Raw genomic sequence first — 53408 nt, 5'->3', positions numbered from 1 at the left:
ATTCAAAAAAATATTCTATTAAACTTTATGGGGGTCTTCTGTTGTATAGCACCATACACATGTATTTGTTCAAATAAAAATGTAGCATCACTTGTCTGATTCTATGATATCATAGTAATTGTACAAGAGACCCAATGAACACTGTAAACAAGTTCTGCTACATCAAACCGAACAACATTGTCAATTTGTCATAATATAACTACTTATAATGAACACCATCACTTGCCCGTCTAATAATTATTACCTAAAAAAGTATACAACTGATTATATGTATTCTAAGATGATTTACAATTACAATTATAATATAACTAATGGTTATGATATACTAATAATCTTTTATATAACTGGAGAGAAATGCTTCATCCATGATTAGCTAGTCGTGGCACCTGTAGTAAATTGGAATAAGAAACTTTTTCTTTCATACCAGCAGTGTCATCCAGAAATTATATCATGTGTCCTTTGCTTTACTACAAGAGAACAAATTGCTTCAAACCTAGTCAAATTAATATGAATAAAAACAAGTGAAAAACCATATTTGGGACTAAAGTAAACTCATAGGCTGAGATGACAGACATGTCTGTGTGCTAGACACCATGCTAGTATAGTTGGCAGTTAGTGGCTCTCGGGAGCAGTTGGATAGGATGCCACACAGTTCAATCATGTCAAAATCCTATCAAAACTGAATGCTAAAATGGAAGTGTACCTGACATATGCATAATGCATGAAAATAGAAGATCATCAACAAAATCAGTCACAAGATCAAAAGAGTTGGAATTCCCATACCTTGAATCCCATCATAGATGCTCCTGGATGGCAGGATCAAGGCCACCTCCTCGATAATATGGGCTCTTGCATCACTTGCACATGGTGTTTTCCATCATGTATGCAGAATCTTGAGCACCTCACAAAGCCATTTGAGAACATGTAGTTTTCTAAGGATCACCTTGGATCCTGAACTTTGGGCAGCAACATTTGAGTTTGTAAGTCTTAATCTTAATTCTAGCAATTATGGACTCTAGCAAGTTGCTGACCAGACCATCTTAATGTTAAAAAATCTATAGCTAACAATGAGGACAACTATATATACATAAATAAGATATGGTATAAAAAAGCCTTAGTATTAAAACCATCACATTATACTTTAATGTGATTGATAAGACACTATAAAATTGGCTGATCTTGTACTGCATAGTAAACATAAGAAACCTATTTCTATTCATGTAGAGCTATGGCTTGGAGATCAGCTTTTTATCATAGTTAGGACTGACCATGTGTGCTAAAAGGAACTCTTTGTACAGAATTTATGCGTAGTATCAGCAGGAGAAGTATCTTTAGATGATTATAGTAAGTTTCCAATATTAACGAAAGAATATGTCCATTGTTAAATTTTCAAACACCAATCTTATTTTTGAAATAACAGTGTGAATATGCGACTTCAATTTTACCACAATCAAAACATGGATTTTATTCAGTATGCTTCCATAGGTTTGATACGTCCATGATACTTTGTGGAGATATCAGTTATCAGCTACCATAAGCAAATAGTATATTACACATTACATATACACCTGGGCAAACAGTATATTGTAAAGCTGATGCAAAAAATCAAAGAATGTACATTATTAATCTTGTATACATGTAGAGGAGGGGAAAAAAGGGGGAAGGAAGATAACTTGTACTCCTAAGATTGATACCCATCTCATGGTAGCACGCCATCAGCTAAACACTCTCGTCATTTATACAGAATACAGGTAAAACACCATCAGTACTCTAGTTTAAGAAAAAATTTGGTTGTTTGAAAGGTCTAGGTTAACCCTTTTTTTCACTAAAATAGCTCTGACATCACAAAAAAATTGACAAGACATGTCAACAAAAGCTTCATTGAGCATATATACAAGAGAATGCAAGTTGGTATGGGAAAACGCTTAAAGGCAAAGACCTTTGAAATAAAACAGCATATATATATATATATATATATATATATATATATATATATATATATATATATATATATATATATATAAATCTAATATGAAAACGAGCTCTGTGAGTAGCACGAAAGAAAATGATACTTATCATCTATGACAAAGAAATTAACACAAAGAAGAATGCAGTGGAGCATTGGAACAGCAAGCATACCTTTCTTCTAACATTGCACAGCTTTCTTCAAATAACTCCTCCACAGAACAGAACCAATGGAGGCAGACTTTCCTCCAAGCTTTCCAACTGAAGTATGCGACCTTCTACGAAAAAGTGACTTCAACTTGTTCTGATTTTTCTTTGGAGACAATTGCGGTGATGTCAAATGATCGGATGGGATGATGTTAACTACGACACAGGTGGTGTCATCCTTTAGCCCGCTTGTTTTCAGAGCTTGCTGCATGGACATAACAATGGACAATGAAATTAGAAACTGAGCCAACCTTAGCTGCACCATTCGGGGCCTCAAAGTAGTACAACTAAATTCTGAATTACCTTAACAACAAGCTTGGCTGCCAGTTCTGCAGGCAATCCTCTGCATGCTTGTGCAGCTGCTTCATTGGATAACGCATCCCATATGCCATCTGATGCTATTATCAGCCTTCCTCCGGTGTTTGATAGCTGAAATTACAAAAATCACAAAGAAGCAACTTTGACAACTCAACATAACATGTGTCACAGAAAAATTAAAGTGTAGATCCCTGCATTTCGTAATTTATATCAACCTTTACTTGCTTGACATGTGGAATGGGCACAATGAACTCCCCAACATCCATGTCCCCAATGGATCTTGAAAGGCACAAGCCACCAGGCCAACACCAGAGAGGACCGACCTTGAGTCGGCCTACTTCCCCACCGCTGGCCGTGACGCGCTCCCGCTCCTCTACATTCTCCTCCAGGCTGTGGTCCATGGTCAGCAGCTGCAACTCGCCACCCTGCGTGTCCAGGATGCAGTGCGAGTCGCCCACCCCACTGTGACCGTGAACCCATCGACGACCACCAGTGTCGCCGTGGTTCCAGACACTTCCCCTGAAAGAGGTAGTGGCGTTGAGCTCCAATCTCGACTGCAAACGATACTGTACGTGATCAGGGTGGCAGTAGCACTGACCTTTGCGCTGGAAATCGATGTCGGCCTTGACAAAGCCAGCGATGAGCGCGCGCGGAAGCGCCTGCAGCCAGTCTTCGCGGCCAATGTTCGGCGGCAGCGCGCTCATGACGTGCTCGAGCAGATGCTCCTTGCTGTAGACCGCCACCAACACGCCGTTGTGACCATCGAACACCTGGTGCGCCAGATCCAAGCAGCGGAGAGACGTCAGATCAGGGCGCGGCAGCAAGAGAGAGCAGCAGCGGGGAGGGAGGGGCGGGCGATACGTACGGCGAAGACGGAGAAGGCGGATGCGGGGTCCCCGGGGACGCGGAGGCAGTCAGGCTTGACGAGTAAGTAGTCCTCGTCGTGCTTGGCGAAGCAGGTTACCACGAGCTCCGGCGAGGGCAGGATCCAGTGAGGGCGAAGGCTCCGGCGAGGGCAAGGACGAGTGGGAGTGGATGCGCGATGGGGCTGTGGCCAGAATCCAGATGCACCGGATCGAGGGGATCGCGCTGGACTGCTTACCGGTGGAGTGAAGGAATGTCGCAACAGGGTGTTGGAGCCGGATGTTTGGCGGCGGAGCACAGAGACGTCGGAGCCGCGTCCTCAACTCTGTGTCCGTCTAGACCGCTTGGGGCTAGCGGCGGCGTCGGAGCAGGTACGGCGTTAGAGTGAGGGAAGCGTGCAGGGGTTGCCGGCGGCGTGCAGATGAGACTGTGGCGACGACACAGGAGGTAACGACCCTCACGATATGGGCGCCGGTGTGTAGGGGCTGGCGGCGGCGGGCGTGGTCGTGGGGAGGTTGGGCACGGGAGTTTTGTTTTGACGAGGAGGCTTCCCACGTTGCGGCGTAATTAGTGGGAGGCAGGCCGATGGAGAGGTATGACGATATTATTTGGGGTTTTTTAGTTGTAGAGATGTTTTGTGGAAAAAATTGAGTGAGGAACATCGCTATGGAAACACAGTGAGGATATGTGGCTTACGTGTGGCCCATGAGATATTTGATTTATCATCCGCATGCTAAGGGCATCCTCAATAACAAATTACAAATAGCTAGCCAGATGAACCTCAGAAATAATAAACAAAGACGAATACTGTAGTGAAGAGTTATGTAAGTTGTGGGATAGTTGTTTATGAAATATCGTGCTAGACTAACTATTTGGAAGTCGCTAGCTATTTGATTTTTCTTATTGATAGCCAATAGAATTCTTCCTAAACTAGTTATTTGGGAACCATTGGAGACGTCCTAAAAATAGTATGTAGCCCACCTAGAAGCTGCATAGTCCGCACGGCATTCTGATAGGGATGGTCCTTACCCATTTTTCTCTTGTTTTGTTAATACATATAAATTGTTATTAGAAAAAAACTCTTTAAAACATATGCAAGTGGAGTCTACTTTTGTTCTTCTTGTCACATAGAACACACCGGTGCAGATGAAAATTTAATTGGATACACTGTTCAGAAGTTATAATAACAATTTAAATAAATATTTTTTTTCAAAGTGACAGCAGCAGCCGTCAGCATGGTCGCTCAAATGGATTTGGGCACACTAACACTATAATTCAGTGATACCCTAGAAGAGCTAGTTTACAATCAAGATATCAGTTCTCGTACTTGGAATTGCTTCAATTGGTCCGTGTAATTTGTCCTAAGACCTCTTGCTGAAAGCAATTTATATTTAATCACTACACCTCTTCAACTCAAATAGATGGTCTTTTATTTTTAGAATTGAATGTTACACTTGGAACTTCTGGGTATGCAAGATGATATTTATTTTGAAATAAGTGCCGACTCATGCCTCTTCTTTGAAGAGGGCTGAAACCGGAACTTCAATTTCATTATCTAAAAATTTAATCATTGGATCAGATATACTACCTTTTTGGTCGAGGGTGTGGGTGTGGCACCCCCATGCCCACACAATCGCCGATATTGCACGTGTAGGAAATGAGGTGAACATTTTTCTCCACGTAATAATAATACTTACAGTAATGGCAGTGCGTTGCAGTTGCAGGTCCAGGTACGCACATGGCCTTGATGGGCCTGTGGAACTGGCGCACAGGTCAGCCCAAGTTCAAGCCCAATTAAAATCACGGTTCGCTTAGGCCTATATTGGCCTATTGCCCCGGGGAAAAAAAGCCTATTTTATTTATTTCCTGAATCCTGAACCGTCATTATAGTCTGATTTCTGGAAGTTTCTAGAGATATTTTTGGCAACTAGTTGTATGTTGCATCCACGATAGTTGCATTTCATAGTTTTTTTGTCTAATATATAATTTTTTTGGAAGCTTCTAGTAGAGATACTTTCATAAGCTCTAAATAATATCATATCCCAATCTATTTTCATGATTATTCTCAGAGTTTTAAAAGTTATATAACAGAAATATTTTATGGTTTAAACCTTATAAACTATTTATTAGATTTTTAAGTAATAAAAAAACAAAAATCACCCTCAAAACTATTTCAACCAGGTTCAAAGAGGAAAATCAGCCAACCACTCCTCCAAATCCGATAATCATCGTTGTTTTGAAACCTAGCATTACTATTGGAATTAGATCTGGTAGAATGGAGGTTCAAAACCTGATAGTGACAGTACAATATCAATACGAGTGTGTTTGGTTTATTTTCTATACAAGCCTAACTAGCAAAACTAAGTCAAGCTAGCTTTAGCCTGTTTTAATTAGGCCAATTCGTAGTTGTTTGGTTGTGTGTATTGTACTAGCCTGGTTAGCATTGGCTATCTTGTTTTGCACAAAATTACCTCTTCTCTCTTCTGGTATGGTTACCGGCTCTTACATATTTTATCGAACACCACCACAACTGACTAGTCACCACCGGTGGAGAGGACTAGCAGTGAAAGAGAACGGGAGTGAAGACCAGGAGGTGATGGGAATGAATCGTGGAGCCAGCCGAAGCCTAACTCCAGAAGAAACACCAACCTGGTGTTTCTATTTGGGCCTGGGCCTAGCTATACAGCAGGCCAGATGGAGCCTGGCTCCAGGGGCTGGCCAAGAACCAAACACCACAAACCTGGCCCATTCAAGCAAAAGGCCAGGTTTAGAGGTCAACCAAACACACTCTACTAGATTAAGGCTAGACCCAACAATAACAACATAACTATCACGACTAGATCTACCTTGCTTGTACCAGACAGTGATATTGTGGAGATCATCAGCGGTTCAATATCTTCAACCAGCACTAACCTTCATTTTCTCATTTTGATGCATTTTATTGTTACATTTAAATAGAAGTTGTTGCCTAGTATTTTACATTCGATATCACTAATATTTTCTATTTTATTATTGTGAAGATGTGGTAAATATGACATTTTGTGCCTCCAATAATTTTCTAGTATGCTTAGAATGCACATACACATTTTTGCGGGTGTGTGGTGGTATTAGTGTGATGCACACCTAAAAATATTTTTACCAAACCCGTGTATAACTAGAACTTTGAATTGCCTTTCTAAATATGATCCTAGTAAAACTCGTTGGCACTTCAAATGCCCTTTGTATGAGGGTTGTTGTTCATGGAAACATAACAAGGAAATGGATAGTGAAGGCATGGAATATAACAAGAGAAACAATGGAGAAGAAAATACTTGGTACAATGCAGGTGTTGTCCCACAGCATATCACATGGCAGTAACATACATGGGAGATTGCAGCACGATTATTTTTCTATTGCAGCAAAGTTTTGCCCCTCCATCCTTATATGAAAACTTGGATATAATCCCCATAACCAGAGTGTTTTAAAACTAGTGATTCTGGACCTTGCCATTTGCAGTGACATTGCATGGGTGGCTTGGATTTAGGAAGACTATCCTGGGCACAAGATGATCTAGGAATGACAAGGCTTTTTGAAAGAACATACATCATGTATGTTAAGTAGACAAATTTCTATTTTAGCATTTTTTTCCTTCATCCGGTCGCAATGATCCTTATATCTAATTTAGAACATGTTCTCCGTTTGCAATGTGTGTTTCAGAATTATTGATTTTAGAACTTTCCATTTGCCACTACATTGCAGAGGTGGCTTGATTAAGACCGATGCCTTGGGCACAACCCTATAGTCCAAATGATCTAGGAATAATAAGAGGCTCTTGAAAGAATCATGTATGTTTAGTATTGGAGCGTTGGTATATAGGTCTCTACGTGGATCCAATAACTTTTGTGTAGAATACACAAATGTACATGTGTGTGTTAGGGGGTGGGATATGTGTCTAACACACATTAGGTGTGGTTCTTCAACATGCTCTTAAAATTGAATAATGACAGGAACTGGTTAGGTTTCTTGTGGTGGAACCTGTCCACCTGGTTCAAATCCTCGACTTGGCACGAGTGTTTGTATTTTCCTAGATTTATTCCAGGATTTATTTCTTGTGGTGGAACCTGTCCACCCGGGTTCAAATCCTCGACTTGGCACGAGTGTTTGTATTTTCCTAGATTTATTCCAGGATTTATCGGCGCTATGCTTTCAGTGGTAGACGATGTTCCCGTCAACAGCGAGGCGCCATGTGGTGACTTCGTGAATCTCGTGATCTGCCAGCTCAGTCCTTCGGAGGTGCTCATAGGGGTAGGGTTTACGTATATATGTTCATATGAGGTGAGTGTGCGTACATTATGAGTGTGCGCGCTGTGTAATTCTAAAAAAAAGAAGGCCCATTGGCATCGAAGCATCCAGAGACAAAGTCGCATCTTGCACAGAGTCAACCTAAGGCAAAGCCGCCAAATTCAAAACTAGTGTAGCCCTACAACAGAATAGGCAATCATCATCACAACATTAAATCTCTCTTGCAGTAAGTACTAGGCCTCGTTTAGTTCACCTAAAAACCAAATTTTTTTTTCAAGATTCTCTATCATATCGAATCTTACGGCACATGCATGAAGCATTAAATATAGATGAAAACAAAAAATAATTGCACAGTTTGTTTATAAATCGTGAGACGAATCTTTTAAGCTTAGTTACTCTATAATTGGACAATGCTTGTCAAATAAAAACGAAACTGCTATAGTGTCAAAATCTAAAAACCTTTCGGATCTAAAATAAGGCCCTAGTTTGTAAATTGAGGTAACTCATAGAATCTATTGTTGCTTGTTGTGACCCACCATTTTACTCTCCTATACCAACTAATAGTTTTTTAGTAAAACTAAAATAATTTACAATTTAAAACGTTTAGAGAACATGCATATGCGTTTAGAAAAGTGTATAACAGTGCTACGTAGAGCTTTATATGCCTCCAAAACTTTATAGTATGTGTAGAGTTTAGGCCTCGGCAAATCAAGCATGTGCATGCATGGCTCTTTTGGGTGGTGAGCCTAGGTCACCACCACCCATGCAATGCCCAATTGGGCATGATATCCGGTGGACAACTAATTATTCTATCATGCAAGCGTGGGTTAAACCATCGCACACCTAACAAGAAAAGAAGAGAGTAATATTCATCAACACATCGTCTCTCTTTTTGGACTCAAGGTCTTCCATTTGTACAACTTCTCTTGCATTTGCTTGAGCTGTTCAGCGCTAAATAAGTATTTTTTAAATAGCTCGGCAAGTGCAGTCCATCAAAATATACTCCCACATGAGGGTGGGTGTTGAATGGAGTTGAAAATAGTAGTTTCTCCAAACCACTATTTGCTTATAAACAGTTAAAAATAGTAGTTTCTCCCATTAAAATGCATGTTTAAGTAGCCATTTAATCTGAATAATAGCTAAATGACAAATTACCGATTGTTTACCATTTAGGATAACACTGCTCTCGGTTCCCATCGTAATAGTGGGCCCCACCCTACGTGGAGGTTAGTTTTGCCCTTAGAAGGGCGAGGGAGGGCTGACGTGGCCACGACCGCTGGCACGAGAAGAAAGAAGATGGGGAGAGCGTCGAAAGAAGAAAGAGAGAAGAAAAGAACTGAAAGAAATAGGATATGGGGAAAAAAGATGATGAGCTGTTTTAGCAAAACAGATTCAGCAAGCTAAGGAGAGCTGCTCTCTTAAAATTAAAAGCTAAAAAAGTCACTTCATCTGTACCAAACAGTATTTGTCCATTGTAGTAGTGCCAAAACATGCATGTTTGTGTGCAGGTGAACCACGGTGGCCTCATCAGCTCGATCGCTGTTGAAGAGAAAAGAGACGCATGTTCCACCATATCTCTCTACTCTGTCTCCTAATATAAACCAGGTGCGCGCGCGTAGAATTAATTCAAGCGTGTTTCATTTTCTTTGCTTCCAAAAACGGCTCTAATTTCCCTCTGTCACCACTCGGATCGAGTCACCACGCTTTTCGCTGTCCTTTTGTCCCACTCTTCTCCCTTGGCTTTTGCTTTCTTTCTTTCTTTCTTTCTCTATATAAATTCAGTTCAATTCAACCCATATTAATTCCTCGAGCCTACCTTCGCCGCAAGAGATCGCCAGCCTGCCACAGTAGCGCTGAGATATACATCGTCGTCGTCGTCGTCGTCGAAGCTTTTGTGGCGGTGGACCGCCGCCGGTGGAAGCGGAAGGACCGCGGCTTGGCTTTGCTGATCGCGCCGCGCGTGTACGATGGAGCGGCGGAGCGGCGGCGGCGGCGGCAGCGGCGCGGGGAGCTGCCTGGGGATGGTGGTAGTCGCGGTGGTGTCGACGAGCGTCATCCTCCTCTCCTACCACCTCCACCGCCGGCTGGAGGCCGACCTCAGGGTGAGGATCCTCGGCGGCGAAGGTGGAGCGGGAGCGGAGGACCAGGACCATGACCGGCGCCGGCTCCGGCGCCGCCCGCGGCGGCCGCGGGACGCCAAGAAGAAGAAGGTGCGCTTCGCGGACGACGTGGCGGAGCCGTCGTCCAACAGCGAGGAGTACCGGCGGCGGGCGCGGTCGTCGTCGACGTACGGCGGCCAACCGCGCGCGAGCTAGCTAGCTAGCACACCACAAACGCCTCCGCGACGACCGGCCGGAGCGGGCGCCATCGGCGACGGCGACGTACGGTGTGTGAGGGCCCTCGCGCGCCCGTCGCGCCGCCAGGCTTGTGGTCGCTGTAGCTTGCGTGTCGCGGCACGTGACGTGGCGTCGTGGCATGCACGTCCACAGGTTTTGAGCTGCCGTCGTAACGTAGGGCTTGCGGTTTGCTGTGAGCTGTAATAAATTAAACTCATCAACTGAGCTGTCATCATCTTTACAAAGGGCTTTGTGGGGATCATGTTGATTTCCGATTGGTGGTTCATACTGGATGCGGGCTTGATTGTCTAAGCTTAACTTCTAGATTCTATTTCTGATGGTAATGGCTACACGAAATTAAACCTAACTACAAGGTATAATTTACCCGATAAAAAGACGGGTATAGGAAGAGTTTTTCACCGACAGATGCTAATGGTAAAATTCTCTATCCATTAGGTATAAACACTAGTACAGAGAGATACTATACTGGCGGTTCGCAACCCCTTTGTACAGGCGGATTGACGAACCGCCAGTGGCTATAGGCCTGTGGAAATAAAAGTTTCCACAGGCGGTTAACTGAGAACCGCCTGTAGAAATAGATTTCTACAAGCAGTTTAGTTAAAGGTACTCCATATGGGATCATAGTACCCGTAGGTAATCTCTACTGTCTTCATTAATTAAATATACATATATGATAGATCCAATATATCTCTGGCTATTAGACTATTAATTAGTATAGCTTTGTTGCTATGTTATAATTGTTGATCTCCATTCACAAATAATTGACAGCATATGATTTTAATGATATGATATGTTCATGTTTCCATGTTGTAGCGGGTATGCATTCAGGCACGGGTTACCCTTGGATATTTTTACCCTTACAGGTACAGGTATGGAGGGCCTGTTTGGAACAGGTACGATTATTGCTATTTTTTAAAAAAAATTCAGGCACCTAAAATATAGCAAACCCATATTCTTTGAGAAAATAGAAACCCAAACAACTCATAATTTGACGGCAAATATGTGGGTACCCATATTCTTTGATACCATGAAAGATTGATTATGGCTAATGGCTTGTCACTTTCCATTGATTTTTTTTCGAACACGTGCGCTGCACGTGCCTCGTTAAGAAGAAGAGAGTTTAAAGTTACATCCACCGTTCCAAGTGGCGAGGTACCATTGGCACGGCGGGCGACACAAGTTACAAAAGGCGCCGGCTACCACGGCGGAGCGTTGTTGGTTGTACTTTCTAGTCGAAAAGTTGTGCTCCTAAGAGAGATGGGTTGGAGAGAGTGACGACGGTCTAGACGGAGTTGAATATCGTCAAGTCTCGAAACCCCGCTGCCACCCACTCGGTAGCCTCCTCCTTGGTTTTGCGAAGTAGCTGGTCCGGAGTGGAGGAGATTGCATCAAACGTGCGCCTGTTACGTTCTTTCCAAATCATCCAAGCCGTTAGAAGGGTCGCAGAGTCAAACCCTCGGCGAAGCGCGTCCGGTACTTCGTTTCGCGCCTTTAGCCACCAGTCAAGCAAAGTTTCTTGCCCCTGAGGCACCAGCGTTGGGAGACCGGCCCAAAGAAGCACGCCATGCCAGATCTGCCTAGAGAAGGGGCAAGAGAGCAGTAGGTGATCAGCGTGCTCGGCGTGCTGGTCGCAGAGGGTGCAGTCGTCGGTCTGCTGGAGGCCGTGTAGCTTGCGGCGTTCAGCTGTCCACAATCGGCCATGACTCTTCACTCTAAGACTTATCACATTCTAGACTTATCACATTCTAGACTCTCTGTATTCTAATAGAAAATATAAATAGTCTAAACCAAAACGGCCTTCTCTCTCAAAAAAAAAAAACAACTCAAAGTAGGGTTTGAACTTCTCGAAGAAACTTTTGGAGGCGAATACGATGATTTCGATTGTTGATGGTCTAAACTGTAAATGGTTTGACCAGCTCAACGTAGAGTTTGAGTAGTCAAATGATTGATAGAGCACAAATTCTAAAAGCAGGGGAGACTGGATTCTTGGGGACTCTCCTCTTGTGATGGATTCAGTTGTAGTGCTGGCTGGCCTCTGCAAGACCACGCCTGGTGCTGCAACCTCCTACAACCCCTCGATTTCTCGTGGTGAATGAATCATCACCCACCCATCATTCATGAAGATAATCTTGCTGGGATAATATTCTGTATTTTTTCCTTATGTAAATTGTTAGATGGACAGTTTTTCTTTAGCCGTGATAAATTTGTGAACAGTTTTTCTTTAGCCGTGAACAATTTATGACAGGATATGCATTGCATAGTAGGAGTACTGCTGTTGTTTCTGTTGATGCAAACACTGTAAAAGGCACCGATAGTTGCAATTCAGCACACTTACAGGTTTCAGAAATATTCTTTTACAAAAAAATAGGAGAGAGATTTACAGTGCTATCTATTGCGCCATCTTTCTATATATTCACTATGTATCTGCAGCCAGTTGTCAGAAATTACAACGGTGGATACCATCCTATCTTCTGATATTGCATGGTCTCAGTGCAAGCTATGAATTGCATATTACTAGCAAATTTGCTTTGCCCTATCCTTCATGTTCAGATGCTTCCCTACAGAGTATCCTCATCTCACCACTAACTGTGATTCGGATTCGGGGTGCGTTTGACTTTGACTGCACAAAGAAAAACTGGCTTTTTAATCTGCTCACTGACTGGGCAACATGTTTGTTCCAGATGAAACTGCAGGTTCATTGCCACACACAATCATCTTCGGTCAAAGCCTGCTGGTGTGGTGACTGGTGAGGTTCAGTTCCTGACTAACAAAAGCTGAAGAACAATGTAGCTAGGTTCTACTATTTCCCAGTCCAGTAGCTTATGACATTCAGAAATGCAATATTACCTATCTTTGCTGCTCTGCTTTCAAGATTTCGAGGACTGCAAAGGATCCAAGTTGTGCTTCGTCATCAGGTCGTAGTTCATGGATGCTAGCTGAGAGATGTTCTGCACATCACAGAAAAAGAAGGAAAACAAAATTCAGTTATCAAAGACAAGTTTTTTTTAAAAAAATAAAAAAATAAAACATTGGTGTCAACGTTCAGGAAAGAAAACATTGTTCATTATGTTGTTCTGAAACGTTGACAAGCGGCAATGCAACAGGGAATTCTTCAGATAATATAATAGCTTGCCTTGAATGAGAAGTTGCTGAAAGAGTATTTCACCGACAAAGGCGCGCCGAATTCTTCCATGCTGCCACACTCATCACCCTGCTACCAATTAAATTCAAAGTCATGAGATGAGATGAGGATTGGGCGCTGCAAAATTGGCTTGGACGTCTGAACTCTCACAACTCATACAAAAAAAAGGAGCGATCAGTTTATGTATGATACAGTTCAGGACACTTACATCTTCCTCGTAGTCACTATGTGGACTGCTGCCGCAGCTCATGCTGCTAGTCTCGCTCCGGTCGTCGTAATAGTTGCCAGGCGCATTGACTTGCTCGTCGGCGCTGCCCCAGGCATGGCGGCAGGCGAAGTAGCTCGTGTCGTACTCATCATCTGTAGAAGGGATAAATGCAACCTACAAGACAAGAACATGGTTACTTGAGCTGCCTGAATTTCTGCACCGCTAGAATTCATTTTCCCACTCCTCTTATACATAGGTGCCTTTTTTGGTTTTGTTTTGTTCAGGTAATATGTAATTTTATCATTGTTTAGCTATAGAAAAAACTGTTAGTTGTCTCTTGTGAGTATACTAGCTGGTTATATAAAATTGTTCTGAAAATTCAGTCACCTGAAGTATGTCAACTCACTTATATAAAACGTGCTAGTATGCAGTAGTAGAAATAGTTTAGTATAGTAACCTTTTGTCTGGCAATCATGTCCCAGTTGATGCCCTTGAAGAACGGATGAGCCTTTACCTGCTCTAATATCACATTTCAGTTAGTGTCGCGTGCACAAGATTAGGGAGTTCTTACGGAAAGGAGAAATGAGAAGACCAAGAAAAAGGAGTACCTCTCCAGCACCGGTCGCACCTAATCTTTGCACCGGGTTTTCCATCAGCAGCCTAATATGATTCGAAGATGAGTTAAAATGGCAATTTGTAGGTAGCACGTATGAAGACCTAGTGGGCACATGTATGATTGTAAAATTTTTCAGAACCTCATATGTTTTCTGACTTACTTGTCAATCAAATCATATGCTTCAAAACTCATCTCCTCTGGTACTTGTGGCCAAGGTATTTCTCGATTCATTATGTTGTCGAATATTATCTGCAACATACACCCATATTACAACTAAATTTGACCATCAGATCAAAACAGGATTAAGGAACTGAAAATGATTTGTCCACTCAGTTCTGAAAGTTAGTCCACTTGATTGCATACAGAGTTACAGACTCCAAATTCAAATTCATTCCACATTGTGCATAATAACAAACACGAAACTTCCCGACAGGCGATGCGCATACATACTACGTACCTGTGGGTGCTCAGCATTGAAGGGAGGAATCCCCACGAGCAGCTCGAACAGGATGACGCCAACCGACCACCAATCTGCAGTTGGGCCTGCAATGCACGTATTGTCGGAAATCAAACAGGCCATGTCACTGAATCACAAGTCTCACTTATCTGAAGAACCACCACAGAAGCTGACGGACAAGCAGAACAGAAGGCAATGCCGATCGAAGACGAACCGTGGGTCATGCCGAGCAGTATCTCCGGCGCCAGGTAGTCCGGCGTGCCCACCGCCGTCTGCTTCTGCCGCTGCTGCCGCTTCTGCTCCCGGTGCTCCGCGTCCGTCGGCTGGTGGTCGCCGACGAGGACGCTGCTGACGTCCGGGCCTGACAGGTCGTCCGTGCTGTTGATGAGCCCCACTTTGGAGAGCCCGAAATCCGTCAGCTGCATTGCATTTGCATGCATACCATTCGTTCATCCATTCAGTCAGGCCAACAATTCCCCGACGAACATTCACTGACTGGACTGACACCAGCCAATTACCTTGATGTGGCCGTCGCGAGAGAGCAACAGGTTGTCAGGCTTGAGGTCACGGTGGATCACGTTCATGGAATGCAGGTACTCCAACGCAAGAACCTGCTTTGCAGTTGTTGCAGCAAAATGACGAGAGGATGAAGAGGACAATGAAACAAACGGAATTGGCAATGGCGACTGGCGAGAACTCACGAGCTCAGCGATGTATGTCCTGGCCATGTCCTCGTCGAGGCAGCCGAGATTCCTGAGCAGGGAGTAGAGGTCTCCGCCATTGAGGTACTCCATGACAAGGTACAGGTTCTCCCTGCACGTGAAGGAGTAGAAGAAGCGGACCACGAAGGGGTTGCGCGCGGAGATGAGGATGTCGCGCTCCGCCAGGATGCTCTCCACGGCGTTCTTCCGGATCATGTCCGCCTTCCGGAGCACCTTGATGGCGAAGAGGTCGCCGGTGACCCTCTTCTTGGCCAGGAACACGCGGCCGAAGGCGCCGCGGCTGATGGGCTTGATGATCTCGAAGTCCTCGATGGAGGTCCGGTCCTTGAACCTGTTGGCGTTGTTGCCGTTCAGCGTCGTCGTCGTCGTCCGGGAGCTCATCATCGTCACGCCGCCACCGCTCTCCATCATCGGGCCCTCCTCGTCTATCGGGTGCAGGTGCAGGTGCAGCTGCTGGTGGTGGTCCGCCGCCGCGCCACCCATGTCGTCGATCTGCCCGCACAGCTGCATGAACTTCTCCTGCAGCAGCTTGGCGATCCTCCGCCCGAACGTCTCGACGACGAGGGCGTCCACCTTGCGCGTGTCGATCACGGCGTTGAGGTCCTCCAGGTAGGAGCTGAGGTCCTCCAGCGAGTTGTACTCGGAGCTCTTGATGCCCTCGATGCCGCGCGCAATGGCGAGCAGGCTATCGATCTGCTGGAAGTTCTCCAGCTCCGCGAACGCCTTGTGCTTGGTCAGCTGCGACTCGGCGTGGCTCGTCCGCGGCGTCAGCAGCGGCGACTGCGGCAGGCTCCCCGACGCCGGCGTCAGCGCGCCCTCCGAGAAGAGCTCCGACGACGGCACGGTCAGCAGCTGGGACAGCGCGTCGTGGTCGGCGGCGTTGTTGGAGTCTGACTCGGACGACGTGCTCGCCCTGCCGCCGCCAACACCGAGGGAGCCGCCGCCGCCGCCGCCGCGGGTGTCGAAGCAGGCGAGCACGCGGTCGAGCACCTCGGCGACGCGTAGCAGGCGCTGGTCCGCGCTGTGGCCCTTGGCGTCGCAACGGTCGGCGAGCGTGCACACCACGAAGTGGCCCTCGGCGCACGCCATGGGGATCTCGAAGTCGCAGATGCGGCAGATCATCCGGGGCTTGCCGTCCACGATGATCTGCTGCGCCTCCGGGTACCGGGACGGGATCTCTGCCAGGTTCACGGCCGCGTCGCCGCCCAGGCACGCCAGCCCGTCCGGGTGGATGTGGATGCTCGCCGCGTCCACGCGCTCCACGATCTCGTCCACCGTAGTCTTGCCGTGCCGGGTGATGGGCTTCTTCTTCGCCAGGCTATCGTCGCCCACGCCGGCGGCAGCAGTCTTAGCGGCCGTGGCGGCACCCCCGGCGTCACCCGCTCCGGTGCTGCTGATCTTGTTCTTCTCGGCGGGGGAAGGGAGCTTCTTCCACGACGCCATCTTGCCGCTGGGGGAGTGGCCGTCAGCCGCGGCCGATCCGTCCCCGGAGGACGGCGAGAAGATCCTCGCCGGGGAGAAGTCGACGGTGAGCTGCTTGTGCTCCAGCATCCGCCGCCTGATGAGCCGCTCCTTGAGCTCGGTGAGGCTGGATGTGCTCTTGCGGCCGAGGTCCCCGCCGTCGACGTGGATCGGGTAGAGACCGAGGTCGCTGAGCTGGTGCAGGCCGAGCACGTTCCGCCTGTCGTCGTCGTCGACGACGTCGGCGTAGCGGCACCCGCCCACGGCGGCGCCCTTGCGGAACTGCAGCAGGCGGGTGCAGCGCGTGAGGATGAAGAGGATCCGCGTGTGCGCCTGCTTGGGGAGACCCGCGGGGAGCTCCTGCCGGCGGTCGTCGAGGCCCTGCACCACGCCCTCGCAGCGGGTCCACAGCTCCTCGGGGCTCATCTCCGCGCACCGCTGCGCCACCACCAGCAGGTCCTCCAGCGCGACGCGCCAGTCGTCCGGGTGGTGGTCCTCGCCGTCGGCCTCGGCCTCGGCCTCGCCCTCGCGCGCCCGCGCCAGCACGTCGACGAGGTCCCCCGCGAAGATGCCCAGCTCGCTGTCCACCTCCTCCTTGAGGCGGATGAACTTGGTCCGGATGGCGCCGATGAACTCCTCCGGGGCGGTGCTGCCGAGCCCGCCGCCGCGCACCATCTTGCGCATCGCCGGCACGCCGCAACCACCGCAGCCGCCCCACGCGCTCAGCTCGTGCGAGAAGCTCTTCACGTCGGGCGCGCGCTTCCGGCGCCCGCTGGTGGCGCGCAGGATCGCGCGGAACCGCGGCGAGTCCATCTCCCGCCCGCCGCCGTCCACCATCGCCGTCGCCCGCCCACGCGCGCCGCCGCCGCCGCCGCCGTCGTTCTTCTGCGGATCGGATCAGACATATTATAGCATCAACCATCAAGCACGTACGTGGGCGCCGCATTCCATTCCGTTCCTCGACTAAATTACCTCCATGATCGCAATCGCAACGTGCGCGCAGGTCGACAAATTCTTCCTCGCACGCCAGCATTCTTACTCACATGCTTCAAACAAATCGATAAAAATATGATCAATTTTTTATTTTTTTTTAAAAAAAACAAGACTAAGTAAGCATTTGAACGTGACAGCGACGATTTCTTGAACCATATAGTTTCATAAACTAACAAAACAAGAAAACCAAAGGCACTACAAGAACACTAAGAAGCACTACTATTCGGACGAGTTTTCTTGAACCAATTTGTCCAATTTCTTGAACAAAATGGCAAGGATATGATAGTCATATAACATACCTACCCGATGAAGAAGAAGACGACGCCGATGGATCAAAACTGACCTATGTACGTAGCTACAAAACTAATGGGGATCGGTCGAAGCTTTTTCCATGTAATTTTACCATCATCAGGTGCTAATTTTAACATCAGGTGCATAGTGTTGCCAAGGAGGAACTAAAAAGAGAAGAAGAGGAAGGGATAAAAGAATAGATAGATAGGTGGACCCCACGTGTCAGCCTCCCCCCACCACCAGAAAACGGGCGCCCCTGCCGTGGAGCGGCCTAACGGGTTCCCCGGACGCGCACGCCCCGCGCCCCGCCCTCGTGTCATATTGATGCGAGAGGGGTCCCACTCGTCAGCCGGACAAGTGGCCCGCTAATATATACGGCGGCGCCCCGCGCATGGCGCAACCGCCTCGCCTCCTGATCTCTCTCCCCGGTTCCGCGAATGCGTCTCCTCCCCCGGCCGGCCGCCCGTTCGCTCTCCCCCGCACGAATCTCCAGGTGATGTCGATGCGCCGCGGTCTCTGACTGCGGCGGCGGCGGCGGTCGGGGTCGGGGACGATGGGCGAGGCCTGCGGGGAGCACGCGCGCGACGGCCGGCGCCACGAGCACCACAACCACCAGAAGCAGCGGCGCGGCCACCGGCGGTCGGCATCCGCGTCCGCGCCCGCGTCCACGGGGCGAGGGCTAGGGTCGGCGTCGCCGTCCCCCGCCACGGCTGCGGCGGCGATGGAGGAGGAGCGGCGGCTGCGTCGGTCCCCGCCCGTGGAGGCGCGGCGGGAGCGGGAGCGGCGGCGGGCGCGGGAGCAGCCGCGGTGCGGGGAGGTGGCGGGCGGGACGGCGGCGGAGTGCGCCGCGGTTTGCTGCTGCTTCCCCTGCGCGGTGGTGGAGCTCGTCGTGCTCGCGGCCGTGCGCGTGCCCGCCGCGCTGTGCCGGCGCGCGCTCCGCGCCCGGGCGAGGCGCAGGCGCGCCTCCCGCGCCGCCGCCCAGGCCAAGAAGAAGGAGATGGCGGGGCTCCTCGCGTCGGGCGCCACGTCACCGACCGCGGCGGCCGCCAAGGACATCAACGGCGACGCGCTCGACTTCTGCTACTGGCCCGCGGGCGCGGCGGCGGCCAGGCGCGACGAGCTCGCCGAGGCCGAGGCCGCGGTCTGGGCTAGCTTCCAGGGCGCCGGCTTCTGGCGGAGCCCGTCGCAGCGCGAGGAGAGGAGGTGCTCGTCGCAGCGCGAGGAGAGGAGGTGCTCGTGACCGCCGCCGCCGCCGCCGTCTCTCCATGCCGGTTTCTTGCATTGGACTCGCTCCATCCCGATCCGTCGTCGCATGGCAATGGCATCACCAGCCCAACCAACCAATATAAATCCTCATAGGAAAAAGATGAACTCCTGCGATTGATTAATCGATCGACTGCAGATTGTTGCAGCGGCGACGACCAGTTTTATTACCAGTTGAGATTGCTCGCGTTTTCTTTTTCCGAAGAATTTTTTTGTTTTGATTGTTCGGTGGGAGGAGAATGAAACCATGCATGCATGATTAACCTAGGGAAGGGAAGATCACACGGCCGAACTCTGCTTCTTCTTCTTGTTCTTGATCGTGATTGCTGTGCTCCTGATTTGTTCGTCTTTCTGATTCCTGGGTTGAACGATCGATTGGATTGATACTTTTCTGACGTGGACACGGTCGATCAACATTATAAAGTCGTATGTATATATAAAAGTAAACCAAAACAAAAGCGTGAAGGAATGAATGAAGAAGATAAAGAATTAAAGAGTATGAGAATGTAAACATGAATTTATTTTATGATCCATTACTCGAATTCTGTGGAATGGTTCTTATCTTAACCTCGGTTTGACTTTCTAAAAAGCAACTCCAACTTCAAGAGACTCTTTTATATTCTTCCTTATTTATAAAAATACCCTCCAACAACCTCTTTAATTGATCTCAAAATATAAACATCATTTATTTCATATTTCTCAATAGTCAAAGACGATGGTTCTCTACAATGCGAACAAGATATAAAAAACGGTTGGAGAGAACAAAGATATAAAAGGCAATTTTGACTCTCCAAATGATGATTTAGAGAGTATTTTTTTTTAAAAAAAAACTATTAAAGATGCTCTAACATGCATGCTCAAGATTAAAGAATTGTGAGGTCACTTGAGGTCATCTCGTATTCACCATGGCGATGATGTGTGCACTAGTGCTGGCACGGCTATATATGTCCGCTTCTACTGTCCATGACGGATTAAAAGAAAGTGGCTTGGGCCTGCTTATGAAGGTACGACCTCCTGGGAATTCGAATGACACAAGTAGTACGTAGGAACTAAACATGTTTTTTTTGTGCTTTTACTTATATATATACTTACTTGCAGATCAGTTTCTTTGTCAAATGAAAGAGGAATTTTGTTATTGCACAAACCTACCCAGGACCAGATATGAAAAATGAAAAAAAAGAAGTGTGAGTCAAATCGGTCGCTATACTGTTCCGGTTTGTGTAAAACATGGCCAAATGCATGTTCTTCGACAATGAACCCATGCATAGATAAATAAATCTCGATCTTCATTTTGGTTGGGTACTTGAGCCGAGCCAATATGCATGGGAGCCAAGCCAAAGTTAAGCACAGCCAATAAGATGGTAAGATAGATTCTTTACAATCAAGAAGTTACGATTTTAAACTCTCTTTAATACCCATTCAATCTAAACATCATCGCATCCGAGCAGTAGGATGTAATATTGCAAGACTTTGACATTCATTTTACCCTGTATCCTGTAAAACCCAACTTCATGTGCAACCTATGCAACCACCAATTAAAACCACAAGATCTAGATCCAACGTCTGAGGTTTTTTTCACTTAAATCCTCTCATATATATATATATATATATATATATATATATATATATGTGTGTGTGTGTGTGTGTGTGTGTGTGTGTGTGTGTGTGTGTGTGTGTGTCTAATAAAGTAACAGATAGCAGAGCCTAAGCACCTACGAAGGCTCTTCTCGAGCAAAAGGACGATTTAGCATTGAGTACATGATATTTTCCAAAGTAGAAATATATATAGACTCAAATTAGTTGATTATAAACATGTGCATGTCGCATTGTCATATTTGCTAGTATTTTCTATTATTATTATAGATCCATTTTCAAAATTAAAACACAGAGAAATTAAAATGTATGTGTTGAGTGTAAAAAGTTGTAACATGACACCTTGTTTTGTAAATCTTTTGTGGGCCCGCAAGGCAGCCCACGGGGTTAATTAGCAATCTGAGGGATCTGGAACTGGAAAGTAAATAATTTAGCACCGAGTTCACTTCGTTTTGTGGAGGTGATTTTGGGCCATACTGGGCTGAAATTAGTGATGGGCCGTTATTGCCAAGACCGGTGTCTTTCCAGTTGTCATTGGGTTCATTAGGCCTGTAACCTTTTTTTTTTAGTGTAAGGATAGGAGGCCTGCAACTGAAGAGCCCACTCTGTGTTTTTCTGGGCAGGCTGCAGTTACGTTTTTTTTTTATTTTGAAACTCGCAGGCGCGTTGTTGGAGAAACGGAGAGCAAGGCTAAAGCTATAGCCCATAGTACAGTCGGATAATAATTACAATATAGTCCTTTCATTTTAAACTATAAAACATTTCGGCTTTTCTCAATACATAATTTGCTATAGGTTATATCTAAATACGTAGTGGAATCATTATATCTAGAAAATTCAAAATAAATATTTTGAAAACTATACAGTACATAACAATAACAATATAACTAACCTTCTATGTGCATCATGACTTGAGTGCACGCACATATGACTAACCTTCTACCTTATTTTACTTCACAACAGATATACACAATAGCCACCTATTTAAACCGAGTCTAGTCTCCAATGAATTTTCCTTATGAGATTAATCTATTGTTGCAACTAGCATTTATTATGAGCCTTATTATAATTTAATTGAAACAAGGTTGGGCCAAAACCAATTAAATCCAAAAAAGTTAGCTTTATGAAAATTTCTTCCTCCACCCCTCAGCATGGGATTAATCCTCCTTTGCATAACATTTATTATCAACCTTAGAATTTTATTAAAATAAGGTTGGGATGAACATAATTAAACCGAACAAAAAACTTAGCTCTTTGAAAATTTCTTCCTTCGTTCCTCAATCTATCACCTCCCACTCCTACCTCTGTTCTTCTGCCACTGGGCTTTCATGATCTCTTACTCTTACCTCTTTTTTTCACCCCTTGGTTCATCGTGTCTCACTCAATTTGGAGTTGTAAAACCTTCACTGGCATTGTATCCCTCATATCAACCCGAGCCTGTGCACATCATGATGACTTAGTGCACGCATGTGTGACTATATCCTCCTACCCGTTTTAACCTCACAACAAATATAGACAAGAGGCACCTATTTAAACTGAGCCAGCCTCCAATGAATTCCCCTTATGAGATTAATCCATTGTTGCAGTTGGATTTATTACTGGTCCTAGATTTTTTTGAAACAAACCGGCAGAAGAACATCCCGCTATATTAAAAAGAAGAGATCGCCTAGGAAGGCACTGTCAGTCAAGAGGTTCTATACATCACTCAAGCTACAAAACTAAAAAGCCTCCCAAGGGAGACGGATCAAAACTAGAAAAATGGCAGCCGGATGAATGTAGAAAGGCGTTTTGCTTCTGCCATGATCCACAACGACGCCTCGTATTTGATTTTGACGTACCACAAAGTTTGTGGACTCGGTGTGCTAAAAAAACTCTCGCATTTGTTTCCTTTCATATTTCCTAGCAAACTAGTATGATTAGTGAGCAAAGGCCTTTCCTACTCACACCCGGTGCATTTGACATTGTCGTCCACCACTTCTCAAGTGTCTCATTAGGTGGCCATGCAGTCGGGTGCAAGCTGTAGATTTGGCCATGCAGCGCTTTGTCAACATGCAATCCATGAAAAGGTGCAGGCATGTCTCCGCATGTAGCCTACATATTGTGCAGGTTCCTTGGTTTGGCCATCTTCCAGCTTCTAATCTGTCGGCGGTCCAAACTTGATTCTGAATCGCAAGCTAGCTGAAGAATTTACACTTTGGTGGTGTCCATGGTTTCCAGATGAGTGCTTCAAAGTTGTTGTAGATTGCGCCAATAAACTTAGGCATGATATATAAGTTAGGCTAAAGCTAACAAAATAGTTAGCTCTATGGAACTACATGTTACACTTTCCGTTACAACTCTCGAGCAAAACTGTGTAATATATAATTGCTTGCAAGGACACGGAGGTGCTGTCGCTGCTTCATGTGTCAAGAGTGAAGCAAGGAACATATACCGGTGCCATGCACAGCACTGTACGCACCACAGACGCGACCCCCATCTACATACCATCTGAGCGCTCGTCATCAGTCATCACTCATCGCTGATCAGGCACGACGCACGCGCGACAGATCCGGCTCCTCTGCAGCACTATACGTGCGTGCCCGTCACCTCCGGGCAGCAGCATAGGAAGTGTCGGGATGAAAATTTTTGATTTAGTTACTGTAGTATTTTGTTTATTTAGTAATTAGTGTTCAGTTATAATTAATTAGACTTAAAAAATTAGTCTCCTAAACTATATATAAATTGTATAATTAGTTATTTTTTTACTTAGATACTCGATACATACGATTTGGGCCTTGTTTAGTTCGCAAAAATTTTCAAGATTTCCCGTCACATCGAATCTTTGGTCGCATGCATGGAGAATTAAATATAGACGAAAATAAAAACTAACTGCACAGTTTACCTGTAATTTGTGAGATGAATCTTTTGAGTCTAGTTACTCCGTGATTAGACAATATTTATCAAATAAAAATAAAATGCTACAGTAGCTAAAAATAAAAAAATTTCGAACTAAAGGCCTTGATGTGATGTGATGAAAAGATTTTTTTTTGGAAACTGGGCCTGCCAGTCGTGTCGTTCGCGTCGCATGAAGCGTCATGTCGCCCATCATTGCGTTGTTGCATGCCGGTTCGGCGATTTGAAATTAAAAAAAAATTGCACGATCCTCCGTTCCATTGTGCTTTGCTTGGAAAATCTGCTGCCTGAGCTACATTCTTTTGCTCTGCTGCTGTCGTCGTTTAAGCATGCGTCGTAAGTACTACGGTGCATGCATGCATGAATGCATATCAAGCTGTCGGAGACAAGAGACAACTGCGACGACCATCCTTCAAATGACCATCAAGCTGTCCGAGAAAACGGCGATGACCATCGTTTTTCACGGCTTATTTGAAATTCAAATCCTCCTAGAATCTATAACTTTTTAGGGTGGGAAATTCATAAAGATATAATTAATTTAAATAAGCCTTTTTATCCCTAGGTATGTCTTTCCCTTGCTTCTAGATTAGGCCTTGATGTGAGGGGCTTTTAATTGGTAGGACATCACACGTAAACATGGTATTTAGCGGCGGATATCTTTCAACAGGGCCGGGCTCTAGGAGTATAATGTTAAAGCTTTTTGGACAAACAAGATGATTCATTAAACTATTTTTTTAATACTCCCTCCATACTGACAATTAGAGTTGTTTCAGGGTATGAGGTTTTTGCACAAATCAAGTCGTTTAAGCTCTTTTCACCTTCTTTTGGACATGTTAAGTTTACCTTTGGGCTCCTTGTTTCGTGTGCGTCCTCATTACTCGCTCGCTCGCCTCCCCTTCACGTCAACCCTTCAATGGTTATCGATCCCATCCGCGCCCCCAGCAAAATTCACCCGCTCTGCAAAAATACCATAACAGAGATGGATCGAACCGTACTCCTTCTACCTTGGGCCACGGCACACTACCCACTCCAGCTACGAATGTTTGTTGTTTAGGAGATACCTGTAATCCTATTTAATAAGGGAAAAATATAACGCATTTAATCACTCCTTAGTATGCTAAATTATGTCCAAAACAACCTGAGTTACTAGTATGGAGCGAGTATAACAATTAAAGTGTACATTACCAACAATAGGAACTAACTTATGATATACTTCCTCCGCCCCAAAATAAGTGCACTTCTAGGAGATAGATGGAGGAAACCAATGTCACAACAAAATTACAAATATACCCCTATCAAAAGTATTTGACCATGTAATAATTGCATTTTGGAAAATAGTGAAAACGGCAAAAAGTAGTAGTGCTAGGGCCCTGTTTACTTTCATTTTTTTTTGCAAAATGTTTAAGATTTCTCGTCACATCGAATTTTGCGGCACATGCATGGAGCATTAAATATAGATAAAAAATAACTAATAATATAGTTCGCATGTATTTTATGAGACGAATCTTTTGAGCCTATTTAGTAATGATTGGACAATAATGGTTAAATACAAACGAAAGTACTATATTAGCATTTTGTAAAATTTCCAGGAACTAAACAGCCCCCTAGGTGATCCATATATACTCTAATAGTGCTTTTGTTGTGAGGACAAATTTTAAATGCTAGAAGTGCATTTATTTTGGGACAGAGGGAGTAAATTAGTTCATAAGATAATCATAAGTGCACAACGAAAAACTAGATGAACAGTAAAATGACGATTATGATTATCTCAAGTAAAACAATAATACTAAAAAGCTTTTGTAATAAAGAAACATCTTTGTCGAAGCAAAATCTTCAAAAACAGTATCGAGGCCGATGTTGTCCAAAACATTATCTTCCTGACTTCAACACTACTTGAAACTGAAAAAAAAAACTTATAGCACACCCTTTTTTTAGCGACAATTCTATGAACTAATCTTCTCGTCTTCTATGAAAAAAAAACTTATAGCACATTCTTAGACAACATCTAACATGGAAATCTAGACTACGGCTACCTAATCTCAGAACTGATCTGAGAACTAGCGAAGTGCCAAGTTGTTGATGCACTGAGCGAGACCGTGACTCACTCACTGATGACTCCTTCCGACAACGAAGGCGAGTGAGCGAGCCGCCAAGAACGAAAGCGAGAAATAGAAATGTGCCCCCATGGATGGATGGATGGATGGATCGAGTGTAGAAAGCGACGCCGGCAACAAATTAATGGGTGTGGATGATGGGCGAATTGTTGGACTTGTATATATGTTAAGTGTATGGGCCTTCAAAGTTTTATATATTTCAATGGGCCAAATATATATACTAAGTGCGCAACATATATTACACATATATACATACTCATGGGCCAAATATACATAACTACACGGAGGAACTGTTGAACATATATAGTGATATATGGACGACCACACTTTAACAAGGGCAAAATGAACTTTTCGTTGTCTCTAATGTTTTCCAGAAAACAGGCACAAATGGTAACTTTTACTGTATACCTAATGCATATATATCAGCATATGCATGGCACCTCCACGTACGCATGGCAACCGGCGGCCGGGGTTTTAATTCCACGCCTGCAACGACGACGTCTGATGCCATGCATGGCATCTTCTTCAGAATTCATCAGACCAGAGAATGCAGCATGTGTCGCACGAGGACCGTTTTCATTCTTGTAGGGGTCCGGCTGGCCGGAGACGCCCGGCGTTTAATGCCATGTCGTCGTCTTGTGCCTAGCTGGCCCCCGGTCCTCAGCTCGCCGCCCGGCCGGCCGGAATTAACCTAGCTCAGCCCTGAGCCTGGGCAGCAGCCTGCCCCTAAATTGTTACTACTACTGTACCTACACTTTCCTGACGCTTTGGTTTCTGCATGGGGACAACCGAGAGAGCTTAAACTACTCCTACTTCATATGGCAATGGCGCGCGTCGTCAGACTGTCAGTGACTCAAGAATTTCTTGGCTGCTAGAATGCCACTTGCACACTTGCGCGTGCGGGTGCCTCCTCCTCTTTCTACTATGAGGCATGAGCTATACAAATGCTTTACTGATCCATGCATGCACATGTATACTATACTGTATGTAATATATTACTAGATCTAGCAGTGAATCAGTGATACGTACATATGTTTACTGCACTGTGTGTAGGTCTCTGCTGCCACACTAGCTACTTAATGAAGTGATGAAATGGCATGGAAAACATGATGCTGCTGGACGCCTGCACTACTGCTCATTCAGACTTCAGAAGCCAGCGCTGGCTACCCACTATACATCTATCTATCTATCTGTGGTCCAGTCATCCCACTAAAACTGAAATGACGGCCAAGATGATTCCTGCTAATGTAATTAGCCCTAGTTCGTTTTCACTGTCTGACTGTTGTCATCAGGCATGCGACAGCTAGCGTACACCGAACACGCACAGTGATGAGTATAGATACTTTGCTTTTCTCAGTAAAATCCAAAACATTGCCGCTTGTGTGTGATCAAAGAAAGAAAAAGACAAACAACATACGAGAAAAAATAGTGAAACACTAAAGAAAATTGTTCTGTCATCAGTCAATACACAAACTAATAAAAGAGATTGCATTCCAGTACACAGTCATGTATACACGAGCTGCAAACTAAACCTAACACATACATGCGCGGCATTCGAACAATCCGTTCTCCTCTCTTTAATTTGGCGAGATAGATAGATAGATAGATAGATAGATAGATAGATAGATAGATAGATAGATAGATAGATAGATAGATAGATAGATATAGTTTGATAGTTTCAAACAAAATTCACACAGTAATAATATGGTAGGTCGTCAAATGGTTTATTAAGTCTTCTCAGTTCAACCAATGCAAGTGCATGGCGCCTAATAGCAATTCATGTGATTGTATGCTTCACTTCCCACTTATCACTCACCACTGTTACTATGTACGGTACATCTCTTCACAAGTTTTCACCCATTAATAAGGTATAAGGTAATTATAACTTAACTTTCCCTTTCCCCCTTAATTCTTTACTTACAGTAAATTATAATTTGTGGTATTAATTCTTCCACCCAGTTGATGATTGATGAGCTCGGACATCTATCAGTAGAAACCTTGGATCTTTTTCGGAGCCGGTGCTGCTGCAACAGCCTCATCCACGAGCTTCTTGCCACCCTCTCGTCCGGAGTTTAAACCGAAATGGATATTTGGATAATGTGCCCACTGCAACATTATGCAAAAATATTTAATGCTAATTAATTCAGGCACGGCTTCTCTTTGAAATTTCCGACAACAAGTGACAGTAGTCACCCATATATGCTTTTCTAGTTAAAGAAGATGAAATTAATTAGGGTGCTAAACTAAAAGGTGCAGTGGGGACCAGGTGAATTGAAGGTGAGAGAGTAGTAAGACATTATTGTCTCAAAAGTCAAAACCATAGAATGTTATGTTCCAATATAGATAAATTACTGAAACCTCGATTCTGTTAAATTTATCTTAAGCTAGAATGACACACGTAGTTATTATAAGAACGATGGAAGATTATTACACGCACAATATAATGCTTACATTCTTGGCTGCTGTGCTGAAGGCTTCCCTGTGGCTAATGTCGGGGTTGTTCGCCTTGATCCTGCGTATCTCTTCCCTGCACGTGAATATACATGTATGCGCACAATGTTTATTTGGTAGAATCAAACATAAGCTGTTGAGGTCTCCATAGAAAAATATATGACTTGCATTTTTTTTTATATATAACATGCAAAAGATCCATGAACGTAATAAGGAAATTAAGTCTGAACTCACTTGATGAACCTGTTATACGCCGATGGAACCCGTTGCCTCTTCTCTGGAGCTATTGTTTCAATCAAGAATTTGGGAAAAAAAGATAATTAAGTACAAAATGTATTGACTTATGATTGCATGTAGATGCTAAGCTAAAAAGTATGCCCATATATGTAGATTCCCACGCATGGTCAGTGCAAATAATAACAAATAAAGATATGCAACTTACGACGAGCATTATTCAGTGTTTGTTCCTGCAGCAGGTGCTCGTTTTGCGGCGAGTACATCATTGGAAGTCGGAACTTTGAGGACGAAGAAGAACCGAGCTCCAAATGGCCGCACTGATCATGCAAGGTGCCATTGACGCCATGGACCTTGATATTCTCCTGCTAGCAATAAAAAAAGTTAACTGAGTATAAGTGTATAACGCATGTTAATTAATCACAAAAGATTATCGATAGTACTTAGCATTGGTGCAAATTACTAAATCTAACGAAATTCCTCTCATGCATGCATGTGGCAATAATATGGGACTAACTTACAGTTAGCTAAAACAGTAAAACTCCAAGACCATATGATGCCGTAAACTTCTCTTCTCCAGACAGGATGTACCAAACGTAGCAGTGCTCGTACGGCCTGATTTGTACGTTGTAGCACTGTTGTTAACTGACATCGAAGTGACTTGTGCATGCGTAAGGTCGCTTCTCTTAGCAGCTATCGCAGGCTAATTAGCTACGAGGGAGTTTGATTGCAGTATTGGCATGCTGTACATACGTCACTAGCTAGCGCAGACGACAACATGGATCAATGCAGGGCTAATCACTGTTTATGTATCAATAGTCAGAAAAGCCGTTCAACGCATGCATTGGATCCCTCTTTTATCAGAGTGATCCTTTACAGACACTGTATTGTACAGAGACATTGCAACTGTTTCTGTACTTCACCTAACATGAGTTTTAATTATATATGAACTCAGCCATGAATTGTTCTAAGTTTCAGTAGATATCTATAATTATATATATGCTACTTATTAGTGAAAACACAGAAAATTAAAAGAAAGTAGTTTTTTTTAAACAAACCAAGCAGAAGAGCTTTCTAGCCAGTTCTGTGGTTAACATATTAGGTGGAGACTCGTCCCCCTTCCCAGTACAACGTACGACATAAGGGAAACAACAACAAAACAACAACAGTGAAAGAAACAAAAACAAAACAACAACAACCATGGCCAGTGAAGTAGATTTAATCTATGCAGTGATGTTTTCAGGCCTTGTTTAGTTTCAAAAATTTTGCAAAATGGATACTATAGCATTTTTGTTTGACAAATATTATTCAATTATGAACTAACTAGGCTCAAAAGATTCGTTTGACAAATTATAGGTAAACTTTGCAATTAGTTATTTCTTTTATCTATATTTAATGCTTCATACATGTGTCGTAATATTCGATGTGACGAAGAATTTAAAAAAATTTGCAAAAATTTTTGGAACTAAACAAGGCCTCAGTATATATATGTATGTTTTTTTGTGTGTGTGGGGTATCCACAATTGTTACCTGGAGCTGATCTTGTTCTGGGAGTGAGTGCATCAGTGCTCTCAGGTTTACTGACAGTAGATTTGTGCAGTGTCCACACCGAACTGTCACGATGTTGAGCATGCTATTCCCCGGGACACTCACCTGCAATCACGGTACGATTAACCATGAATCGAATACCAACATATATATATGACAGAGATCTAGAGAAAGAGAGAGAGAAAGTTGTGATGAACACATTAAAAAATGAGAAATAAATGAAATCAAAGATCAAGGTAGATCGAAAAGGACTAGAGTGAGATTTCACGCCAGGTAGCTTTTCTAGCCCTACTTTTGTTGTTGTCAGTTTGTCACTTTAAGCAGCTACATCAACAAGCTGCTGCTGCTGCTGGTCCAATACATGCTTTTATCAGACGCTTGTTACTATTGCTGCCTGCTGATATGGTTCTCACTTTCGTAACACCTGCATGCCGATCACTTTTGTTCTCTTGTTTCCCATGCCTTCTCTCTCTTGGGAGTATCTCACACACAATCTTATAGTCCAGGCTAAAATCATGGCTCAGCCTGATATTATCTATTCACCATCTTTCTGGGCACTCACTCCCAAAATAATGAATAAACAAAGTCCATGGATGACCCCTACTAGCAACAATAATGATTGTGTATGTAGGTGTGTTTAGCCCATGCAGATGTAAACACACAAAAGGCCAAGGTGGATGGATTGCTAGCTGCCATGCTGTGTGTGTGTGTGTGTGCATGTGCCTGATCAGATCAGACACATGCTAACAAGAGAGAGGGAGAGGGTGTGTGATATGATGTCCTAGATAGTGGTAGAACTGAATAATTCGTAGATCAAGCATGCTCATTGGCCACAGAAATGATAAAATAGTGAAGGCAGTAGAGGAAAGAAGCAAAGATAGTGACACTTCATAGAAACCCACTTCACACACAAACTCACATGCAGAGAGATGTATGCTGCTGGCTGGTATGTCAGCTACAGTGCAAGGTGCTACTACTTGATCTGATTAATAATTTTCTCACCTTTTCTTGTTAACAGGAAGTCCAATAAGCCTGTAACTTCAGTAACCAATACTTTAGTTTCTGAGGAATACTTAGCAAAACCTTTGCAGAATTTTCTTTTGAGGCTTTATTTCAGCAAGCCCTAGCACACTGAGTTGAATTCATAAGCTAATATATGACCATTAGCTAGGTTTGGCTGAATTCAAGTTAAGTTTAACAATTTAAAGTTTAAACCCTATTAACTAGCATCGTCGTCCTCAAGAGATTAAAATGAAGATCACCTGCCCATTATATTTCACAAATGCTCCAAAGATTGCCGAAACTGGTCTGCGGCCCCTGGAGGACTTCACATGCACATCATTATGGAGCTAGTGAGTCATGCAAAAGGACGGTTTCTTTCTTCTGGTAGATTTTTCTATTACCTCATGTACGAACTAATTGTCATCTCTCGTGATCATTGAACTTACCAACACTCGACATATATACGTACTAGCCAGTTAACTTACGTACTAGTCTGATTCTTCAACGAATCACACTACACATACCACTGAAGTGTTTCAGCCACAATTTAATGTTTTCATGCCAATTGAGCTTAATATCAATGGAATCAATTAAAAGTTAAGAACTGAGCTATATATATATGGTATATGTATGCCATGTTATCTACATATACGTAAGTTGATGCATGCACAATCTTGAGCAAAAATAGGGTAATAGAAACTATAAACGACACTTGACCAAATTAAACCTTAGTATTTGTGGAAAAAGGTACATAGCTACGCCGAGACAAATGCTGATGCATTATTAGCAATCAAGCAAAGAATAATACAAGAGGACATATTGGTCCTCAGAAATGAGAATCACGTATCATCAAGCTGAAATATGTACATACATGGAAATAAATTAAAGCATGTGTATGATCAAAAACAAGATTCCCATCTCTATTATTATTACTCTATTAATCTGTGTTCCGTTGTCAGTTGTACTTGTACACTGAAGTACAGTATGCACAATTGTTTATTGCATGCTTAATATCAACTCTGAGGTTATCTGCTTATTTTACTCAAATACCATGCATGCATGGGGGTGTATAGGCTTGATGTCATGATGTGGTATAAGTGGAATACTGCCTGCAAGAATTCATCATTGAATATTTCAAGCATATCTATGCAGTAATAACTCAATCCTTTTTCCCCTCTTTGATCAAAGTTTTGTACATCCGAATCAATTAGGGAGGGGGTTAAGATAATAATAAGGTAAGAAAAAGGTAAATTAAACAAAGAAGATGGATATTAGGTTCAGTGCAAAAAAGAGGGGGGCACTGGGGCAGTAGAGACTAGAGAGAAGGCAGCTCTGTACATAAATCATAGCTTTTGAAACTTCGCTAGCTGATTAGCAGAAAGAAGATGGTTTGGCAGCTAGGTTAATTAATTAGAATCAAATGATTTTCCCCAGTTAAGTTCTTCTTGAGCTGGATAAGAGTTTAATGCAATAAGAAATAAAGTAAAAAAGCAGCAGAAGCTGCAGGTATATGCTCTTAATTAACTTCAAAAGAGGCTTCATGACACTAAAATGATGATTATCATTCCATGTTGATAATTAAGGGAAATTCAAATCGTATATGCTTAAACATATGAATCGTATATGGAAAACTTGAAGACCTCTCAGTAAACTCAAATTAAGAACTTTAACCTAAAAGAAACTAAATGTTTTATTTGTTTGTTTTTGAAAACCTCTTTCTACATGCATGCCTGCAATTATGCCCAAGTAGCAGAGTATATAACTTTTTTCTGGAAGATAGTGCATATTCAAGTAAAGTTCAATATTCATGCACATGCATGTATATACACTGCTACAGTTGTCTTTGATTTATGTATAGTGGACACTGTTCTCCACTAGTTTCAGGATATTAAAATCAAGGGATTCAAGAGGGTGCAACACGAGGATAATGCAGGAATTTTGTTGTATCCCCCAAGAAATATCATATACAGAAGTACTGTACAGAGCAGCCAAATAACAAATCTTGAGAACTTTCAGAAAAAAACATATTTAAATTGAATTATATCTCCAGCGAATTGATCGATCGACGCACCTGGCCTCGAACGAAAAAAACAATTCTTTCAAAAGAAACAAGAAATTGAAGAACATGTAGTAAATTGGGAGCTTCAAAAGAGCAAATTACAAACTAAATTTGAAGAAGCAGATCATGAACAAAGCCAATTGACTGCTCTTTTTGTTTAATTGGGAGAAATTGAAGGACGACTCTCAAGTCTCAACAAAAGCAGCTAGCTAGCAAGAAAAGCAATTGGAAGAGTGTACTACAAACAAATCATGAAGATAGAACAGGACAATTGTGTGGTGATGAGGGTGGGCCGGGCCGGTGCTCACCCATCCCAGGCAGTCACTTCACAAGTGCACATAAATCTTGAAAGCAGATTTACAGAGGCAGAGAAAAAGCAGCAGATAGATAGACCATGCATCCGCACAGCAGGAGGCAACATAGATACTACATATATAGATAGATCTTAGCTGCTTACCGCGAGAACTGTGTTGCAGAAGTTGCAGTGCACATAGCACACATGATCTGCCGGCGCGATTTGGGCCGACGACATTCCTTCTGATCAATCGGTCTCCGGCCGCCCACTGCTGCCGCCGCCGCCGCCGCCGCCTCGCCGCGCGAACAACAGAAGCACTCTCGATCCTCAGCTCCTGGCAACCAGCAAGAAGAAGAGCGAGGAGGAAGACCAACAGGTGGTACAGCTGATCAGTTTGCAGCTAGAAAGGCTACCTAGGTTTGCACATCCATCCTACTGATATATATGTATCTCGAGTATATATGTGTTGAGAGAGAGAGAGGATGGAAGGAGAGATTGAGCTATCGCCGGCCACTTTCCTCTTTTCTTTTCGCGTTGAGAGAGAGAGAGAGAGAGCAAGGCAAGGCAAAGCAAAGCAATATAGGCAAGCACACCGCAGCAGTGCTTTTATTTGTTGTGGTGGCCTCATGTGTGTGGAAGCAGCAATATGCTGGAGAGAGGGGAAATGCCATGATTGCTACAATGAGTGGGTGGGAGATACCCTCCTACCATGCATGTCTATCTATCTTGCAAACATGTACTCCTTTGGTACTAAAAATAAATGCATGCATGTCCACTTTTTGAGAAGTTAAATTTTTTATATAAAAAAATTATAGCTAATCATTTAGAGATAAAAATATTGATATTATTTTCTATGTAGCTGGTTATTTTTTTTTAAAAAAAATGACTCCTCATAAACGAGATGTGCATTTGTTTTGATACTAAGTGATATAAGTCATCTGTACTCTGCTCTCCTCCTCTCATAAATTGTCCACCTGCAAGAAAATCTGCACGCATTCAGTCACTGAATTGTTCAAGTATGGCAGTCACTAAATTTCCACTGCTCCTGCAGCACCGGTTTAATTTCTTGGTTCTTGCAGGTTTCATTGATAGCAAAGTTTGATAAAGAAAAAAGGTCCTCCTAGCTTACAGTAAAAAAATCATGACAAGTCAATTTGACATGACCACCAGTCAATTCTCGGCAGCTCTTGGGGCAGTTTTTTTTTATCACAATTGGTTCTTTTTTGCTTATGTATTAAATTTAATATATTTATGTGCCGTTAATAAGTGTATATATATTTATTTACATATACGGCTATAATAACCATGTATATATACTAGCTTATTATATTGCTTTTGTTCACCTCTTTCTATGTTGCCAACTCTAGCTTTTGGAAGTCTTTTATAAAAAAAATAATATAAAAGCGAAAATGGGTTAATGATATTATGCTACTGCAGGATAACTGAATGTAAGGACAGAGATAAGACAGTTAGGGTAAAAAGGGAGGTGGGTATGATGACCCATCCAATGTAATGTGACCTTAGCTTGTTTGGCTATATAACTAACTGCTGCTGGTCTTAAAATATTTGTGACAGAAAGCAGCTTTGTTTCTATTAGGCTTGGAGACTACAGGAAACAAGGAATCAAAGATTTTTTTTTAATCCTGTTCGATCAATTCCTTGTCCAATTAAAACATGACATGTTTGCTAACACAATATCTTTATTTCTGTGCTCCTCTTTTCTTGGTCATCTACATGGCCTTTTGTGCCTAGTGTTTGTGCCCAACTCATGGTGGTCAGCTAGGCTAAGGAAGATATGCACACATATCCACCCATGTTTGTGCCCAACTCATGTTGCCACCACTAGCTTTTCGAGATAGTCCTTTATAAAAAAATAAAAATAAAAAACAGAAAACAGGTTACGTCTTGTTTGGATTTTGTAGTATTTAATTAAGAAACCTTATTAGCATCAAGAAATTACAGTTTTAGAGTCTATTGATGTGCAACACACCATGCTTTAGGAAAAAAAGAAGTATATAGAGTGGAGTTTTTAAAACTCCACAAAGACTATATTTTTAATAATACCATTTCAAAACCATAAAATTTGTTACATCCAAACACCTCCCGTCACTTTGAAACCATAGTTTCTCACAAAACCATAATATTTTTGTAAAACTTTGCAAATTCTTTACATCCAAAAACAGGGCCTTGATGATATATGGTACATGATGACTTGGGTTGGATACGTGACGTCAAATGTAAGGACAGAGATAAGACAGTTAGGGTAAAAAGGTAGGACAAGTGGGTATGACCCATCTATTGTAATTAATGTGACATTAGTTTGTTTGCTACTGGTCTTAAAATAATTGTGACAGAAAGCAGCTTTGTTTTCTCTTGTTTTATCAGGTTTGCACTACAGGAACCAAGGAAGCAAATTTTTTTATCCTGTTTAATTGCTTGTCTAATTATGACATGTTTGCTAGCACATTATCTTATTGTGCTCCTTTTTTCTTGGTCCTCTACATTGTTTTTTGTGCCCAACTCATAGTCAGCTACGCTAAGATATGCACATGTATATATATTATATTATTGATCCATATCCACCCTAGCTAGCTATTGGATCACTGCCCATGCCGGTGGTACGTTGACGATGACTGCAGGCACCACCACATGGTGTAGATTCAAGTCCCTTTCTGCCTCTCCCAGGTGGGCCCTCACTCTGGTACTACAAGTTTTGTTTTTTTGATAAGGTACTACAAGTTGTTGAATATAATATGCACAACAGGAATACTACTCCTATAAAGTTCAGCACGTTTAACTACTAAAAATTATATTTTTAATATTTCCTACTGGCTATTTCATACTACTATAGCAGCAGCTCTATTCTATTATGATGTGCCGCGCCATAATCTTTGTTGGTAGTTGCTCAGTTTATGGTCTATATGTTTTCATTTGCCGATGATTTATTCTATAGATGCTATAATTTTGTTATTACTATTAAGTTCTAAAAAACAAATTTTGTCATCACACCAAAAACCACATACCCATATATATAATATAAAAATGTGGTATGGCGCCATCTAACTGTCAATAGGGAAATTGCATAAATCTTCTAAATGTCCTGGTTCACACGCTACAGCTATTAAGGAATTAACTTTCTGCTGAATCTACATGGGGAGATCGAGCGGGCGAAAATAATAAATGCTGCGCGCGGGACAAAGAACGAGTTTGGTCGCGCTTATGCCTTGCTTTTGTCAAGATCAGACTTGTGTGGTTGCGGTTTAATCACGATGTTGTGGCTGACAATGTTGATCAAGACTCTCTTGAGAGTTACACGGATGCAATGTAACACACTCATAACTGATCTCTTGTCCTCGGAGCCGGAATTGGAAAGTTTGTTGGCGGGAAGGAACACCCAAGGGAGACTTTGATGCCTCCTGTCCCCAGATGTGGCAAGTGATCTTCACAAGACAGTCGTGCAACCCTATCTAGCAGCTCTTGTCATGTGACACCTATGGACCACGGCCTCTTGTCCAGGCCAATCCAGCCCTTGGATTTGACAAAACAGCATTATGATCGATAGATAGATTCCTAGCTAGCCTATCAGGATCCTACAGCTGCTATTTTCATGGAAATTTTTCTACAATTATGTATGATTGTACTTTGATGTTGTTGATGTAGTTCATTTCAGATCTGTTCTGCTCCAGGACGGCATCTATATTCACCATGAACTAGCTAGCCAGCTATCCTGCCGATAATTGCGTGCAATAATAACCTTTGTAACATATTTCTCAAATGTGTTTTTGTTTACCGTATATACAAAGTTGGCAACGTGGAGGCGCAGGTATTCTTTGTTAATTATTAGATATAAAAGGTTGGTAATCAAACTTCATGACTTTTTTCAATTACTTCTAGACGAGCTGTCTCTCTAAATTCAATCGTGCAACATTGCTCTCATCGTACAAACAGATCGATGAAAGTGCGTCATGGTTAATTTCACATTAATTGATGGGACAACTAATAACTAACTTGTATGAATAATGCCCACTAGTAAGGTGCTGTATATTCTCAATGCAATTAAGTGATCTTGACTCCCAGGAGAGGGTACCACAATTTCATGCGTCTAGTACATGTAATCAGGTGATTACTTGATTGCGGTTTGGAATTTTCTTCTCCTCGCCTTTTTACGTCACTTGATTCTCAAGCTCATCACAATAGAATGTGAAAGAAAGATATATATGATACCTACTTCCATTAAATAACCGTGGCAAGGACCAACTTAATTATGTATATTGCATAATCTTTGTGCCTATTTCACACATGAAACATATCTATATAATATAAATAGTCATTAAATAAAAGAATATAATACGTAATTTTTTAAGAGAAATTTGCACACACATGTTTCATTCTTTGGCCAGTGATATTATGCTCTATATGCGCAGAAATAGTTTAATGTTAGTTTCTTATTAAATGTTATTTACAAGCACTTGAAACATATGGTCCTAACAAGGTCCACTAGCTAGAGTCCTCAATTTTACCCCCCCCCCCACTAAACCGATCAGCACATACCAGACTCTATACACCATATATTGTCTATCACATCGCGAGGCTTTTAATTTGGTTCTCAAAGTTTGGTTACAAATTTCAAAGTTGATAGAATTTTGCAGCCCAACAATAAGTTTGATTTTGGATTTTCATTTTCTTGACTAATTAATAAAGACTTGAAAAACAAAGTTGAGAGTTCTCCTGCTTAAGTTGAAGAAACCACTGCTTCTGTATAATTTAGTGGTCTTATGGTCTCTATCTGTTGTAGCCAAAAATGAAACGAACATGGCAGGAGAGCTGCCGATTGTCGTAATAAAAAGAAGGGGAGCCCAAATAGGCAAAGATTTGTACATGCCTCTCTTACAGAAAAACTCCTAGGAGGAGCGAGCCGAAAACAAAGGACTAATAAAAAAATAAAGGGCTCTAGAAGAACCACCAGCAGCTGCTTGGCACCTACTGAGATCCATAAGTCGATCTAGTCTTTGATTTTGTTAAAGCGACTTGTGGACGAAGTTTCCACATGGTATTGTGTGTTACATTTTTAGTGCTACCCATGGAGCATAGCCACCAAATTAAAACGGTGGCAGGGGGGGGGTGCACCGTATTGAGCAAAACTCAATATTCTTGTGTAAATTAAATGCACCCAACCAATTCATTTGATTTAGAAGGAACTGAAGAAAATAATGGATCAGTATTAAAGAACTACATATAACTAGATTCATATATCTTTTTTTCTCAAATACACGAGGCGAGCGCATTGTTTTTTTTTACTTTTTAAGAATTATACAATACAGCGTAGACACTTACAACGCACGCACACTCACCCCTAGACACACATACACAAACCTTTTCTTATGAGCACCTCCGAAGAACTGAGCTGAGTGCATTGTTGTGTCCCCCCCCTTTCCCCGCCAAACCGATCTGCACCACACTTCACCAGACTATACACCATATATTTTTCTATCACCTTGTGATGCTTTTCTGTTCTCAAAGTTTGGTTACAAACTTCAAAGTTGAAAGAATTTTGCAGCCCAAAGAAGTTTGATTTTGAATTTTCATTTGTCTGAGTAATGAAGACATGGAAAATAGAGTTAAGAGAGTTGTTCTCCTGCTTAAGTTGAATTTAAACCACTGCCTCTGTATACTTTGGTGGGCTCAGGCCGAGGGACTGGAGTGCTATATATGTATATGTAGACCACATTCTGATTTCTGAATGAGAAGGATTACCATATCTACTAGCAAGCTGATGGAGGACCAGGCATAACTGCATTCATTGTAGCTGATATCTCATAAATTGACTGAATAATGAATGAATCAGTCTGATGAGTCTGATCCCATGCATGCAGTAAATGTACGGCTGTCTGCAGTGATCATGTGAGTAATCATATGCTGCATGCACGGCCCAGGCCCAGCCCCGTCCCCGTTCATATATATATGCACATATTATCGATGCATATGTATCATACATACGTACATGGCGTACACAGGTACACGTACAGCCCCAGCTAGCTGCTTGCATGCATACTTCATTGCTCTGGGCTTTACGTATCTTTTACATGATGTTGTGTGTATTGCATATTACTATATAACCCTGGTTAATTTACATGCATGTCAGGTGGTTGTCAACATAGTATATGTTATTGTTGCTTTTTTTTTTACAAATTACACTTTCATAACGCACGTACACTCATCCTCTTATGAACACATGCACACAAATCCTACCTGTCTCAACCTGACTTTCTTGACAAATTTGAGAGTAGGGCATGTTCCATTGCAAGGGAATAATTCCCTAGGAAGATCCCAGGCTTGATTATTAGTTAGCTAATTTCTATAAGCTTAATTAGCCGGAATGATTTCTGGGCTTGTTGCAGATAACCGAACGAGCCCTTAGTATATTCGACAGCTGACTATTATTGTTGTGTTCTCCTTCATCCAAATAAAGGCTGACACGTAGGTGCTTCCACTGGCCAATCAGGTTGCAGGGTCTAAATAGTTTCTGAAAACATGCATGATATCATCATCATTGGGTGGTCAAGTTTAATTTGAGGTGCTTCTGTAGCCAAGTCAACGGTTTGAAAAAACTGAGATCGAGTAATAAGAATATATACATGTTCGGATGCATGATGAAGCAAAATATATATATGAATTGATCGATCAGATCACGATGTGATACATATCGCAATGATTTGTTCTTTTTCGTCATGCGTCGGTCGAGCGATCCATCAAATCAAGAAAATCCTGCGATTCTGTCCACGAAACCGAAAGTTAGCTAGCAGAAAAAGCAGATAAATAAAGCATCCGAAACTGTTGAAATAGTAATGCATTGTCGTCATCTATCTGATCCCTGTGGACAGACAGACGCCTCTAGGCTAGGGAAATCCACACGTACGAGGAATTAATTACTTTCGGGCAAGGGTAAGTTTGTCCACGGTGAGAGTTCTGTCACATCATCAACATGTGTATATATATGACGCATTATTCAACCACACAGTGGCAATCCAAGGTCGACAGCATCTCAGACTAAAGAGAAACTAACAGTAAGTTATGCTGTTGAAGTGACACTCTTATGCACCTGATGACTGGTCGATCTTAATTAACATGGACCACATACTGTCTGATGAGGTATGAGCTACCTTTTCTTTCAACATAAATTGTTAGTAGACATATATAGTGTTGGAAAACTGATCTCCGGTCTATGGATATTGAATGGAATGGGCACGTAGCTCCCATATATGCCGCGATCGGGATCGGAGCACCCTTAACCGACTGTGGCCCCATCACGCAACACCAATAAGAAGAGCTGATCACACCTGATGAAACTAATGTTTCAGAAACTAGCTAGCCAAAGGAACCTCCAAGATCCAATCAACAAGGTGCTACAGTGACGGAAAGGCCAACACCAACACCACCCTAACGCCGCCAACCTTTTCTTTCTCACTGGAGTTCAGAGGAGGCACTGACGGATTGATCTACTTCACGATGCGAACTCAGCTATGACTACCGATGGCAGACTACCTGGCTACAAGTTATAGTTATCATCCTATTCTACATTAGATTAATTAGTGTTCATGTGATTAGACTAGTGATCCCATGGTTTAAAGCCTTTGTTTACTAATAATAATTAGAATTTTTTTGTTTACTACCTTCACCTAATCAAAATTGGTTAAATATGTTTGCACCCCTCATCCCCTCATCCCAATGTTTGTTTTCTAAGGCAATACCTATTTAGATACTATGTAATTTCTACTCATTCTGATGAATTTGTCAAATACTCTATATGTTTTGTTCATCAATATTCATAGTTTTTCTCCCTTTGCATGGTACTTAATATGTCTTCGTGCATTTAGTTGAAACCTTAGCTTTAGTTATGTGTGGTTCTTTTGTTGTAATCCATGTCTCATGATGTCGTCATAAATCTAGATTTTTAGGTTCCTATACAGTTTTTTGTCCACACGTTTAGTTGAAACCTTACTGATTACTATTATTTACATTCACCCTTTTGTATTTTATTAGAGAAAAGGATTTTACATACTAAACAATATTCTTAATAACTATATATGATGGCATAAATGGTCATTTAAAACAACACCATGGTGCTTAACATCGAGGTGGAGCTTGATGTGAAACCTAGGAGGGACTAGTAGTGTTAATGTTTTCAGTTGTAATATACACATTTATCCAAAGTAATAAACTACATAAGTTTTTTCATGGATACTAATATAGTTTTAAATGAGTTATTAGCTAGTGTCAGTGGTATATGAGTCATTAAAGAAAAATTTCATGATTATTGAAACATAGAAATATATAGTTCTCACCTTATGCATGCTATAATAAGCATGCATCTATACTAGATATACCTTATTGCACATGTATGGTTACTTCAATTTAGTATTTTATACAATTAATAGTGATAAAAATATAGGTATTTTGGAAACATATATAGGCATAATTTATGATTATTTAAACCTTTTTCATGATAACAAATATCAATAATAATATGTACATTTGAGGGGATGTTTTATTTTACTTTGAGTAATAGCATAAGTGGACAATTTAAATGCAAATTCAAATGATCACTTGGATTAGACTAATAATTTAGATGCAGTCTTGAAAGGTCCAAATGGCTAGAGGGGGGGTGAATAGCCTATTTAAAATTCTCTACAAATTCAACTAGAGAAGTTGATTAGTAAAATAAGTGGCGAAGCTATTCTAGCACTAGCACAACTAAGCTATGCAAGCCACCTATACAAGTCTAGCAAGAGGGCTAAACACTAAAACACAACAGCTAGAGAAGGCTACACAACAACTCTACACTAACAAGAACTAAGCTAGACAAGCTAAATCAAGGTAGGCAAGTATGTAAAGAGAGGAGAGTGATTGTTATACCGACGTTGTAGAGATGAGATATATCCAATCAATCACGTACACAATCACAAGAGAGACCTCGGCAAGAGATGACACAAGATTTTTTACCGAGGTTCACTTGCTTCCCGACAAGCTACTCCTCGTTGTGGCGATACACCCACTTGATGGATCACGAGCTAATTGGCAATCCAAAGCCAAACCCTCAGCGGGTGCAGCACATCCACTCACAAGATGGGGATCCTCCAAGCCACGAGCAATCCACTAGAGTAGCCAATTGCGATCTCCCGCGGGGAAGGCTCAAGAACCCCTCACAAATCACTTGGTGAGGCTCGAAACAATCCAATCACGAGCTCAACACCACCGCTGCTCCAATCCGTCTAGGGCGTCGGGAAACGCCCAAGAGTAACAAGAAATCCGCAGCAAACTCAAGAATCAAGTGCCACTAAATGCAACTCTCAAAGCAATGCACTTGAATCTCACTCAATCTAACTAGGATTAGCAATCAAGCAAGAAGATGAGTGGAGGGAGTGTTCTCTAGCTCAATGTATGTCTCAAGTAATTAAATGTGCAAGAGTGAAGCTCCCAAAGCCGGCCACCAACTATTTATAAGCTCCCTCAAAGAACTAGCCGTTGGCCACTTTCACTGGGCTATAAACGAGGGCACCGGACGCTACCAAGTGCGCACCGGACGCTCGACCCCCTACGTCCGGTGCTCTGGGGTTAGCCACGTGTCCTACTTGAATCTCGCGTGTCAGTCTCTAATGGCTACCTGCGAAACACCGGACGCTCTGCAGGTCCACACCGGACGCGTCCGGTGCCCACCGGACCCATGCGTAGAGAGCTTTGCAAACTCATAGGGTCACCGGACGTGAGCCACCGGACACACCCTGAGCGTCCGGTGCTCACCGGACTTATGCGCAGAGAGGGTCGCCAAAACGTTCGCACACCGGACGCTGAGCACCGGACTCGCTCCGGTGCATCCGGTGCACTCTAGACAGACCCGACAGTACACCGGACGCTAAAGGCCAGCGTCCGGTGCCTCCACGTAGTGCGTCACTCCCGCGACTTCTCCAAAATTCCCACCGGTGCAATAGAAAATATGCACTTAATTGTCTCAAAAGCGCCGAATCCCGCCTCGCAAGCTCGGCGAGAGGGAGAGAGGAACCCACACCCCTCTCAACCCTAGGAACTCCACCTCTTTTGTAAATGTGCTAACACCACCAAGTGTCCACTACCAAAGTGCATGTGTGTTAGCTTTTCACAAACATTTTACCAAAGGAGTTAGGTTAGCACTTTACTAGATCCTAATGCATATGCTCAAGATATGGACCTAGTAGCACTTGATTCGAGAGATGACCGTGATTTCTCCTCTTGATAGTCGGCTATCTATCCTAAATTTAGTCAATCACTTCTCTACTCATCTTAGACCGGCAAAAGTAAAACCCTATGTTTATAGCTTTGCTTTGTTCACTTTCTCCCTTGTCTATCATCATGATCTCCACTTCATGCTTCATCTCTTTGTGATCATGTGGCCACCTTCCCATGCCACCATGCACCTTCGTCACATGTGTTGCTATGCCTATCTCTAATCACTTAAACATAAAGCATTAGCAACTTGGTGTCATTAATTACCAAAACCAAACTTGGGCTTTCAAGTATTATGTGGTTATTTTATGTTTTTTTTTTCAAAATGGTAGATGTGGGTAATTTAGATGTGGATTTAATGGTTACTTTATGTTGCTTTTCATTTGGTGGAGTTGGATGATTTTTTTTAAAGTAGAATAGATCAAACGACGATTAGAATCTATCGAATTAATGGTGTTAGATCTTTCTGATTTTTAAAGTTATTGTATTTATCTTTTTATCTAGTACATATTTTTAGGATTAACTTGGAGTCTCCATTAAGAACCTCCAATTAATAGTATAAAATTCCTGGCCCGGAATGATAGGCGTATTTTGATCATTGAAAAACAAGTCAAGCCAAATAGATTTTGATTGCCAATTTATCTTACTATATGTTGTCATCTACAAATGAATCAATATATTGTCAAATGCACCTTTGAATAGAAAACCATTGACACAAGTTTCATGTTCTAAACTTGTAGTATATTAGTACTCCCCCCATCCATTTATCGGAGTCATGTTACCGAAAAAAGTTCTCCAAGAATCGGAGTCAAGAAGCTAGGAACCACTATTTTCACCTTTTCCCAAGCACATACGGCTCCTCTCATTCGTCTAATTAATTCAACAGTTTGCATGCAGCTCCTTTCATTGGCTGAATTAATTTCTTCTTGGCCACTGCGCACAACTCTAAAATGACTCTGATAAATGGATGGAGGAGTATGTTCATATAATTATTAATCAAAGTTTATATCAATTGACTTTTCCTTCTTTCAGATATGATTATCATTACTACACAAAAGGAGTAGTAAGTAAGATGATATGTTCTGTGTTAGGCGAGCCAACAATTTAGCAAGAGGTGGAACTAGAACCAGAAAATCACTAAGACAAATTTATGATTTAGTTAAACTACATGGTATCAACATCTTTTTTTTTAGAAAAAGGAATTTGTATTATTCTAGCCTCTACAAGAGGTTTGCACACAACCAATTCTTATTACGGCTTCAAACTCCAATTATACTCCTATTTTAAAAAGGTCACAAAAATCGAAACCAAGAAAATGAGCACCTGTCTAAGCACTACTTCTTTTAAAAGACGACACCCATGCTTGGTGAAGACCTCCATAGCTAAAGTCTCCAATGTGTGATAGGTCCACTTCAAAGGTAATATGTGGCTCTCCTTTTGCACGATGTTCCAGAAGTGAGTCCAATAAGTTGCCCTAAAAATAACCTGCAAATAAGAGTATAATATTTTTTTTCCAAGTCGCATTGTTTCTACAGAGCTAAATAGACCATAAAATTGCACTTATTCCCACACAAATTAGAGAATGCATATGCTAGCATGTTTGTTGAAACCACACTCTAGATAAATCTTCTAGATCTATAGGAGGTTAAAATCTAAATTCCATAGTAAAAACTCTCCAAATAAATCTCACAACATGACAATAAAAAGATATGTTGGATGGTTTCTTTGTTGTCACAAAAACAACATGGATCATCTCCTTTCCAACGTCTTCTTAATAAGTTGTCTTTCATTAGTAGGAACCAAATGAAAGTCTTGATTTTAAGGGGTATTTTCATCTTCCATATTGAGTTGTTTAGAGGCAAGACAAGTTGGTTCACAAGATGCTTATACATTGATTGTACGGTGAAAGATCCTAGTTTTGAAAGCCTTCACTTAATGGAATCTCATTGGTCATCCAATTGCACAAATGCAATCCCCATAACTAGCTCATTCCATTTAAATAGATTTACCCTCAATTAATGCTCTTCTAAAAGAGATATTAAGGGGTGTAGAACTAGAAACACTAGCAACTAAAATGTGTTTCTTTCTACAAATGTTGAATAGAGATGGGTATTGTTCTTTGAGAGTAGAGTCTCAGACCATCTATCCTCCCTGAACTTAATATGTGTACCATTGTGAAGGTTAAAAGTGGATAGATGAAGGAAGTCATCTTTGACCTCAGAAGCCCTTATGCTTTTTTGTGGACAGATAAAAAGAGTTAGGTTGAAACCTTGCTTATTCTGTTTAAGAATGGAAGAAGAATTGTCTAATCTCTACACCTAAAATGATTGTAATATCATCATCTATCTAGCGATACCAAGTCTCGATTCGTACTCACATGTCTGTGTTCAATACAAATCATCCTTCACTCAAAGCTCATCTGTTCATATCCTACCCGGTTCAGATACAAAGATCAGATCCACGTGTCTGCATCCGATACGAAGTCCTCGGAACTCGCTCATCTCATGTGTCCACGTTCTACCCAATTCAAGATCCGATCTATGTGTCTGCATCTAATACAAAGTTTTCGGAGCTCACGCTCTGTGTCCAATAAATGAGCTTCAATCAAAAAAAGTTATCCCTGGAGCCACGCATGGACATATATCTAGTTCAAAAATTCTAGTAGGAAAATAATGGAAATGAAAAGAACGATGAAGGGCCGAAAGTGATCACTAGACACTAGCATATACACATACACATGTATATAAGCTCAGCATCAAGGTGCACTTTACCAATGAATGTAGACATTTATTTAGCGAAAATAAAAATTAAGGGGGGACAAAAAGCGGTTCCCAACGATTTGATCTTCACTCATCTAATCGACCGGTACAGTAACACGCACTATAGCAATAGCTTGCACTTACGCTCTAGAGTCTAGAGGCGGGGCAAGCTATGGATCGATAATTTTCGATGGAGAGATTCTTTGGTGCACATGCACATGGATGGATGGGGCAGACGATCGACAACGACACGGCCAAGTCACAGGCACAGACACTGAGACACACGCTGGTGAAGAGTGACGTGTCACAAGTACGAGACCGACCCACGACGCGTCACCTCGACACGACAGTTTCGATCGGGACGCCAGGCCTCAAAGGCCAATGTCCTCTCGTGATGCAATGCAATGATATGCAACACTTCACTATTCCACTGCTGTGATTAGGCGTATTTATTCAAAATAAGGCCTCGTTTAGTTCGTAAAAATTTTCAAAATTCCCCGTCACACATCGAATCTTTGGTCGTGTGCATGGAGCATTAAATATAGACGAAAATAAAAACTAACTGTACAGTTTATCTGTAATTTGTGAGATGAATCTTTTGAGCCTAGTTACTCCGTGATTGGACAATGTTTGTCAAATAAAAACGAAATGCTACAGTACCCCAAACAAAAAATTTTGCGAACTAAACAAGGCTTAAGAGCAGCTATGATATTCGTATATTGGTCAGGCTTTATTAAATTTAACTAGATTTATAAAAAAAATACTAGTAATACTTGTATCTTCAAATATTTTTATTATAAAAATAAATTCAGCGTTCTATCTAATGATACTAATTATGTATTATAAATATTAGTATTATTTTGTATTTATATGGTTAAAGTTAAAAGCGCTTGACTCTTCGAGAAACGAGAATAATACTTATTTTAGGACTAAGGGAGTATTGACTATTAACCTCTCATTGTACATATACTCCCTCCATCCCTTTTTTAAATATCACTTAGATTTTTTTGCTAGTCTAACTTTCTTAAATTTAACTAAGTTTATAGAAAATATTAGTAACAATTATATCTCCAAATATGTGTATTATAAAAATGCAACTATAAGTGTGTACTCTCCGTCTTAAAATAACTATATATCTTGTTTTTCAAAAAGACAAAGTTTAACTAGATTTTAAAAAATATTATAAATGTTTGTTTCTCATGATATGTTTATTAGAAAAATTATTTCACTATGAATCTAATAATATTTATTAATTAAAAATACTAGGTATGTTATATATATTTGGTGAAACTTTAAAAACTAAATCACCAAAAAATCAAGACGTATAATTATTTTGAGATGGAGGGTATTTATTATTTTCTTTTGGGTATTATATATGAGTTTGGTTTTGGAATAATAATAAGAATATATAACATAACATAACGGGGGATCGATGAATATCATGTATCGCACTCACCGCTGGATATGGTGTCCACATCAAGCTCTTGTACTAGTTGCGGCGCCGACGTGGATCCGTATATGCTCAGGAACACTGTAGGCCCTTTTCCATCAATTTGCATTAGGACCTGGCCGGCCGGACTGGATATATCTTTTCCACGCCAATAAATACGGGATCGCAGAATTGGTTCTTGAATGAATGAACAATGTCCTGGCCACATGCTGCTGCTGCAACTAGTGATTCATTTTGTTGAGGGTGATTATACGTGTGAAAATAGCTTCTCTTGAATGCATGCATTTCAAAGAAGAAGTGCTATATACCAGGCCACATATGTATACATATATATATATATATAATAAGGACCAAATGGTAACCCTTGTTCGGTGGACAAAGCTAGAGCAGATTAGTAGAGCTTAGTCTAATTCTGATTTTTCATCAAAACTAATTCTCTGATAGAAGTGATTCTATGGCTGAAAGTGATTCTCTTTAACCCTTTATCATAAACTCTCAACATGATAATGGAGAATCACTTCACAAAATCATGAGAAGCTATTTTTTCACCTTCTAGCCTCTTAGTTCATTTCGAAGAATCACTTCACAAAATCAGTAGAGAATTACTTCTCTCTAAAAAACATGTCAGCATGTTCGCTTGAGCTTATCATCCAAATCTACCTGTCATTCAGCAATATTTTTCTCTCACAATAAATCAGCCAATGGTACTTTTTCTGCCATGGCTTATCAACCAAACGAGAATACTGCCACTAGAGCCATATAGTTCTATTGGTCTATATAAGTGAGTGGCGAAATCTAGAGGAGATACACGACTCACCTCTCCATAACCTGGCGTCGTGCCACCCCCTCCCTCCCTATCGCACGTCCAACAAGAGCGAGTATAATAATGGGTTGTAAGGTGACTAAATGTTGAGGTGGAGGAAAGAGGGAAAGAGAGAGGAAACACGGGTTGTAAGCTTGAAGATGGCTTAGGCACAAGAACCAAAAAACTTAATGAGACCGACAAGTGGGACAGGTATTAACAATGAAACTACTATACGGGTGGACCAAGAGAAAACTATAAGGAATTTTATAGCGAGCAAGTCAGTTGTATTATTAGCCTTGATCTAATGCACGCACGCTGGTATTGATCAACAACAAACGCAAGCAAGACAAGCGAGGCTGACGTGCTATTACTGAGCACTACTACACAAAATATGTTTGGAGGCGCCTCCTTTTTCTAATAGAGGCAGTTGTCTTAGCATATTGTCACTAACTTTCATAGAAGTACTGTAGTTATACGACCGTTATTAGAAATCAAATTTTAGGGGAGGTTCTATTGAGAAATCTGCCTCTAAAAATGAGTGATCTTGAGCAACAGTTTTATTTAGTTAACTTATGCTGAAAATCGATTTTAAGAGGCGGTTGAGTTAAGACAGCTGCCTCTGAAAATGAGTGATTTTCAGCAGTAGTTTTATTAAATTAATCGCCTCTAAAAATTTAATTTTTAGTAGCGGCCATCATTTCTAGTAGCAGCCAAAAAGGGCTCGCGCGCAGGCTGTTCAAAATTTCAGCTGAGTGCGTGGTTGAAGGCTATCCACATGTTCACACACATGTGCATGGGACCCACCCACATGTATTCTAGCTTATCTTCTCAGCAGCCAGAGCACATGTAACACCCGATTTTAAGAACAAAACCAGATATGCACCATATGTGAGTTTTAGAAGACAAACCTCACATATAGCTACAAATAAGGGGTAATATCAAAGGACAACGCAAAAATTATATAGCGTACATAATAAACCAGAAACAACCTTTGACAGCAAACCACGGAAGAGAACTCCAAACTTCGGGTGTTAACTTCACTCTACAGGACCCAACTGACTGGTTGATCACAAGTCCAATACTTCTCCTGAGGTGTGGGGGAGATAGCAAGAGTCCCCAACAAACTCCGCAAGTATAACAACTAGATAGTATAGATCCCACGGTCTCATGATCAATGTGACATAAATAATATAGAGCATTAAACAATAAACAATGAGTATCTTAACACAACAAGATTCATCACCCTTAATGTAAGAATCCTCAAGGCCGCTCGTGACCGTGAGCACGGCTAGTATACCAGTTTTTAACACTCTGCAGAGGTTGTACATCTTTACCCATGAGTCATGATTTACCCTTTCGCCTGAGGTGATCAGCCTCGTAACCCACTACCAAGGTAGATCGGCAGCGATCACTATGAAGTCTTTCAAAGGTTCGTCTAACAAGTTAGGGCCGCTTGGTTTCGTTAGTCAGTCCGTGTGATTCTACCCCGCAGGGGATCCACGGTCTTCTATCCCCCATTTGCGCCACACGGGTAACCTCTAACAAGCTAGAAAAATTACTCATACTTGACTAAAGCCAGAACCATCATAGCCCTCATGGTTGCACTTTCATCCCGGTTATCACTTACGAATAAGTCCTCAAGTTGCTAAAAAGTCATTATTATCATTTGCTGCTTAATATTAATCTAGTCACAAGATCATGGTCATAGAATTAAAACCCAAATGCTATGCTTGCCTTGATCCAATTGCTCCTGTTGTTCCTGCTGATCTTACTTGCTTCCAAGACTCTGATCTTGGTCACCCAAGTAATGCCCACTGTCTAATCTCGATCATCGATTATCAACACACAAACAATCGGAGACAGACATACACGAAGCAAACAAGATTATAATTAGAACAGTATACCAGCAGTAAATAAATTTAAATAAAAGATTTCCAAAATCATCTACACGCTGCTACGATCACGTCAACGGGAAATCACGGAAAACGGAGTTACGACATGAATTCCACGCATTAAACGGGACTGCAAAGGCTATCTGCGGACTTGTATTTAACTAGGAAATCTAGCAGTGGTGAACCTAGGCAACAGTGGTACCAACATGAAACTTATGAAATTATAAAACTAACGCAACTTGAACGAATCAAATCGGAGCTTGAACGGAGAAGATATGAATTTTCTAAGATTTTCCTATAGAAAAGTAATTAATTAAATAGGATCACGAAATTAAAATGTTTCAAACTGCAGTAGTAGTGGGTCTAACACGTAGAGAATTTAAATACGAATCTAACGCAATTTGAACGGGTCAAATCGGAGTTGAAACGAGCATTTTATGACTAAAACAAAATTAGTGGCAAACTTGTAAATACTGAAAACGTATTTTGAAATGACCCGAGACCGTTTACGTTTTCAAATCAGCAAAACGTATTTTCAAAGGGCGTAAAGGACTGCGGGTTTGATTCCTAAAAATTCCAGGGGCTCTTTAACAACTTTTACCCCGAAGGGTAAGTTCTAATCTCAACCGTTGATCTCAGATCAAACGGCTAAGAGGGTTTGGGAGGGGGCCGGGTGAAGGGCGCCGGCCTGAGCACCCACGGCGGCGCCATGGCCGGAGTCGGCCCAAACCTCGCCGGAGTCGGCCGCGAGGGGGCTACGGCGCGCGGCTTTCCAATCCGAAACCACAGGGAGAGAGAGGAGGGCGAGGGGAACACGTTCCCGGCCTCGGAGCGACCGGGGAAGCGCCCGAGCGGCCGCGCCATGGCTGACGGCGGAGAACTTCTCCGGCGAGCGCGGCTGGGGTGCTAGGGGACCTCGTTTTGCTCGGCAAAAGGACGGGGAGAGAGCGGTAGGGGAGGGGAAGCTCACCAACGCGACGAGGATCGGCGAAAACGGCTCAATCGGAGGGACGACGCGCGGCGGTTCACTGAGGATTTCGGCGAGCTCTTGCGCGCTCAGGGGCGAGAGCAGAGCCGAGGAGAGAGGGGAAATGGGGAGAAGAGAGGCGGCTCGCACGCGGGGCTCTTCAAAACGTCCGAAGCGCGGGGGGGAGAGGGGATCGTGGGGGAGCGGGCTTCGGCTTGGACGGTTCCAGGGAGAGAGAGAGAGGGGAGAGCGGGGCGGCAGTTGGGGGAGATAGAGCTAACAGGCGGGCCCGGCCTGTCAGCGGGTGGGAGAGAGAGGGGAAAGGGGAAATTCCATTTTCTCTTTTTTTTTAAATACATTTTTCCACTTGCATTTTTTCAAATGAATTTTTGAGCAAATGACATTTTGTTTTTAAAACAATCATCACAGTAAAAGTGCACCAGCATGTATGCAACAAAAATCTTTTCTAAACCTACATTAAATTTTAATTCTCCAAAAATTATTATTTTTCCTATATTTTGATGCTCACAAAATTGACTTAGTAAATCTAATTCAACTATTTAAAGAACGGAATTTTTAGGGTGTTACAGCACTTATATTCCTGTGTTCTATCTCTTCGACTCTCTCAACTCTCCAACTTCTTCTTTGTTTCTCTCTCAAACAACAATGGCAAAGGAGAGCGCTAATAACGAGCAGAACGGTGAGGCTGGCATAGAACCAGCAACGACGATGGCGAGTTGGCCGGCCTTGAGCTCCGCAGTAGCACGGTCCCAAGCTCGTAGCCAAGGCATGGCTGCGACTGCGTGGCAGCGGCGACAACGACGGCGATAGGGAGCTAGCCAGCCTCGAGCTCCACAGTAGCACTGGCGACCTAGTTTGTTGGTCAGCCACGAGCTGTGTAGTAGCACCTGCACTGTGGTGGCTCCGCACTACTCCCTCCGTTCCAAATTATAAGTCATTCCAAGAATCTTGGAGAGACAAATCATTTTCAAGTTTGACCAAAAATATAGAGAGAAATATAAAGATTTATGTCATAAAATAGGTACACTATGAAAATATAACTAACAAAGAATCTAATGATACTTGGTTGGTACTAAAAATGTTATTATTTTGCTATATAAATTTGGTCAAACTTGAAATACTTTGACTCTCCAAGATCCTTGGAATGACTTATAATTTGGGACGGAGGGAGTACTATGCAAGCCGCCATGGTAGTGTGGCCGCCGGTGAGCCTTTTTTTAATAGTCAAAAATTATTTTCAATACCGGTTGTCATAGCACAACTATTTCTGAAAATAGCATTTTTAGGAGTGAATTTTTTAATGAAACCGTCCCCAAAAATATATTTTCAAGGGCGGTTAGAAATCCATCACTGCAGATGCCCAATCTTCAGTGATGATGGCATTGCAGCGCTTGTGCTAATCAACTCTAAATATCCATTTTAGTCACTAAAGAAAAATCATGTGGTAGTGGGGGTTGTTTTCAAGGGCGGTAAGAAATCCATCACTGCAGATGCCCAATCTTCAGTGATGATGGCATTGCAGCGCTTGTGCTAATCAACTCTAAATATCCATTTTAGTCACTAAAGAAAAATCATGTGGTAGTGGGGGTTGTGTGGGCATACACCTACTTCTACTATCAGCCTATTCGCTTGAGCTTATCAGCAAAATCTATTATCCATTTAGTAGTATTTTTTCTCATAACAAACCAACCAATAATACTTTCTAATCATAACTTATCAGTCAAACGAATAACACAATATATCATCGTGCATGACATTTGACCGGTTTCTCCGACTTTTCTTCAGCTCCGCTTCGCGTAAGTGATAACGATCTCTGATTTTCTGGTCGCATGTTGTCTTTGTTTGAACGTGGTGAGACATGATGAAATGCTCACACAAGCGCCGGTCCAAAGCGTGCTTTCATGTCATCAGCCCACACAGCGCCG

At 42.4% G+C, this 53408-nt stretch overlaps 4 protein-coding genes and 1 pseudogene across 10 annotated transcripts; 2 read left to right on the top strand and 3 right to left on the bottom strand.

Moving 5' to 3' along the window:
* Positions 374–8832, bottom strand: LOC8084470 (annotated as a pseudogene).
* LOC8071491 lies at positions 9461–10244 on the top strand. The gene has a single exon (XM_002443543.2). It carries the CDS (start codon positions 9603–9605, stop codon positions 9948–9950), a length of 348 nt encoding a protein of 115 aa, XP_002443588.1. The 5' UTR covers positions 9461–9602; the 3' UTR covers positions 9951–10244.
* On the bottom strand, positions 12246–18190 carry LOC8084469 (probable serine/threonine protein kinase IRE). Of its 7 annotated transcripts, none has more exons than XM_021445654.1 (13): positions 17891–18100; positions 17571–17644; positions 15117–17483; positions 14934–15026; positions 14630–14834; positions 14416–14501; positions 14119–14207; positions 13951–14002; positions 13800–13856; positions 13343–13516; positions 13126–13206; positions 12840–12940; positions 12246–12756 (listed from the first exon to the last, which is right to left on the bottom strand). In XM_021445654.1, the coding sequence occupies exons 2-12, from the start codon at positions 17574–17576 to the stop codon at positions 12860–12862; spliced, it is 3291 nt and encodes a 1096-aa protein (XP_021301329.1). In that variant the 5' UTR covers positions 17577–17644; positions 17891–18100; the 3' UTR covers positions 12246–12756; positions 12840–12859. The 7 variants fall into 7 exon arrangements, 6 of the variants coding, with proteins under 6 accessions (XP_021301329.1, XP_021301330.1, XP_021301331.1 ...); XM_021445655.1 differs by having other exon boundaries at positions 12246–12752; XM_021445656.1 differs by having other exon boundaries at positions 12246–12723.
* Positions 18304–19450, top strand: LOC8071490. Its single transcript, XM_021445657.1, has one exon. The coding sequence runs from the start codon at positions 18436–18438 to the stop codon at positions 19120–19122; it is 687 nt and encodes a 228-aa protein (XP_021301332.1). The 5' UTR covers positions 18304–18435; the 3' UTR covers positions 19123–19450.
* Positions 27444–33944, bottom strand: LOC8071489 (protein YABBY 6). The gene is made up of 6 exons (XM_002442520.2): positions 33495–33944; positions 29959–30081; positions 28637–28793; positions 28429–28477; positions 28195–28270; positions 27444–27849 (listed from the first exon to the last, which is right to left on the bottom strand). The coding sequence occupies exons 1-6, from the start codon at positions 33567–33569 to the stop codon at positions 27730–27732; spliced, it is 600 nt and encodes a 199-aa protein (XP_002442565.1). The 5' UTR covers positions 33570–33944; the 3' UTR covers positions 27444–27729.

This window comes from Sorghum bicolor, chromosome 8 (genome assembly GCF_000003195.3).
Source record: "Sorghum bicolor cultivar BTx623 chromosome 8, Sorghum_bicolor_NCBIv3, whole genome shotgun sequence".
NCBI lineage: Eukaryota > Viridiplantae > Streptophyta > Magnoliopsida > Poales > Poaceae > Sorghum > Sorghum bicolor.
Note: the sequence above shows the minus strand (reverse complement) of the source record. Positions and strands in the feature narration are given on the sequence as shown.

What these genes read in the sequence shown, in the direction of transcription:
- LOC8071489 (XM_002442520.2), bottom strand. Translation starts at nt 33,569, where the DNA reads ATGTCGTCGGCCCAAATCGCGCCGGCAGATCATGTGTGCTATGTGCAC. An exon ending in TCTGCAACACAGTTCTCGCG is followed by an intron (nt 30,082 to 33,494) that starts GTAAGCAGCTAA and finishes CCGTGATTGCAG; the next exon opens with GTGAGTGTCCCGGGGAATAG. An exon ending in CAGAACAAGATCAGCTCCAG is followed by an intron (nt 28,794 to 29,958) that starts GTAACAATTGTG and finishes TATTGCTAGCAG; the next exon opens with GAGAATATCAAGGTCCATGG.
- LOC8071491 (XM_002443543.2), top strand. Translation starts at nt 9,603, where the DNA reads ATGGAGCGGCGGAGCGGCGGCGGCGGCGGCAGCGGCGCGGGGAGCTGC.
- LOC8084469 (XM_021445654.1), bottom strand. An exon ending in TCAATGCTGAGCACCCACAG is followed by an intron (nt 14,208 to 14,415) that starts GTACGTAGTATG and finishes TGTATGTTGCAG; the next exon opens with ATAATATTCGACAACATAAT. An exon ending in TCAGCAACTTCTCATTCAAG is followed by an intron (nt 12,941 to 13,125) that starts GCAAGCTATTAT and finishes TGTGATGTGCAG; the next exon opens with AACATCTCTCAGCTAGCATC.
- LOC8071490 (XM_021445657.1), top strand. Translation starts at nt 18,436, where the DNA reads ATGGGCGAGGCCTGCGGGGAGCACGCGCGCGACGGCCGGCGCCACGAG.